The following is a 55,370-nucleotide window of genomic DNA, read 5'->3' on the forward strand; positions in this document are numbered from 1 at the left end:
TGACCATCGAGGGTTGCATTAGTGTGTGTAGAAAGAAGAAGAAATAGTTCTGAAATATGGTGGAACTTGCATGAAAATTAAAACTAAATTAATTGTAATTAATGAATGCAGCTATATTATTCCAGAGAAATATTTGAACATTTACAATGAAATGTAAGGAATATATTTTTAAGTCATTTGCACTTGTAGCCTTCTTTAATTATGCGTAAAAAATTTGAGAACATGGGTGACTAACTATTTCGATGTACAATTGAAAAATGAATTAATGTTTCTAATACTTCACGATCAATACGGTATACGGTTGCTTAAATTAAAATACGTTCCGTCCAACATTTTGCTTGCATGATGCTCTTGAATATCTGCCTCTGATGTTGTTACGCAATATGCGAAACGCGCCTCCGATGTACAGAAACTATCCTCGGGAATCGGCACTATCGGCAACACTGGTAAGGTTGACTAGGATCGAGATCTGTCACGTCATAATTGTAAACAAACGAACAAAAATCATTATCGAACTGAACGGACAAAACGTTGATAAAAACTTATTTCTATATCTTAAATATTAAAGCTTATATCTAATTATACTAAACTATTGGCTAAAGTGCATACAGTAACACGTTAAAGTGATTGAACGCTTAAACTAATAGTACGGAAAAACTAAGAAAGGTAAAAGCTAACGTAATAGTATAGTTAGTATTGAACATGGAAATCTAACCTAGAGCTTAAAACTTATATCACAGATTCAATTTGCTGTATCTCAAAAGTTCGACTAGCAGAACGAGGAAGGTAAAGATTTATGCTTATAATGTAAAACTAGAATCTAAATACTAAGGCTAAATCACAGATTGAAGTATCGCTGGCGAACGGTTAAAACACAGGCTATTCACGGTTGGCTTTCTGGACGAAACGGGTTGCAAGAAGCACAAACGTGAGTTTCCTTACAAATAACGAGATACACATTACATATTTAAACTATACTAAAGCTAATTAGTTAAATACATCTGTTTCCTATAGGGAAAATTTAACCAACTAAAATAAACGGTTTGTTCAAATTTTCGGACGTCTTGCAATCCTTTGTCTCGGTTAACGAATTTTGTTTCGGGAACAAATTAAATTTTCCGTTTTTATTTCGGAATGTCAACCGGTAGCGAAGCGAGTGCTGGGAATCTTTCCCAGAAGAATGAAAGTGATTCTCCTGGCAATGAGGGGGCCAGTTGTGGTGCGTGTCGGCAGGTCGATAATAGTCGAATGGTACAATGCGACGAATGTGATGAGTGGTATCACTATGACTGTGTGAATGTGAACGATAGTATTCAGGATAAAGATTGGAGCTGTAACGGATGCGTCAGAACGTCGCTTGAGAAGGAACGAGCTTCACTGAATATACAGTTAAAGCGTCTTGAAGAGCAGCAGAAGCAGTGGCAACAAGAGCAACAAAAACGCTTGGAGCAGGATGAGGAACGGCAGCGAAAGCTTGAGCAGCAGCAGAAATTGCAGCAGCAAGGTGGGGAGCAGTTCGATCCGTTGCAGATAGCGAAGTTGCAGTTGCAGCAGCAAAGTATGCAAGCGAGAGGTGCTACAAGTAAACCCAGTGAACTCCAAAATCTGCAGAGTAGTGGATTGGGCGCGACTCCAAAGCTACGACAGCAGTCAGTAGAGGTAGGTGCGAAATGTACTGTTCCGGTACCATCGATAGAAGATCGACGAGATTCCGTGCCGTTAGCGAGTTCAACGGCAGATGGTGTTAATATCGGCAAAGGTGACAGGGCTTCCGTGGCATCGTCGAAGCAATCAAAACGTTCAGCGAAGCTCCGTGAACAGCAGATAAAAGCGTTAGAAGCAAGACAAGCGTTAGAAAAGAAACAGCTGGAAGAGCGGTTGGCGTTAGAAAAGGAAATGTTGGAAATGAGCGATTCCGATCTAGAGACTATTGGAAGTGTCGAGAAGATGGATGATTGGCTTGAACGAACAGACCAAATGGGCCGGGAATTACAAGAACCTTTGGATGAAACGCCCCTACCGGTGTACGACAAAGTTACACAAGAACCGGTAATGGTGTCGAATCATCAGAAAGTTTCTAGCAGACAATATCCAGAAGTGCCATGCCAGCCGCAGCGTCCTTTCCAGGATCAACATTCTTTCCCACCGACGGTTACGCAACCAGTTCAAAGAAGTTGCGTTCCGAGTGACGTGTACCTCGAGCATGACTTGTACGGTAGTGGATTGCCAGTGCATGTTTCTCGTTATCAACCATCGTTCGGTAACTCAGCAGGAGTAACCTTTAATTTACCACCTCTCCCACTCTACACCACAGTGTCACAACCGACAGTGATAGCACCGGCGCATCCACAGGGGAATCTTCGGTATCCGACTACGTCGAGTTCCTATGATTCCTCTCCTTTCAGTCACGGTATCCCACAACCTGGAAGGATAACATCTACGCCCCGCACGAGTGTGAGTACCTCTCAACGACCAATAGGCAACGGTTCTGTAGTTCCACCACTGAACAGTGGACATTTGGCAGCCAGGCAGACTGTAAAAGACCTGCCCAAATTTGGCGGAGATCCAGAAGATTGGCCACGGTTCATCGCAGCATATGAAAGAACAACCAGAATGTGTGCTTTCCGAAATGATGAGCTGCTCGATCGTCTAGAGAGAAGCCTGTACGATAAAGCTCTCAATAGTGTTAAAAGCCTGCTTCTGCACCCTGACAACGTTCCAGTAATAATGAACCGTTTGAAAACTCTCTTCGGGAACCCGGAGTTTATTGTTGAAACGATGGTGAATAAGGTTAAAATGATGCCACCACCGAAAGCCGAGAAACTGGAAACCATTGTAGATTTCGGCGTTGCAGTGCAGAATTTGTGTGCTACAATTCAAGTATGCCAAATGGACGAACGTTTTTATAACGTGGCGTTGCTCCAGGAACTTGTTGACAGTTTACCGCCGACATTAAAAATGAAATGGGCATTCTATCGAAAGGAAATCGGAGCAGCCACTTTACGGGAGTTCAATGCGTGGCTTGGGAACATGGTTGATGCCATAAGTCAGGTGAGCAGACCACAAGCTTACACGAAGCCTTTGAAGATGGAGAAGAAAGGTCGGAAGGAAGATGCCTTTGTACATCTGCATTCCGAACAACCGCCTGAGTTGATCAATCGCAGAGCATGTTTAGCGTGTGCAGGAGAATGCAGTAGTCTTGACAAGTGTAACAGTTTCTTAAGGATGGTACCGAATGCACGGTGGGCATTAGTGAATGAAAAGAAGATCTGTCGAAAATGCTTGACTAAACACTTTAGAACATGCGAGATAAAAGTTCCTTGTAACCAGAACGGTTGTAGTTTTTTGCACCATCGTTTACTCCACGATGATAGCAAGCACCAGGGTCGTTCATCGCCGAGTGAATTATTGGAAAATTCTTCATGTAATGCACATCACTGCCCGCCCGATGGAGTGCTTTTGAAATATGTCCGTGTTACACTACACGGGAAGAACCGATCGATCGACACGTACGCCTTCCTCGATGCTGGATCAACCTCCACGTTAATGGAGCATAGCTTGTGGGAGGAGTTGAATCTGGGTGGCGAGAGAAATCCGCTATGCATCACATGGACTGGCGGTCAAGGGAGATACGAAGGAAATTCAGTGAAATGTTCCCTCGACATATCAGGTGCCCAAAATCCAACCAAGCGTTTCTACCTTTCGAAAGTGCATACTGTACGGAAACTGGATCTTCCTTCGCAATCGATGTCTGCTACGGAGCTCACAAGATACTTCCAATATTTATCCGGTCTTCCTCTCGAATCGTACTCTAAAGTGAAACCACGCATCCTGATAGGTGTGGATAATTCCAGATTAGACTATCCATTGGACTCCAGAGAAGGGAGCTATAGTCAACCTACTGCTGTACTGACGCGATTGGGTTGGATAATCTACGGGCCATGTTCAGTTGCAAAACGATCGACGACTGTGAAGGAGAATGCGTATAGCTATCACATCTGTGAGTGTGATGCCCTTCAGTCGGCTGTCAAGAATTATTTCGCTCTGGACAGTCTTGGAATTCAACTCAATGGGAAGACATTGATGTCGAACGAGGATGAACGTGCGATTAACCTGCTGCAGTCCAATACCGTGTTGAAGGACAAGAAATACGAAACATGTCTTCTATGGCGATACGACAATGTTAGGTTGCCGGAGAGTAAGGCAATGGCTCTGAAACGTCATAACTGTCTCGACAAGCGCATGGAACGTGAGCCAGAGCTAGCTAGAGTATTTCAGGAGAAAATCTTTGACTATAAAGCTAAAGGATATATCCGTGAACTTCTAGCGCATGAGGAGGAAATGCAAAGAGAACGTTCGTGGTATCTGCCAATTTTTCCCGTGTTCAATCCCAACAAACCCGGAAAGCTTCGGATTGTGTGGGATGCCGCAGCAAAAGTAGGCGCAGTTTCGCTGAATACCTTTCTATTGAAAGGCCCGGATCTAGTTACGCCTCTTCCGCAAGTACTTCATAGGTTTCGAGAACACCGAGTGGCGGTCTCCGGTGATGTGCGCGAAATGTTTCATCAGGTCTTGATGAACCGTGATGATCAGCATTGTCTAAGGTTTTTCTGCAACGAAGGTTTCCCCGGTAAGGCTCCTACTGTATATGTTATGCAGGTGATGACGTTTGGTGCAAGCTGTTCGCCAAGCAGCGCACAATACGTTAAGAATCTAAATGCAGAACGTTTCAGAACCCAGTTTCCGGAAGCAGTGGAGGCGATCTGTAAAGGAACTTATGTAGATGACATGTTATACAGTGTCGAAACGGAAGAAGAGGCAGTTAGACTTGCTCAGAACGTACGCTTCATCTATTCTGAAGGAGGATTCGAAATCCGTGGATGGTTGTCGAACTCTAAGAAGGTTGTGGAGTCCATGGGCGAACACGGAATTGCCGCGAAAAGTCTTGACCAAAATGCGGAATTGGCGACCGAAAAGGTCTTGGGAATGTGGTGGGACACAATCAGTGACACCTTTACTTTCAGAACTCCACAACGGTGCAGGCCTGAATTATTGTCTGGACAGCAGGTTCCTACGAAGCGGGAGGTATTGCGGATTCTCATGTCAGTTTATGACCCGCTAGGACTCCTCGCTAATGTACTGATGTACTTAAAAGTTCTACTTCAAGAGATCTGGCGAATGAAAATAGGCTGGGATGAGCCAATATCCGATGAACTATTTGCCAAATGGAAAGCGTGGATTAATGTACTGAACATGGTTGAGTCAGTAGCTGTCCCTCGATGCTATCGTACGACGACTTCCTCGTCCCTGAAAACCAACGAAGTTCAGCTCCATATTTTCGTTGATGCGAGTGAGGATGGGTATGCAGCGGTCGCATACTTTCGATATGAAGAAGGAGGCGTTATTGAGTGTGCATTCGTAACGGCCAAAACCCGTGTTGCTCCCCTGAAATACGTTTCGGTTCCACGACTAGAGCTTCAAGCGGCAGTGATTGGCACTCGTTTGGCAAGTTACATTGAAGAATCGCATCGAGTTTCAGTGCGAAAACGGTTCTTCTGGACTGACTCGAGGGATGTACTGTGCTGGCTACGGTCAGATCATAGAAGATACAGCAAATTTGTCGCGCCGAAGGTTGGCGAAATCCTGGAGAAGACCGAGTTAACGGAGTGGTTTTGGGTACCAACCAAGTTGAATGTAGCTGATGAAGGAACGAAGTGGCAGAAGACTCCTGATCTCTCGCCATTAAGTCGGTGGTTTAGAGGACCTGATTTCTTGCGGCAGCAGCGAAGTGCATGGCCAGCCCAGCCATTGGATCATGGTTCAACCACTAACGAGATGAAGCTATCAATAAACGTACACGTTGCCCGTGATACTCTCATCGATTTTTCTAAATTCTCTAAGTGGCGGAAGCTCGTTCGGACCATTGCCTGGGTGCTGCGGTTTCCGAGAAATATTAGAGCTAAACATCAGCACAGCCAACCTACCATCGGTATCCTCCAGCAGATGGAGCTCTTCGAAGCAGAGAACTTTATTTATCGACAAGCGCAGTTGGAGGAATTCAGCGAAGAAATGTCGTTACTGCACTCTGGAGCATCAATTCCAAAAGATAGCTCGATTTACAAACTGTCGCCCTTCCTGGATGAGAACGGTGTACTGCGTATGAGTGGAAGAACAATTGGTTGCGAATTCATTGAACCAACTAATGCTCATACGATCCTGCTGCCAAGGAAGCATCCGGTTACTACTTGCGTCGTTAAATCGGTTCACGAACAGTACCATCATCTCAACCACGAAACCGTAGTTAACGAGTTACGACAAAAATATCGCATCCCGAGGCTTCGTAGTGTTTGCTACAAAATCCGGCAAGACTGTCAGGCTTGTAAGAATGCTAGAGCTAGTCCGCAACCCCCCCTAATGGCAGATCTTCCGCCAGCAAGGCTCGCTGGATACACCAGACCCTTTGCCTATGTCGGGATCGACTACTTCGGCCCGATCCAAGTAGTTGTTGGTAGACGCACAGAGAAGAGATGGGGAGTACTCTTTACCTGCTTGGTGGTGCGCGCCATTCACATCGAAATCGTACATTCGCTCAACACAAGCTCGTGTATTTTGGCGCTGCAAAATTTCATAGCCAGGAGAGGAACTCCGATAGAAGTATTCAGCGACCGTGGAACGAATTTCGTTGGAGCGGAACGTGAGCTGCGTGATGCATTGCGTTCCATAGACCACAGTAAACTCATGGAAGAGATTGTGACCCCAGACACTAAATGGACTTTCTTGCCTCCAAGCAGTCCCCACATGGGTGGAAGCTGGGAGAGATTGGTCAAATCGGTAAAGAAGATATTGTACCAGATAAAACTTCCCAGGCTACCCACAGACGAAGTACTCAGGAACAAATTGCTAGAGATTGAGAAGACCATCAACTCACGCCCCCTCACGTACATACCTGTCGAAGATGGCGAGAAAGAAGCACTAACGCCCAATCATTTTTTGTTGGGATCATCCAGCAGTTCCAAACCTCTTGTGCCGTACAACGACAGCCTCGCTACGCTAACCAATAGCTGGAGAACTTCGCAGATCTACGCCAACCTCTTTTGGAAAAGATGGCTGCAGGAGTACTTGCCATCGATAAGTCGGCGCACAAAGTGGCATTACCCGGTAAAGCCAATCCAGATTGGCGACGTAGTGATAATCACAGATCCGGATCTACCAAGGAACTCATGGCCCAAGGGACGAGTTGTAGATGTCAAACGCGGTAAAGACGGTCAAGTACGTAGCGCTACAGTGAAAACTGCAGTCAATGTGTACGAACGACCTGCGGTAAAGCTGGCAGTTTTGGACGTCGGCGCAACACTTAGTAAGCAGGACCCAGGACCCTGCGTACTGGGGGGGAATGTTACGCAATATGCGAAACGCGCCTCCGATGTACAGAAACTATCCTCGGGAATCGGCACTATCGGCAACACTGGTAAGGTTGACTAGGATCGAGATCTGTCACGTCATAATTGTAAACAAACGAACAAAAATCATTATCGAACTGAACGGACAAAACGTTGATAAAAACTTATTTCTATATCTTAAATATTAAAGCTTATATCTAATTATACTAAACTATTGGCTAAAGTGCATACAGTAACACGTTAAAGTGATTGAACGCTTAAACTAATAGTACGGAAAAACTAAGAAAGGTAAAAGCTAACGTAATAGTATAGTTAGTATTGAACATGGAAATCTAACCTAGAGCTTAAAACTTATATCACAGATTCAATTTGCTGTATCTCAAAAGTTCGACTAGCAGAACGAGGAAGGTAAAGATTTATGCTTATAATGTAAAACTAGAATCTAAATACTAAGGCTAAATCACAGATTGAAGTATCGCTGGCGAACGGTTAAAACACAGGCTATTCACGGTTGGCTTTCTGGACGAAACGGGTTGCAAGAAGCACAAACGTGAGTTTCCTTACAAATAACGAGATACACATTACATATTTAAACTATACTAAAGCTAATTAGTTAAATACATCTGTTTCCTATAGGGAAAATTTAACCAACTAAAATAAACGGTTTGTTCAAATTTTCGGACGTCTTGCAATCCTTTGTCTCGGTTAACGAATTTTGTTTCGGGAACAGATGTCTTCTTTTAAAAAATAGTTTTATTCGAATAGATGCTTGTGCTACTGCTTGAAAATCCTTAAGTTGAAGTCACTATTCCAAGATGATACCTTTTTATCATAAATTTGCCCGCTCACGTTGTTTGATATATATGCTCTTGTCTCAACACTACGTAGAAAACCATAAAAAGCAATCTTAGATTGCTACAAAACAGTCTTAGATGATAATTAACACTTTAAAAGCTTACCAGAAATCAGACGAAAAATATCGCGGGCGGATTACAATGTTGCTCATGCTGCTTATTGAACAACCCAAGGAACAAAACGGCAGCACCTAAACAAGCAGGTGTGGAATAAGAGTTGTGTGGTAGCATTCGGTGCTGAACAAGCGAATTTGCTGAATTGTCTGTTGTTTAAACGTCATACCCTACATTTTTTCTAGCTTCTAATCAACATCTATACATTGTTATATAAGTGCGGAATAACAGTCGAATAAACATGCAAACGTATCGGCAGTACGGCTAAGAGCAGGTGTGGAATAATGGTCGCTTAAAAGCTACCATGAAAATGCATGTCGAATAGACGTTGTGCAAACGTGTCAGTCAAGAACAATTGTGGAGTAAAAGTGGAATAAGAGTGGAATGAGCATTGCGCAAACGTATCAACAGCATTACGAAGATCAAGTGTGGAATAATAGTGGAATAAGTGTGGAATGAGCGTTGCGCAAACGTATCAGCAGCATTGCTGAGAGCAAGTGCAGAATAGAAGTGGAATAACAGTGGAATAAATGTTGTACAAACGAATTTGCAGAATTGCTGAGAGCAAGTGTGGAATAACAGTGGAATAAATGTTGCGCAGCATTGCTGCGAGAAAGTGTGGAATAAAAGTGGAATAAGTGTGGAATGAGCGTTGCGCAAACGTATCAGCAGCATTGCTAAGAGGAGTTGTGGAATATGTGTCGAATAATCGTCGTACAAACATATCAGTAGCACCAACAAGAGCAGGTGTGGAATAAAAGGTGCTTGATGGCAGCCAACAACACCAATAGCTTGAATGACACTTTATATTTTACACTTTATAATTTATGCTTTAAACACTTTATTTTTTTGATACAGCCGCCGCAAATCTTTGCTGGTCGTGGAAATCCTTTCATGTGTTGTTGCCTGTACGGTGTGTATCTCTTCCCTCGGCGTGTCGTTATCCCTCGTCGTACCGATAAATTAAATAAACTTATATCCTAAGACAGCTGGCTGCTTGACGGTTTGCGAGTTACTCATAATCGATTTGCACAGCGAGATGAATTCCGTCGGGCTAAAACCGCCAGAATTGTTATGATCGGGTGGCATAGTGGCGATGACCAACTTCCGCTGCCGGTGCGCGAAAACACCACTGCTTCTCGTGCCATCCGCTGCTCTTTTTTGTTTTTTGGACGAAAAAAACTAAATCAGAGCCGATGACAAATAGATGTGCACAGACAGCGAGCGACTTAAAGCAGCAATAAGCTCTGGACTATCTGCGTAAACTAATGACGGGATGACAAAAGTACAAAAGTGACAAAAGTACTCTGCGGTACTAGCACGAATCACTCCTGCTGTTAACTAATCACTGCTGCTGTTAATCACATCACTGCTAACTAAATGAACAATCACTAGCCGAACATTCTGGATTCCAATGAATTTTATTAAGTACCACCGCTCACCGTCGTCAATATTCAAAAGAAAAAAGTCTTCTGCGTTGTGACTGTGTTATGTTGCTGGTGGTACAAGCGAAATGCTTTATTTTATTATAAATAGTTTATTAAATGTTTAACATGTGCGGAATAAATACTTCTAAAGTAATCTTGTACAGCAGATGCCAAACATGATTTAAGAAACTACTCTTCAGCGCTTAAATACATTTTAACCAATTTTTGTTCCACGCTTGACAAACTTAAGCTGGTAAATCTACATCGGCTAAAAACTCGGCGCCTGTCATATGTCAGATTATCTCAGATGTGTTCGTTGACGGCTTCCGACCGACAGGATGTAAGTTCGAACCCATGTGAATTAAAAAAGTATATGGCAGGCTTGATGAATTTCGAGTCAACCAATGATTTCCTACTAAGTCTCTTATTATAAATTATAATATAGGCATACAAAAATGGCCATGAAAATAACGAAACCCACAAAATAAAATAAAAATACTTCCTGCATATTTTTTTTCTTTTTGCTTGTCTAAATGTTGAACTGCTGTGGAATAAACGTAGCTTAAGTATCATCAGCAGAAGTTTAATAAACATATATACACGTACTGAATAAACGTTTTACTATACGTTGCATAACAGTCATACAAACGCATCTTCCACGCCCATATTCAGCACTGTGCTGTTTAAATTCTCCAAAACCAACTGTATAAGCATTGAACAGAGGTGTTTAGACATACTTGAAAAGCAGCTATACAGCATGTGCTGAATAAAAGCTGTCGGTTAAACGTTTAATAAGCAAAAATTGTTCCTTGGGAATCATGTCCGAGCATTTTAAAGAATTTCTTTTTTGTTTTACTACTTGTAGGAAAGCGATATAAGGACATTTCTTTGAGATATCTTGATACCGCTTTGACGAAAAAATTTCCGCTTGCAATTTGGAATGTTGTACTTCATTGTATTCATGAAAATACATACTAGAAATAATGTTCTAAGCATAAACATAAAAGCTGTAAGAAAAAAAAGACAAATCTTGCGTATCCAACGATTTTTTTTAAAAAATTAACTAATTTTCCATACAAAATGCTCGAACTCTCAGAACTAGTGTAGATGTGTTAGTGCAAAGTGTATATGACAGCTCGCATTGTCATATACCTGGTATATATCAATTTACTTTGGAGCTTGCTGACGTTTACCGCACGCACACATCGACGGGCGATTTGTTGTTGCTGTTGTTAGATTTTACATTGATTTTACACGTTTTTTTTTGTTTTCCCCCAGTTATACCCCGGTAAAAAGCATACGTTTGAGTGAAAAACGATAAGTTTTTGTAACCCTTAGCAAGCTCTATAGAGCTTGTTAAGCCCAGTGCAAAAGGCTACAAAAACTTATCGTTTTTCATTCAAACGTATGTTTTTTACCGGGGTATAACTGGGGGAAAACAAAAACAAACGTGTAAAATCTAACAACAGCAACAACAAATCGCGCGCCGATGTGTGCGTGCGGCAAACGTCAGCAAGCTCAATGTTTATTCATTTGACAGTACCGTCTCAGCCGAGCAAAATTTGACAAAGTTATGCATGAAACATTTGTAGAACTAGTTATCATCTTCAATTTCAATTTTTAAACTTTATTCAGCAAAATTGTAAATAATAACTGGTTCTTCAAATGTCCCATATATAACTTTGTCAAATTTTGCTCGACTGAGACGGTACTGTCAAATGAATCAACATTGAGTCAAAGTGAACGTATACAAGAGCCCTGTTGGGTAAATAAATTTTGGGTCAACATTTGGCACGTCCTGCCATGCCATGTCATGCCCCCCAGTCAGCGTTGTCAACCGGTTTTTACGAAAATCTGGAAAACGAGAAAAAAAGTGTCTGAAAAAGTCTGGCTGCCATTTGCTCCAATGGAAGACAATGTTTGGAAAACGTCTTTTTTTGTCTGATTAGGCATCAAAAAGTCTGGAAAATCCAGACAAATCTGGAAGGTTGGCAACGCTGCCCCCAGTTGTAGTCAACTGTGGCCTGTGGGTGAATTCAAAATGTCATATACGATTGTTAACGATGTTGGTGATGGCATTAGTTATGTTTACATTCAAGTGCGCAAGAGTGGAGCCACCGAGGAAATTACAAAAGTATAGTCTCGTTTGTTTTCCCATTTTCCAGCAGCCAACATAGAATAGAGTATATTCAGAGTTTTTCTTAATGACGGTCTGACTGTGCTAGGGTTATGGTAAGTATCAAACGTCCTTTTTCATCGGTATTTGTGAGAGATGCTCAGTAAAGGTTTGCCAGCGTGAAGAAGGATGCGAAAAAATTATCACATAATTTTATGTTTTTGTGATGGCAGCGCAAAAAAACATATTTCGCTAAATTTGTAATCAGTTTGGCGTTCGTTGAATGCACTAGCTTTGCAGTGATCATAGTTTTTAAACAGTTCTTCCGTTGTAGATCTGAATTTTCGTGCTAGACGTAATCAAATTTTCCTGCTTTTACTAGTGCAAGTTAAACCGTATTGCGTGTATCCTTGATGCTGACAAGAAACCATGGGAATATGTATTAAGAATAGATCAGGCTAATTTCGTGCATTTTTGGCGTTTTTTCTATGAATGGTGGAAGCAGTATTAGGATTATATCAACCGATAAATTATGATGGAAGATCCATTTTTCGTAGTAAAAGAGTGAGTTTTCTGTTAATATCAATGAAAATTTATTATTCAAGTAAGTTTATTAGTGTCACTAGCTGGGTTTCACCAGTCAACTTGAAGCGGCATAAACAGACGGGTCTTATAAATCTAGTTACAAGTCTATCATACAGTAAAAATTTTCAGCAATATTGCATCCAGAATCAATATTGTGAAACGTATGGAGCGATGCAATTGTCAAACAGGAGGAAAAATGCTAATATGTACCTATATTCATAATGTATGTACATACTTGTTTTGGCTGCAAATTTAAATTTTCCCACAAATTATAAAATATGTTCCTTCTAATTTCTAATCTAATTCTGAATTGAACTAGATATCAGTTTAACGAATTTAGGTTATTTTAACATCAAAAGCAACAAAAATCTTAATGAAGCTTACACTTTCTGGTGTATGTCATCTACATACCTTGCCATATCCACAGTAATTGTTGAAAGAAGATGATCGATAATCCATTCCAAATATAATTGTTATTCAAATGGTGCTGCAGTAACCGCAGTAATGAAATGAGTCAAATTTGGTATTCTACTGCTCTGAAAACGTAATAATTACAAGTTTTCCTATCATTTTTATTAATGTGTAGGTACTTGGCATGCTCAATATTAAGATTAGCTCATTGAAAAATGTCAAGCATATTACTTTATTTATGTTGTCATTGGGTAGTGATATCAAAAACGTTATCTCTATTAAGTTTTTTTTTTGAAAAGCTGAACGTTTTTTACATAACGTAGCGTACGGGAAGGTATTTTAAGCCTATTAAACGATTGCTTCTATTTCTGCAGTCTAGGTTTGGTTCTAGTGGAAGAACAGGTGGGTTTGATGTTCTTTTAACAAAAAACTGATTACTTACATTCTTAAGAAAATAGTTATAACATATTAAAGTTGTATATCGGCAAAGTATTTATTTAGCGAAAGAGAAGGAAAATAGGCTGAATTTAGCATACTGAAAATATCCTGCGCTACCCTATATTTAAAATCAGAGACCCATAATTTTGTACAGCCACTTCTGTTCTTGCAAAAGAAATTCTCATATGTAGTGCAAGCAATAAAACGTTCTCTTCGTTTGAACGTTTCTATACTCTTCTTGGTAGCTTTATCCCCACCCCGCCTGTTGTTACCAAACCACTTGGATCTGTTATCTTTTCGGTAATCCCTATAGAGTGACAAAACCTTTTTTGCTTATTTGAACTTCCACCTTGCCAATGGCCACCCTATCCCCGTTCTTTTTAGATTTCACTCTTATCTCTTACCCATTTGTACATACAACAATTCACATATGTAAGACAAATACGCCCTTTTCCCATATTCGGACCTCCTCTTCATGTTGGGGACTAACTCCTCTTCAACCATCCCATTCTGATTTCCTCATATCAAGGATCATTTATGCCAAGTTTTATGAAGAACCGTCCAAACGTTGCGGAGTATGGCAGTGTGTATAAACATGCATTCACTTTTATACATATGTATATTTATTTAAATTGGACCTTGCCAGTTTCTTTTCGCGTTTCCAGCCACTTTCACATCTCTTCGTTTTGGAAATTCCTATGATACTGTTTCTGTTTCTGTTTGCAGCACGAGGTGGGGCAGTTAGAGCCAAGTCTGTCCAGGGCTGAGATAAGGTGGTTGTGATAATGATAAAAGAATCCGTGCGGATAACACTAGCGCCATAATGCGTTGGTGATTATGGATTAATGAGGAGGAAGAAGAGTGACAGAACTTGGCTCGTTATAATTGTGTACTTGGTGAATATTGAATAAGATGACTTGTACTTATCTTGTTTTCTCCTTCCTTTGTTTGTTTGCTCGTCTTGTTCGTACGTCTCTTATCTTAGTTTGCTCTTATTCACGGCTCCATGCCGTCCTCTCCATCGTTGTCACCAGTGTAGTCGTCTGTGGCTGATCTCTTGCCGCCCCTCACGACAACATTATTGTGACCGTGAGAAGAAGCGATAGAGATCAGGCAGAGAAAAAAAAAGAAAAGAAAAGAAAAGAGAAAGTTTTTAGTCAACATGTTGATTGCAATTTTCAGGTTAGTAATAACACGAGAATTCTATGTCTGTCCATCACCTATGCTACTACCGACTAACTACTCGCTAGGATGGACACTACTCATCTCTCCAACTACCCATGTCATCACGATTGACCCAGCGCTGTTCAATCACCTATGCTCATTAAAAGCCGCAGCCACTTCTTTATCTACCATCTTTGCAGTATTGTAGCTGTTGGCGTAAATTTTCAAATATTTTGTGCGGAATATTATTCAAGAGCAATATTATCGCTCAGAACTATCAAAAAGCCACTTGAACTTCCGAAAAATAGAGCAGATGCGATATAATGGGGACTGGTACTCGCTCGTATTATTCCCGGTGGCAATAATTGCGTATTTGTAGCGGTAGTCAACCGATTTGTCGGTATGCTCTTCAGACCGTGGTCAAATTGAAGCAATTCTGTAACTAAGAAAGGATGAGGTGGATCATGTAGAACTTCACTTGGAGATATGTATATATGCCGTGTTAAGTTTTAAGTGCAAGCTGTCGCTAAAGCAAGACTTAATAAGATGTTAACGAAGTTGATAATTCTGTGAGGATGGTATTGAATCGAAAAAATCCTCGTACCATGGCCATATATTATGTACTACGACCATATTTTAGGAAGTGGGAATGATAGTATATTGAGCACAGCCCTTCACTATCGCTTGAATCAGCCAGAGAATCGAATACCTGTTTTTACTTGAAGAGCTATACTCTAAAAAGATTTAGTTAGAAATGGAATTCCAGTTGAAGTCTGCCAGGATTGGGCAATGAACAGAACAAAATATATATATCGAGGCTATAAAGCTTTTCGAGAGATCCACTAAGTCCGACCGCGACGACAGCAGCAGGAATGGAGAGGAGCAGACCGCCGGTGAGTTGCCACCGTCCGACTTGATGCACTCTCCGACAGGCTCATCAGCATTAGGAGGGCCCTTGGGAGACAAACAGCGTCATTCATGATCATTTTATGTTGTTAGTTGCATACCGTTATCAGCATCTTTGGCTCGAGCAGCACGTTCCTCACAATCATGTGGAAACATAGCTGCATACCGTTAACGCGGTTAGTCACAAGACATGCAAATCATTCTAATAAAGGAGGGAAATAAGAAAATAATAATTATAATTAATTACATCCAAAACAATACAATAGAGGTGACAGTAACAGCAACGATAGCAATATTAGTAATAATAGTAATAACATAGGAAACTGACACAGGAAACACAGCTACTGACTATAACTTCCTGCCTATTAATAATTGTAATTTGGCAGCATAGGTATAAGAAGAATTTCCGACTCATCATAGAACACTCAAACATATATTCATTCGTACTTATACACCCATGCACACTCATACATGCATACACAAGTATACATGTACGTGTGTGTGTATTTTTCAGTGCTGTGCTGTCCATAATCGCATAACAGCCACAAATTCTATGGCAATCTCATAGAAAATGTCTCGATTACGCAAATAAAGACATCACATCATTTTTGAACACCCGTTCGTTCTAACTAGCGATAAATTTTAATTTTCATGAGTAAGTCAAAATCTCATGAATGGTGGGTAGGATTTGGTTTCAGTTTTCTAGAGAAATTTATGCGCATACCAGCAATTCATCTAGGGAACTGAGTAAGCCCTCCCGGTGCTTCGGCCCAAACGGATTGAATTTAAAATCAAATCCGTTCGATTTCGCTCCATTCCGCTTTACGAGCCACATGCTACACATAAAACTAAATTATGCAATACTATACTACATACTACACATATATCAAACTTAAACTGTATTACATTCTACATGCGGAATTAAGTTTAGGAGTCTGCCGAAGTGCGCGACAAACCACCTACCCATGGGAGGGCGTTTTGGAAATTCCTATGATACAACAACAAAAGTTTTCATTTTGACGTCCCTGCCCCCTTACCAGCTATTTTTTTTATTCAGTTTGTTTATTTATACGGCTTACCAGCTAATCCTCCTTCTTCTCCTGGTTAGCTGCTACCTTTAATCCAGCAGCCGTCTGCCGATTCTATTATGTCAAAGAACATGTGTGCCGCGTTTGATTAAGAATTGTCCAGGTGTTCTCGATTTATGGTGAAACATATATTCACATACTTACATTCATTCCTTCTAATCAGCAGACCTTTTACAGCAGTTAGTTTCCCCCTTTTGTTCCCCCTTTTGTAAATACCTATAATATAGCACCAAGCACCACTCCCTTTCCAAATGCAAATGCTATCGGTTCAAATGCAACAGAAACGCAAAGCATTTTAGTGATTTGGACCTTCTCCCATTGTTGGAGACCACACTCTCTTTGTCAATCCAATGCTGATTCCCTTATGTCAAGGAACATGTGTGCCAAGTGTGGTGGAGAACGGTCAAGGCGTTCGGGAGTTATGACGGAACATACATACAAATATACTCACGTTCGTTTTTATAATAAAGGAACCGAATATTTCCGGTAAAGAAACAAATATTTTTGGTTAGTGTTTGCCAAAAATATCCATTTCATTGTACCTAAAAACAAACCATGCGGATGCGGATCTCGCTCAGTTTTAGGCAGCTAGCTTTTCTAGCAAGTTGCTTTGCTGGGCAAGGATCATTGCTATAAATATAAATCTTTATCTTTTCCTATTTTCCTTTTCTGTAACAATAAAATTGCAGGCAGCACGCTGATGGACTAAAGCTCTTATTTGGGGTTTGGTACACATGTTCACTCTTTGCCAGTCTCTGCAGTCAGTCCTCATATGGTTATGTTATGGTATTGATCGGTTCGAATTATATCTTAGGGATCTCCTAGCTTAGAAAAATGCAGCGGACTACGAACCTAATAAGTAGTATGCTTCATAAGGAGCAGAGTGTTTGCTATCATCTAATTTTCCGATTTTTTCCTTTCATGGCTTGTCCTACCGTTAGGATTAGGACACTATTCACAACTTTAAACATTATTTCGTAACGGTCCAACAAGTGATACCTACAATAAAATATTCACAGCACGTGTAAACGCATAATATATAAATACAATTTTCAATAACATTGATTTTATTTAAATTCGTTATGTTTTAAGCATCCCCGGTACCTAGCTGCTTGATTGATTAATACCGTACGTTTTAACTTTATTATTCAGCGAAGTATTCAAGGCACTTAACAAGACACGTGGATTATATCTCCGGTGGCGCGAACTCAATGATGCACAGTCGAGTGATACCACAGCAGAGGCTGATTGGACCACTACTGAACTAAAAAACTCATTGAGAAGTATTGAATGGGACTTGGAAGACCTAGAAGACACAATAAATATCCTTTAACAAGAGAAAGAGCATCATATTATATACATGTATAATTTTTACATTGCTGTTTAATGATGTGCACGATTTTTGTTATTTTTTCGGATTTATCATTTTTGTTAGTTCTAATTCTAATTCAATTATTTGCAAATCATGAGTTAGAAATGCATCTTTCAATCTCATCTTAGTTCTATTTCTGTGCTTCATTTTGTTTCAAGTATTGTAATAACTTTTCTTAACCATGAATACGCATTGTAGAGAAGAATCCTAATAAATTTAAAATTGACAACAAGGAGCTGTCTAGCAGACGGCATTTCATCGACGCAACTCGTAATGAGGTCAAATCGATGAAAGATCGCATGAGTATCAACCGTAACCGCGACCGGGACATTACTGCGAGGCAACCTTTACTGGATAATAGCACTAACGGTTCACCGAATAATCAAGTTAATAAAAATTTTATCAACAACAATTGCATTATTGGTACAGGCAGTAACGGGACGCACATTGGCAGTGGCATAGGCTGCCATTTAAACAATAACAACCTTAACTTAACTGGTACCGGGAAACAACTAATTAGTTCTGCTGGAGCAGCAATGGCCGCATCACGACATAGTGGGGCCAAGTATTCTAAATTGGAAAACAATTTGGACGACAGCCCAACACATTATGCTCCATCCTCGTCCGCAGTATTGGACAGCGGATCGAGTCGGTTTCTCGAAGATACGCTCGTTACACAGCAGAGAATATTGGCCACACAGGATGAACAGCTAGACGTGATAAGTGATTCGATTGGCACGTTGAAAACAGTATCCCGTCAGATTGGAATCGAACTAGATGAACAGGCAGTGTAAGTAAAATCAGTTATAGGATACATATAGTTAGTCTACATCATGTAAAATGTTGACATCATGTAAGATTGTTCTGATTATTATTACACGTTTTATTTGCTGCTTTCAGGATGTTGGATGAATTTGGAAACGAGCTTGAACAAACTGAGTCAAAATTAGATTCCACTATGAAGAAAATGGCCAAAGTACTGCACATGACAAACGGTGAGTTTCTCTTCCGAATTCTTTAACTTTTATCGTGTAACTCAAGATTAATTTTGAAAAAAATGTAACTCGAAAACTATTGATTGTTTCGAAATGGTGTCTAAGAAGAGGTTGTGGACAATTAATTAAACTTTATAAAGAAATATACCTACACTGATTTTTTTTTATCAAAACACAGATTAGAAAATAATTGAAATTAAAATTCTGAGTCTTATCCACCGTGCATTTTTTTTTTTTCGAAAAATACTCAAAGAAATAAAAAACTAATAATTACTCCCTTTCATATTTTAGCCATGATTCTCTCTCTCTCTAGCATGTTTACATGGTTAAATTCCGGATAACTATATTTTTCTAAAGTTTGATTGATTGTCTACAACTTCTTTTTAGACACAATTCCGCTGCAAACAATAGGTAGGTACCTAGTTTTCGACTTATGATTTATCGAAAATTTCATGTGCGAAAAAATTATCTTTGACTCTTGTGAAACAAGACTGGTTTCTTTCATTGAACATTTGTTAAAAGTGACATTCAACTCGGATCACGTTCAATCGTTTACTAATTTCACCGGGAAATCAGCTTCAGCTAGGATGTGATATGTTGTTTTTCGGTGTTTCATTACAGACCGTCGCCAATGGATGGCAATAGTAGTCCTCTCAATCGCACTGGTTGTTGTGATAATATTCTACATTATTCTTTAGATTGGTATGATCAAATATGCACGACTTTCGAGTTCTTAGAAAAAATCCAAACAAAAAAGTAAAATATAATTATAGAAAAGATGCAGCAAAAAAGAATTATTTTTCATAACTAATAGACACATCCAAAGGCTAATGTTATATGCATTGATTTCTAGCTTTCAAATGAATAGTTTTGTTGTAATACTGTAAAAAAATGAGTTTAGGATTTGCGTAAAGGGCTGCGAAAGTAACAAGTGTGTACGGCCATCCATTTCTGGATTCATGCCTTGTTTCAGGTTCGAAATATTACACCCCTTGCGTTGTGTAAATGGATATTGCAAGCAATGTAAATTATCGCATGGTTTGTAGCGTAGAAGTTCTTAGTCAGTAAATCACCAGAACATAAGAAAGCCGAATGTACATATACGATGAATGTAGTAAGTTTATGTAGGTCACATACATATGTATGGTTAAAATGTTCGACGGTAACATTCACAATAGAATTTTAATTTGATTATCAGCGATAAACCTAATGTGGGCACTGTGAAATTCCTGTAAACAGCATTTGAATTTACATATTTAGATTTCCACTGAAAGGGATAACCGTTTCAAATTTTAGTCTGGTTTTTGGATCGTGTGCTCTTTTTAATACCTACTTACTGATCCATCCAGTGATCAAACTATACCTATTCCATAACTAGTCTGACAAAGATTTATTCTTAGATTATTTTTCGTTTTTTTTTTGTTACCTATATTATATTTAGCTTAAGGTCAGTCAAAGGAGGAAAAAAGTTAAGTGAAATAACCTGTATTAATTCAATCTTAACCACATTTGAAAATAGAATTATCAAAGTAAACAGAGATCGAATTTTAGTATTTACTTTCCTTGAAATTTAAAGACTAAAAAATATAGAATACACGCAGTGGAATTCCTTAAACATTGAACGTATCATTGACCAACAGTTTTGAAGTAAACAAAGTTAATTAGTAATATCACTGAATCACTTTATTACTGGTAATGCACTTCTTCGAAAAGAATTTTTTGAATTTCAATTCTACTTGCACTGGCTCCTGAGGACCGAGCTTATTTTTCTGCTGCAAACGATCCAGTGTTTCTTTAGCTAGAGGTTTCATGAAACGCAGTTTCACTTTCGAGCTTGCTCCAAACGTGTCCTCGATTACTCCCCACTCACCTGTACTCAGGCGAATGCGAAAACCAAGGAAATCCTGCCTGTTGTTACCATCTTTTTTAAATAATCCAGTAGCAATCAGCTCGAACTCGTTGACGACTCGTTGGATTGTCCCGATTTTAGACTTTTCTTTGTAGATTTTCAATCGTGGTAGAAAGGTACTAATATAATCTTTGTCAGTCGAGCAAAGTTCCAGCCGGCCGAAGAAAGCTAACCGACATTGATTTGTTTGAATGTCTGTATCAAGTTTAGATCCTAGCAAAAGAGCATTTGGTGCGACTTGTATTTGTTGTTCGAATTCCAGTAAAGCGAATACAGCCTGTGTCGATTCTATTACACTATCATGACCATATTCTTCTAAATATTCGTACTGTAATTTTTCGTCAAAGCCACACTGAGTACCTTTGAAAAGAGTAACTGTGGCAAGTGCGGTTTCATGCCCGCAAGAAATATGGAATTTTGCTTTGTTTCGAATCAAACGATTGTAGTATTTTATACGAGTAAGACGTATAACTGCAGCGTATACATTCATGACATATCCCGGTTTACAAAGCAAACCGCGTTCTAATTGCTTGGGATCGAATTGAGTAATAGAAATTCCGATTCTGTCTCCTTGCTGCGCTACTGACTGATTTTGCTTGAACATTTGTATTGATTTAACTTTTTTTATAATTTTTAATTTTGAAATCTCGACGTCATCATTTACATTAATCTGTCCTTGAAGTACAGTTCCGGTGCATACTGTTCCTTGTCCTCTAATAGCGAAACAGTGATCAACAGCAAATAGAAATGGTGCCTTAACGTCACGTTCGGGAATACATGAAATATCTTTCAGTGCTTCTATGAGTTTATCCAAATTTAATTTAGCGTTGGCGGATATCTCTATTACCGGTGCACCAGCGAAAATCGTCTTCTCCAAAACCTTACTAATACCCTTACGCATCTTTCCTACAACTGCAAACCGTTTTTCCTCTTCTAACGTATCTATTTTATTGAGTGCTACTATAATTTTACTGCAAGTTAACTCGCCAATCACTAAACATTCTGCCGTTTGTGTTTGGATGCCCTTGCTTACATCTATTACCAAAATCATAATATCTATAATTTGCGCTCCTCCAATAATTGTTCGTATCAAGCTCGCATGGCCCGGGCAGTCAACAAACGTATATTGTAATCGATTCCAATTGTGATCAGAACATTTCAACTTCTCCGGCAAGTCCAGCTGTAAGGCGCTGAAACCAAGGTCCAGTGTTATCCCCCGTTGCTGTGATTGCGGGTTTTTATCAAACGATGCTGTACTAGCGACCTCACTCAACGCTTTTGCCAGTGAGGTTTTACCGGAATCAACGTGACCCAAAAGGCCGATATTAAGATTTAGCACATTTTTTTGCATTTGCATTATGATTTGTAAACGTTCTTGAGCATTTAAGTAACTAAATAAAGAACACCAAACACCAACCTGGGTAGCATAGAGCTGGTTTAAAAGTTTTGTAGTTTGTTACAAATACACTGGACTAGGACCAGACTTGGTCCATCTCGCCGCAGAATTCGTTTTTGTTTAGAAGCTGCAATGCAAACATAAACAGTCATGAATGAACCATAATCACAAGACGGCGGGTTAACCTCACTTTTTGACAATTGTGGGTTTTTACGGGCGTCATTCACAAAAAACGTCTATAGAATATTTAGAAGGTGCACAGTGCACTCAAGGGGGCACTGAAGCCAAGGGCATGGTGTGTTGCTATCTCTTTCTCATGTAGGAGTGAAGAGAGCAACTTTCAAATGGTCGTCGGTAAAGGGGAATTCCCAGCAAATTTTTTGGTTCTTGTCAAAATTAACATTTTGGTACCTATGCGTGGGTCTGTATAATAATTTGTAAAAGTCTGTATAAGTCTGTGGTCCATTGAAAACCTACCACCCGCTGCGCAATATCTGTCAATCCATTAGATTAGGTTGTTTTGCTTTAATGCGGCTCTTTTGCACAAAATCAGATTTTGGAAAAGTAGCAGATTTGTTTGAGAAAACCAACTCTAAGAATATCGAAACGCAAGAGAACTTCATTGAAACATTTACTAAATAGAACTTACTTATTTATGTGTCCTTGTCCGCCGGTCCGGCAGAGCAAAGAGATGAAATCAGACGACGATTACCCGCCATGGCTTTAACCTATCGCCAGGACAGGTTCTCGTCTACAGCCTGGATGCCGTTGACTATGCTACGGCGCCATGAGCACATGAGTCTGCCACTTTTACGCTTTCCTTGCGGATTCCAATCGAGCGGTTCTCTGCTTCTCTGCTGCAAAAGCACCTCTTTCTTATATTGTTTATGCAGGGAGAAAATCACAGCAGCACCTCCACGGTGCCGAATAAGATTTACAAGGTGCCAACATGCGCCTACCTACTAAAAACTCTCCTGCTCCCCGTTTCCTGAACCCCTCCCTGCCAATCGTAGATTGACGCCAGCCATCTAGCCCTCTATTATGCTTATAGCGTCTGATGCCAGCATTTCCATCTCTGCTAGAAACTCTCCGAACACTGTTTGGACATCCGGTTCTCAAAGTAACTTTTAAGCCACCTGCATAGATGATCCGGTACCCTCATCCTATGCAGCGCTAGCGCGGTTGCACCTCAGCTAGCGCTGTTAAAGACGTTTTTGACATCGATTGTGACTATGGCACAATACCTGTCGCCTCGTCTTTTCCGTCTCATAGGCTTCTCGGCCATCTCTACCACGGACTTTATGGCGTCTACAGTGGACTTCCCCTTACGGAAGCCAAATTGCGAGCTTGTCAGCCCGACATCGCTCTCCGCCACAGGCGTCAACCTGTTTAGGATTACCCACTCTAGCTATTTGCCTAACGTGTCCAATAGGCTAATTGGCTTGTACGACGAGTGATCACCCGCTGGTTTCCCCGGTTTCGGCAGCAGTACCAATCTTTGGACTTTCCATTTGTCTGGAAATTCGCGAATTTGAAGCGTCTCACTAAACATATCGGGATATGCTTGGATCGCCGTTTTGAGTGCCTCGTTCGGAATCCCGTCAGGACCGGGCGCTTTCTTCGTTTTTAAGCCCCTGGCAATTACGATGAGTTCCCTATTCGTGACCGGAATGAGGACATCATTCGATTGACTGTACGGGGTCGGAGGCCACTAAACTGGATCGCGTTGCGGGAAGAGTCCTTCCACGATGACTTTCAGCTTTTGGGGGCAAGTTTCTTGCGGAGCGGATGCACACGTCATCTTTTTCATCACCACCTGGTATGCACCACCCCAGCGGTTCGTGCCCGCATCGCGGCAAAGCTCCTGAAAACAGGATTTCTTGCTTCGCCTAACCTCCTTGTTGAGCGCCAGCCTGGCCGCTCTAAGTTCGACCCCCCCAGCTTCAGCATCTGCATCGGTCCGGGCCCACTGCGCTTGCATTCTCTGTGGTATCTGGAGCGGAGCTGAACAATGGTGTCGCTCCACCAGTATAACGAGCGACGACGGTTCGTTGGCTGTCCCGTCCTGTGTATAGTGGTATCACATGCCTGTATTAGGACGTTGGTCAGCTCACGGGCACTCAGGTTTGAGCGGTAGCTCTCTGCGCTGAGTGCTTCAATGAACAGATCTTTATCGAAGGCCTTCACTTTCCACCTCATCCCAGGCGACCTTAACCAGCGTGACCATGCCATCCGTCGTTCAATCGTGTACCGTATAGCTTGGTAATCGCTATGCGTGTACTCTGGCCTTCCTGATCCGTATTCCTATATCAGTCTTGGTACCACCAACGGACGTTGTCTGGCTAGATATTGAGGCTTTCGCCCGCTCAATTTGTCCCGCTGCTGCGAAGTTAAGGGGATTGTCAGTGTTCACTACCATAGACTTAGTTTTAGCAACATTGACTGTGAGGCCTGCTGCCTGAGAACTCTCGTAGAGTGGAAAACCTCTAACTTGCTCCGCATATCGTTTCGGCGTTGTGCGAGGTTGTCGGCTAGGACGAGGTCATTTAGTTGCTCCATCGTTAGAGGATTCCAAGGCAATTCTCGATTTGATCTATTGTCAATTGCTCTTCTCCTGGATCCGGTAGAGGATTACCTAACAGAGCACTTTGAGAGTAATACAGAACAATGTGATGCCACGCCCGCATTCGGTTAGGTCGCCTTTATTTCTGGCGCTCTATAGCATTTTATGGCTGCTTCAATTTCATCCAGTAATGACGCCTTCGAGTTGACGCGGTTAATACGACGAACTCTTTCGTCGACTCGGGAGTCAGTCCAGGCTCTCTTGCCCCACATACAAACTCGTTTAACAGCCCTCTCCAGTTCGGCATATCGTTAGCGGACAGCCGTCTTAGTCGCTTTGGTTCGCCCTCGCCTATGCCAGCTTTTGCCTTTCTCTACTCATCGATCTTTCTCGGAGTTTCATCCGAAATCCACTCTCTCCGCCCGCTGCGCACTTTGCCGACGGTTCCATCACTGGTCGTAATGAGGGCATTTTTTAGGCTGGTCCATTACTCTTGGACAGTTCCACCAGGTAGCAGTTCCTAGGCTCGGAATTCAAGTTGTTAGATAAAAACCCTTTTCGCCTTGGGATTTCCAATCGGCAGACATCGAAACGACACCCAGCTTTCTCCTCCAGTCGTTGAGTACCTATTTCAGCGATAACAAGCTGATGGTCGGATGCAATATCGGCACTGCGCTTGTTCAGTGACGAAAGTCTTTCGCCTTATGAGGATTGATAGTCGCTTACGAGATATTGTTTTGAGGTTTCAGTGCGAGTTAAAATCGAAGTATACTTTTACCTTGACAAAAGTAAAACTATATTTTGCGAAATTTTTATCGCACGTCTGTATAAAATCTGTAGTCAAAAACATGTCTGTATCAAAAAACGAAAGGTCTGTATAATACAGATTTGTCTGTATATCTGGCATCCCTGCGCGGCGGTTATGAAAAATCCGCATGCAGCGGCAGTGATAACGCGCTCAGGAGATAACCGCGAGATAAACGCAATATTAAAATTTAGGTTTTATGGTTTGCAGTTCTACAAAATAACAGGTTTACAGCATGGTTTTGATGAAAAACAATTGATTTAGTAAATTTTCATGTAATAAATTGCAGAAATTTGCTCTGCGGTAATCTTTTGATGGTTTGGTTCAACATTCAAGAAAACCGCGATGTGAGGATTTTTCTTGCAATCTGCAATATTTGCCCCTTTTATGATTATTTAGACTACTGTGATAATCATTTAATGCAACCCCCGGGCATCTACTGTTTCCTGAAACCGCCACAAAATGAGGTGGCGCTACAGGCGTTTTGCTTTTAATACGAGGCATTCACACGGCAGTGAAGTGATGCGATCAAGCCAATAAAACCTAATCACGTAGAAGTGAAGAATTTTCCATGAATCTCGATAACAATTCATCGATAAAAATAATTTATTTTCAACTAACAGAAAACGTCGCCTTTAGGACAAGAAATAAATGATAATGCAGCGAAAATCACTTGTGACGCTGCAGAAATATCGTGCGAATCGTTCTTTTACACGCACACTAGTGATCCGATACGTATAAAAGTGATTCAGTGATCCAGCTATGTTGGCTTCACCTATTTTGTTCGCAAACGTCACAGTTGCCATCGGGGTGATTTAAAGAAACATACCGCATTTTGCACACCCGGAAAAAAATAACCATGACACGAAGATCAAAATTATTGTAACAGTAGGATCCCAAGAAACCATAAGCATTAATCCAAAACCGTATATTGGAAATAATTCTGCATCCCTGGTGCCAAATTTTTGTATATTAGCAATCTTAATGCTTTTAAAACGTATATTAACATTTGTTGATGCATAGAAGCATTAACGTAAATCAGCATTAAAGAAAGCAATATATGCGCATATCGACCTTTTCGCGTGCGTAATGGCGGCTAGTGGGTACAACTTTCGAAGAACGTTAGCATGCTTGTGGCAACTTCCCAGGTAACACAAAAGCATTAAAATAAGCAGTAAATCAGTCGTTTATTAGCATCCCTGCATCCCTTCTATTTAAATTCTTCTTGTTGGTAACTAGCTGCAAATAAGCATTGTCAGCACTTTAAGAGGGCTAGCAGTAAAGTAGCCGCATATTTTGCCAAAATAGCATTTAAGGCAACTTAAATGCTTATTGGCTTGCTTTTAAATTGCATTGGAAATGCTTATTGGTTACCTGGGTAATCTTTTGACATTCATTGCAGGAGCGTCGAGTTCGCCCTGACGAAGTTACTATTAGGTTTTGCACGGGCGAGCATAACCTCACTTCTTTGACGTCTATCAGTGGTTTGTTTACATGGACTTAGAACATGGGTTAACATGTTGAAACTGAATATTGCTTAAAGGCCTTAACGGCGTTCAGAAAGCCACAAAAACTGCCATTCCGAGTAGTTTGGAGGGCGACACTGCAGGATAATACGCTTTTAAAACGTTTAACTCCAATTTATGCATATCGCTTTCGCCTAACAAATAGTAAACAAACCACGAGTGGATGTCAGATGGGTGAATTGCGTTCATTTCGGTTCATTCGTGACGTCACCTTGCAAAACCTTATATGGATACATTCATGATTGTTTGTTGTTCGAATGTAAAAATGTAAACATTGTTCAATTTTGCAGATCAGCTAAAGAGGAACTGGTTCATCAAAAACTGTATTTTATTTCAACTTTTTTCAAAAATATATGGAGTTTGACAGCGGTTTTACTTTTTATCACTTTTTTATGCAGCGCCTCCAAGCGGGCGATAGCTTGTCAAAAACGCCTATAGACCAAATCATCATACCGTCAATTGACAGATACTGGCGCCCTTGTTTACATTTTGGAAAATTTTCCTTTTCGTTTATAGCGAATGTAGCGTGTGTTTTAACATTTTAAAGGCATAATGGCGTTTTAAATTTATCATAATGCTGTTTAAAACAACAAACTTGCCGTTTAACAGCTGAAACTTTTTTGAACTCTGCGGTCTGTTTGTAAACAAGGGCGCCAGTATCTGCCAGATGACGTCACCTTGATTTGGTCTATAGACCAAATCATCATACCGTCAATTGACAGATACTGGCACCCTTGTTTACATTTTGGAAAATTTTCCTTTTCGTTTATAGCGAATGTAGCGTGTGTTTTAACATTTTAAAGGCATAATGGCGTTTTAAATTTATCCTAATGCTGTTTAAAACAACAAACTTGCCGTTTAACAGCTGAAACTTTTTTGGACTCTGCGGTCTGTTTGTAAACAAGGGCGCCAGTATATGCCAGATGACGTCACCTTGATTTGGTCTATAGCTGTTTCTTATTATGCCGTGAACCATTTTGCAAAAATTAAAAAAAAAATCGCCAAGCAATCGATCGCGACGAATAAAAAAAATCTGGCATCTCTAATTACTGAAACATTTGAAGATAGAATTAACAAAAGGGCGAATGTCGCAAGCGTAAACCACCCTAACGGCAGGCAACCATGTTTTCGCTGCCAACATCTCGTGTGTGCGAAAATGAGATAGCATGTCAGCACTGCGTTTCACTTAACTGCCCAGCAGTCTGATTTGGGCCCGCTGTTAAATTTTGAGCCCAGGACATGCTGTCGCTGACGTTCACTGCAGCTCGATATAGAGATGTCGATGGGGTGGCGTAAACAAACCGAGTGAGCAAGGGGTTTCCAACAGCAATGATTACTACGCACCTTTGAAAAAAGTTACTTTTGATTACTTTACTGATTACCTCTGATTACTAGTAATCAATCTCTTGTGATTAATCATGATTACCAATGATTACTTAAGATTATCATTGATTACTCTACTGATTACTATTGATTACCTAATTAATTCGTAAATGATTACAAAAGTAATCTCTGATTACTACGCACTAATACGCCTTACTGGAAACCCCTTGCGAGTAAGGGTTGATTTTCCTATGCTGGTCCAGCAAAAAGTAACTCTCACCCGGTTTGTTTACATTTGCGACATTCGCCCTTTTGTTAATTCTATCTAGATTTTAAGATTCCTATCCCTTCATCAACTTCCGTTTTCTGACAGCTATGCGATCTGCGATGTGTCAAAAAAAGGCTTTGAGTTGAGTTTTCTTTCCGGTTTTAAACTTGTGGCAGAGTAGTTCGTTTAATGTAAATAGAAACCAATTTCCTTTATTTTAATACTTTTAAGCGTTACGAATATTGATTATTACCAATATTGCATATTTTAGCTGTCTAGTTTTATAGTTTAAAACTAAAAAATTTTAAACTTGGTTTACTTATCTGATCTGTTTCAGTTAACTGCAGACGCAATGGCCAAGTCGAAGAATCATACAAATCACAATCAGAGTAAGTATTTATATCGCGAAATATTGATTTTTAAAGAGTGCTGTAAATAGACCTGGAATGTTTTAAGTTTTGCTATAAAATCTAGAAAATTGCGTACTCTGTAAAACTAAAACATTGAAATTCTGATTAACAGACGCCGTTACTAATAAGATTTTTATTTACAGACCAAAAGGCTCACAAGAACGGCATCAAAAAGCCAAAACGCCAGCGCAGTGAATCGACCCGCGGTGTAAGTTTATCAGTGAGTTGTTCTTTCCGCACAAGCTAAACCTTTTAATTCTGCTCTACAGATGTGCCAGAAATTCCTGCGTAATCTACGGTTTTCCAAAAAAGGAAACCTCTCCCGCGAGGAGTCGCTGAAACGGGCCGAGGAACGTAAGGCCAAAATGGAGGGACAACCACAGCCGGTCAAACTGTAAATTGTCTTGGTGAATATGAAAACGAGCTGATTGAATAAAAGTTGGATACTAATTTTTTATTGCAATGCGAGGTTTGAATTGAGAAATATTCCATTTAAACAAAACAGCTATACGTTTATTAACAGTATTTTGTAAAAGCGAATTTTGCGTTTCAGTCTTACGGAATATCTAGAATATCGTCATAACTATTTGTATCAGAAACGGAAGATATTACCGTTGAAGGATGTCTGGTTAGTTTTCCTGCTTTTAAACGAGATGTTGTACTGTTGGTTGCTGGCTCTATCTTTGATGTTGATTTCAAGGTGTCTGTAGGTTCTGCTTGTTTTTTGCGAAGTGGAAATTCTGGAAAATTTTCCTTCCGCTCCGATCCGCCTAAACCATTAAATATAAGATTGTTGCGCAAAGCTGTATTGTTACTTTCTGTTGCAAGTCGGGGTTTACGAAAAATTGAAAATTTCCCGCACAGATCGTTTTGTACTTTTTTAGACTGTTCATCCTTCACGTTGTTTTTAGGTACTGTTGCCTTTGCACTAAGTCCTGCCCGAAGAAGTGGTGTCAGACCAATACTACTGGATTTGATTTGGAAATAAGGCGAATCCGCATCGAGGATATTTTGCACTTTGTCAGACTGAAAAAAACGCATACAAATTTATATTACATTGAGTTTTAACATAAATTGTCTAACGATTGTCGATAAAGTTAAAATATTCCTGCTTAAATATCTGTATTACCCAGCCCTTTTACGTACCATCGGAGTGCTCTTATCCATGTCACGGTCAGCTCGTTTTCGTTTACACGATTGTTCTGGTGTGTTCAAAATAACTGAATCTGAATCGCTTCCGTTGGAAGCATTGTGGGCGATCATTTCAAGACGTTGTATTTCTTGTTGCAATCGGTAGACCTCACTATCCGCAGTAGACAGCTTATCTTCAAGAAATATCCGGCGCACACGTTCTTCACGGAGATCATTTTGGATTGCTTTCATTCTATCTCGCATTTCATGTTTTTTAGCATCACTAGCCTTGAGCTCTCGTTTTAAAGTTGCTACCAGAACGGCCAAAGTTCGCGGGTTATCATCCTGGGCCAGCATTTCTTCTACTTCTTTAGCAGTTGCTGAAACAACATGTTCGATGGTAGACATCAATTCCATTTTACTTTTCAAATTGTTCAGTTCCACTTGTAACTTCTGCATTTGCAATCGATCGTTACGAAGCATTTCCGTTTCTTGCTTGTACGCGACAATGGTAAAATCCTTCGATTTTATCATGTCTTCCAGGGTTATTAGCGTTTTTTTCATTTTCTTGCATTCAGACTTATGCAGTGCATCCTTTTCCTCAAATTCCCTTAGCTTCTTTTCCTTTTCCCTAACTGATAAGGTCATCGTATCCAATTTGTGGAGCAACGTTGTACTATCCTCTAAGGCATCGCTGGCAGTCGCGATATTAAAGTAGACTTTAATTAGACTTTTTTCGTGGCATTTATTCCGACATTGAGGACAGGTCTTAGATCTGCAAGTCAACACAAAATTTATTGAGGCATGAAAATGTTGTCCAAGTCTTACCTTTGTAACCACTGCATCAAGCAGATATAATGAAACGAATGACCACAAGGAGTCATATGGATATCGTCAGAGGGCATAAATAAATCCGAACAAATTGCACAAGCCAGATTCATTTTAAATCTAATATAGTTATAATTTATCGGACACAAAAATACAAAATGCAAAATACGCAGCGGGCTGCTATATGAAGATAGAATTAACAAAAGGGCGAATGTCGCAAGCGTAAATAAACCGAGTGAGAGTTGATTTTCCTATGCTGGTCCAGCAAAAAATAACTCTCACTCGTTTTGTTTACGTTTGCGACATTCGCCCTTTTGTTAATTCTATCTAGAATATATTCGCCACTCTTCACACAAGTTAGCTCTTCAGCTGTCAGTGGGGCCCACTAAGAGTGACTATACTATCAAGAGCAACATTTCAAATAGGCCGAAGTCAAAACTGACAGTTTCGAGAAAATCGATGTTGAAACTTGAGCATCATTTTTTAACTCCTTATTTGATATAAACAGTGTTGCTTATGGGACACCGATCAGCTTTATTATTTCTACTAGAAAAGTTGGGGTTTAATTTCATCGGCAAATCTGCCACCGTTGAACAGGTTTGTGAAGCGGAACGTGTTACCCGTGAGGTGCGGCAGTCGCTATTGGTAGTGTGAAGCAGCAGCAGTTCATTCATTTAGCATTTCTTCGCCGCGCCATGATCACCACCACCAAGCGGGCCCCGGTTCGGTTGTTTTTGATGTGATTCGTTCCATTTGGGGATTAAGAAAATGAAATAGCTTCAAACCCAAATCGCCAACATCCGAATTATTCTTACAAAGTATGTATGAACCAACTGCGTCATCCAGTCTGGCCCTGGCGGGGTGGTAAGCCGACGAGCCCCAACTGGAAGTCACCGTCCGTCGAAACTCTGCCACGATCAAACGAAATCGGTTTGGAACGGCTTCTAACGTGCGCAGGTTGTTTATCTTGTTCGAGCCGTTGTTTATTGGTCAAGCTGTTTAAATAATTTACTAATAACAATAACGAATATTGTTATTGTGATTATAAAAAAACGCAACGGTCAGACGAAAATGGTTTCGTCGAGTGTAAATTGAGCAGCAAGAGATTCGGGGTTTTTTTTCCTCTTCCTTCGAGCTGGAGGAAAAAAAACCCGCCCAAGCCCGGCGGTTGTTTCCTGACGCACCGTTTCGGCACCTTTGGCGTTTAATATCTCTTTCATGTTTGGGGGAAAATATAATCATTATGACGATAAATTCGAGCAGAGAAATAAACGGAGAACACAGGGAGGATGTTTGAATGGCAGTTCGATTTACAGTTGGCGATTGAATAAATTCTCGCTAATGTTTTACGATGGAAGATATTTTATTTCGGCGCAACTAATGGGTACGTGGCTGAAGCCGCGTATACAATCAGTGAAACAAATAAACTACACGCAATAACGATTTTATATCAATTTTACTTTTTAGATGTGAGTAGTTTTCGTCGTTAGCGCTTTTCATAAATAATTGATTCTAAATTAAAAGATTTAACCGAAGTGATATCAATAAGAGATATCAAGAATGCCAAATTAAGCTATTAGTGCATATGGCTCAGAATATACACTCACTTTGATTTGATGGTGAATGCTGTAGCTATCAATAGCTGATTTGATTCGATGAATCTTAAGGAAATACTTTGGGGTTCGAAAAATTTGTCGGATCGAAATTTTATCTTTACCCAAGGAGCACAATTCTAGCAAATCTAGTTACAAAAACTTATTTATGACCAGAATTAGTCATATACCGGTTGGCCTAACTGCTTCGTAACAACTGGGTTAATAGTGTAGCAAAATTATATGTAATAAGTCAACCATTTTCTATTCTAAACGCAAACAAACATTCATGAGAATATATTTTGAAATTTACAGAATCAATGACTGAACTAGAACCTGCTTTGGCGAAATGTACGCCTACTGCACTAACCCTTTAGTAGTGCTAGCAATCAATACTCAAGTTCAGCTGATCACTGACACGAAGAATGCTATGCAAGCAACAAGAAATGCCGAAAAAGTCAATAAACTGCTTGTGTTAACACTTATTGGTTCGCTGTGAGCCATCGGAAGGGTCATCGGCTCGAATGCAGCAATTACCGAGGCAGTATTCTCCTCTATTCTGCATGCAAAATTGTCTCGCGCATCCTTGCAGGCTCCTTTGTTGGCAAATACCAGTGCAGTATTCGAGAGGGACACTCCACGACGCACCAAATGTTCACCTTGCGACAAATCCTCGATAACTTCCGAGAATTCAGCTTCGCAGCAGCAACTGCAGAACTGGCTGTTTCTAAAATATTTAATTTGCACTGTTAACAATTGATTACCAACGGAAATTCAAAAATTGTGTATTTATTACTTACTAAACGTACTTAATCGGAGATGGCCAGTGATTATTCGCCACTATGCGTAGAAATCCCACAACAAAAATAGGGCCGAATGCAAAACAAAACACAAACTGCGTATAGGCTTTTTCATACAGAAGGGCCAAAGCACAAAATGAAAACTTTGTTGCCAGTTTTCACATAAGGCTTTTTCAAATTTGCTTTTTAAGACTCATAAAGTTTTCAAATCGCTATGATGTTTGGTATTATTATAGATACTTAAAAAAGCTTTAAATATAACCAAAAAACCAGTTTTTTAATATTTTGCACTTGGGCCCTATTGAAATGTTGCTCTTGAATATTCGCGTTGACGAACGTAAGCTGCTGCCACCTCCAAAAGTTTACTGTAGGGGTGCAGCGGAATAGAAATTTCTGAAAGAGCGCAAGAGATCGAAACATTTTGGCAGATTTTCACCCACACGTACATACGGGAATTTCTATGAGTGTGCAAGAGATCGTTTAATGCCGTCAACGCGAATAGGTGTCAGTTAGCTGGTCTGAAAGTGACGGGATTAAATACATATATTGATTGTTTGTAGTGTTTTAAACAATTTTATTTCGCAGTACCTACTTGTAAAGAAATTTTTTAACAATATATAGAGCATCAAATGTTGTTAGATTAAACATTGGTCGGAATACACACCTAAAAATGCCATTAACAGCAGAACAAGCGATGCTACAAGTGCAGGTAAACTTTATTATATCCGCGAGTAAATATTTATTTGCATTAGTTTATTATACCATGTACTAGGAGCGCCTTCGTGCCCTGAAATCACTGATCATTGAAATTGAAAATGAGCGCAAGAGAAATGAGCCGAATATAGTCAACTCCATTCGTTTAGCCAAGATGTCGAATGATGAAAAGTCATCATCTTTAAATCATAAACTTAAATCCGTTTACAAAATCGGCCTTCAAGATGCGATTCAAGAAGAGAATCTAATTCGTCAAGCATTGGCAAAAATCCAAGACATTCGCAATATACGCAATGAACGCCGGATTCAAGCGCGGAATGCCGGAAATAAGGAAACCATAAGAAGAGGAGCCCTAATGAAAATGTTACAAATTTCTGCTCAGACACTGCCTCTTTTTGTCAGCAAACCTGGCGAAAAAATTCCGGCACTTTGTGGAAGTATACCTGCAGATAACAGTTACGTGGCTAAACCAGGAGATATGGTTGCAGCACTTGTTAAGGGTCTTGAAGATGAAGAGAACTGGATCCTAGCAGAGGTCGTTCAATATATATCATCTGCCAATAAGTATGAAGTGGATGATATTGACGAGGAACAAAAGGATAGACACATTTTAAGCAAGCGGCGTATTGTACCCCTACCATTAATGCGAGCGAACCCGGAAACAGATGGTCAGGCCCTATTCTCTAAAGGCACCACCGTAATGGCCCTTTATCCACAAACTACATGTTTTTATAAAGCTGTAATCAATCAACTGCCTCAAACAGCAAACGAAGAATATGAAGTTCTTTTTGAAGATCCCACATATGCGGATGGTTATTCTCCACCATTGCACGTTGCTCAGCGATATGTGATTGCCATTAAGCAAAACAAAAAGGTTAGCGCTAGCTCCTGACAGTCCTCTGTCCAGCAGACGTCAACTGCAAGCAGCTCTACTAGTGCGTCCACATCATCTGTTGGAAAATCGACTATTACACCTGCTACTGGACTTGTGAGTGGTTCAGCAGGATTGCCTGCTATCGGTGACTATAGTGGCAATTTCGTATCGAGTGGTTGTTTGTTACCACCCAAAGAGGAACATTTGATGGAACCATTTATGACTGATGGGCAGTTCTAAAGATGTACCGCATATCCATACTGATCAATTATATTACATTTATATTAATAAATACTCAAATATCACCAAACGCAAATGTATATCTATCCCTAAATATTTAAAATGTTGAAAGTATGGAGTATTTAGAGTCTTCTGTTGGTTAAATTCATCACCTTCACCTTGTATATTGGTCAGGACCGAATCAAATTAACCGCATGTTACGGTCTATCATTGATTAACCTTGCGTTTGGATAAAACCCCATCAACAGTGTCGTTTGTACGTCAGATATATTCGTTTTCCCGCACTATTCCAAGGAAATAATGAAAGATTTTTGGCGTTAATAACTCCGACAATTCAGAACGGTTAGTTTGTATATAATCAATCGATTCATAAAAGCAGGGTCAGGCGGAGCAAAGCGTGTCACCTAAGATCAAACTTTGCTTGTTTTGACAATATCAGTATTTTAACCGCAATGCGCCTTGAGCAATGGTCGAAATGTTTCGCGGCAGAATATGTTTTTTTTTTTTCTATTTTTTCAGGGACTTGAAAAAGATTTTATTTCTGGCAGCGAAAAGGCTCCGGAGTAAAGTATGTCCTATAGTCTTATATATGATAAATTAAAGTTTATTTTATTTATTTTTTTTGTTCGTGCAGATTCAAAATTAAACTACGTATCTTATTCTAGTTTAAAAAGTAGTTATTCTAATTTAAAAGTAGTGACTACATTAAATACTCTTAGACAGGAGTTTTATGAACCATTATGTTCATAACTAGTAGGTTTCGCCGAAGGACATTGAAGTTGATTTGCTGCAACAACTCAGAATAATTAATATTTCCTTCTATGACGTCAAATACAAATATTTGCTGATATTTGCGGGTTGATAGTTTCCAGGCCAATGAGCTTGCAACGGGAAGGGTAGTCAGGCATGTTTACCGGGTCATTTCCATAGGAGTCCTCGTAGCGCGTACCGGATAAATTTTTTTATCATTTAGCAAAATTAAAACAACTGCAATTGCAATCAGTACTATACTATTGCGGAGTTTCCACCTATTTCGAGTCCCAAGCGAAAATTATTAGCTTGGTTATTTTCTGCGTTTACCACACATGTTTGCAATTTAGCAATTTGAACCATCAGTTTTTCGTTATTGCCTCTCCACTGCATCCCTTGCTTGAAAAGCTTATTTTTAATGTATTTAGTAAGTACAGGATAATTATTATTAAAAAACGAATTTGCGTACGATTCGTAAAGTTGCTGCCAGGTGCAATATCTTATCTGGCATATAATGATTATACTGATGGTGACTCGACTGTCTGCAAATGACGAGTGAGTTTGTTTCGTTTTGATCGTGAACTGCTATGGCCGTTGTTCTCCCGCGCTAGCCACTTGACAGTGACTGAGTCTAGTCGAGTTGCTCGACCTGACTTACATATGGTCCTATTACATAGGCCTTGTCGAGCAACTCGACTCGAGTCTCGAGGGTCAAGCGCGGGAAAAATATGCAGTTTAGCGACCAAAACAAAGCAAACTCAAGCACCATTTGCTGACAGTTGAGTCACTAGCTTTTTAGTGGTCGACTCATTCGAATTACTCGACAAAATCGTGTCGCATGTCACTTATGCGATATGCCTATAGTTTCTAAGCATATTCAAACTACGATTTTTGTTGAATTCGGTGGAAAATAAAACAAAATAAAACACATAAGATAAGAAAGTGATATTTTTCTACAGTACAGTAACACCCAATTATTTTTTAATGACAGATTCATATTCTTTATATTTTGTAATATAAAAAGTTTTCTTAATTTACTTTGTTTTATGTATCTTTCATAAATCTTCCTAGTCGTTTTTTGTTGCTCCTTATTTTTTTGTAGTGGGCTCTCCGTGTCCTCTTTTCTTTTCGATTGCATATCTTTTTTTCAAACACTTGTCTTCTTTTCTCGACTCATTATTTTTTAACAAATAATGGCGGATCGTAAGTTAGATTTCCCATCTTTTACGTTTTTTTGCAATCTTTTTATTTTTTTTTGTTTTAAAGTGCCATCTTTTTGCGCCATGTCTTTTTTGCTTTGATCCGCATCTTTTTGTTGTTTTTTTTTGTGGAAATATATATATTTTGAAGTGTTGTGGCATTTCACTCTTTAGGTGTTCCGTTTTGAACTGCTTCAAAAAACATTATTCATGCCGGCGATTACTGGACAATGGCTTGCGGTTAGTGATCTGTTTATGTGGGAAATTTGAATTTGCATCTGAGGCAAACTGTGGCCTTCTTTTTACTTATTGAGAATATGCGAAGACAAATAATGTTTTTTGAATAGACATTATTTTGACAATTTATATTTTCAATCTGTAAAACAGCGGATAAAACAATATACTAATCTGAAGAAAAAATTGGGAAGGGCAGAAATTATTATGTAATAGAATGGATATGAACTATGTAAGATTAAATTTTTTTGCTAAAATTGCGAATATAACTATGTATTGCGATAATGAAAGGATGATCAGAAAAAGCAGTAGGAAGTCCCACTTGTACATTATTAAGTCCTCTCCTCTGGATATTGTCGGGCTCGATTCCCGATCAGACTGAGGATCTTTTCGAGCTGAAATTTTTTTCAATTGACACTAAGGTGCACCTAAGGTGTTCGTCTCACAAAATAAAATAAAAAGAACGAAAAGTGATATAGGTCATCTATAGATTGGCATTATTTTGCCAAATATCTCGAATGGTTGAAAATACCATGGACCGCGGTTAATGTGACCATCTTTGATATGAACATTTTTAATCTGAACTGTTCTGTTCAGATCTGGTCTGTTTTTTTAGCTCGGGTTCTCCAAAATGTTCCGGAAAGATTAATCCATTGGATATATGTCAGGATATTTGGCCGGTGTTAAGTCAGACCGAACGAAGTGACAAAACTCTGATTTCGAGAAAAACGCGTTCAAAGTTTGCTGCTCTGTATGGTTTATAGCTATCAATCACTCGAAATCATCTCATAACTCTGGCGGTTTGCAACATTTATGTAGTCTCTGATTAGAGTAAAATGTAGCTTAAAAAATTCTTGATCGTTTGCTGTAATTAATTTTTTTAAATTTTGTGACTTGGTCCGGTCTGATTTAATACCGACCAGTTAACGGTGTCAAAACCGTTATTTGTGGACGATATGGCTTCCTGGTGACCAACCGACGGCTCAATTTCTTGTATGAACTTTCGGTCAAGTAAGCCCTATCGTTTTGAATGTTACTCCATTGAAATATTTTTCACGCCAGAAAACAAGATATGCGGAAATCGACCGCTTTCGATCAAGTGAAGCAATGCCTTTGCTCTCTAACTTATTGCTGTTTCGGTGTAAGATCATGCGCATCTTGAAACTTGTAAGAGTTGGCTTGAGCTTCCCAGGTAACCAAAAAGCATTACCAATGCTATTTACATGCAAGCCAACAAGTATTTAAGTCACCTTAAGTGCTATTTAAATGCATGTTACCAGCCGACAAGATTTAAAATAGAATTTTGCATGCCAATTTATAACAGTTACGTAGTCAAAAAGCTAATATACAGCAACGTGCTGTATAAAATGCCAGATATGCTAATAAGCGATTGACTTACTGCTTATGGTAATGCTTATTGGTTACCTGGGTTATTTTTTAACTTGTGTCGCTCAAATCGTTTTGCTTCACTTTTCGAACCAACTCAGGTGACGTTGCAGCAGTCTTTTGATGACCGCTTTTGATATTTTGTCGGCAACCTCAGGCTGGTTTAGGTTTAGCCCATACCATATACCAAACCGTGCACCTGGATATTATCACAACACACCAACCTCGTTTTATTTAATGGAATGCGCTTCTCGGATAACACCGACACTAGAACCTTTCGTGGCGCAAGCATGTTTTCTGATCCCTAGTTTTTCATGGTCAAAGTGCGTCGTTACCATCTGAAACGACTTGAGCTGCATGAAGTCGTTACTGAGTACGCACAAAGTTTTGAAGTAGCGCTGCCGTGTGAAGCCAGTTAGCTTCGAGGTACGATGCTGGTCTAACAAACCAGTCGTCGTATGTTCGAATCTCGGCTGGGTGGCGCTGCTAGAGTCAGTAGATATGTTACACTAACCGTCTTCCGATAATGAAGAATCAAGTTTTAAAGTCTTGTTACCTAACCCAAGGCTTTTTGCCGAGTGAGGTAGCGTAAAAGCAGCTATCAACAGTCCTGCGAAAGGTGCCATTAGATTCATTGAAAGGAGTTGACGTAATGACTGGTTCGATAAGGAATGTCAGACAATTTAAGATGAGAAGAATGCAACGCGGGATGCTGCAGCAGGGGGGACCTAATAAAACATGTAAAGGTACAGACAGAAACGAAGGCAGCAAAGCTACTTAGTTCGGTTTACGAAACGGAATGGAGTACAATGAAATAGAACAGCTGATAAAGGTTTGCAGGAAACACGTGAACTCTACACGAAACTCAACGTATCCCAAAGGCTTTTGTATCGCGGTGTTGGACTACCGAGTGATCACGATTCTCTACGTAATCTACAAAATGCTTCCTCAGACACTTATTCGCCATCTATCAACATGGACATTATCAGAAGGACGTACGTTCTATCACTGAGTTGCTGAAGAGTACACGAACGCTGGGACGCTGGGACTGCGAATAAAAAGGTTGGCGTTGTACACGAAATACAAACAGGCCTTGTAACACAAATGATAGACTTTACCTAAAAATTACGTGCTATTGTTAAAAAGCGAGTTTCCAACACGTTTCGGTTGACGTCGAAGTCAAAACTGTAACGAAAACGGTTAAAATGGAGTTGTAGACCGGTAATTGTGCTAAAGCTACTGTAGTTAATTCGTCGATACGGCACGTGATAGAAAGGGACTTTTGCGCAAGGTACGACTCAGGACGTGTATGTCAAGGCTTTCCAGTATGGACGGACGGCTAAATGGCGAATTCGTTTAAGATCAAGTATCTGTCAATAGGACGAACCGAGCGCGAGAGAATTTGCATAGCCTGTAGTATTGTAATCGGTGGCAACGAGGTAGTTGAATTTGTACTTCTTTAAACGTAAGTGACGTCGGATAACAACTGCAACAGAGAAAAGATGCTTACTGCGGACATGTACATCACAAGACATTTATGCCTGTAAGCTTCACCGCTGTACTAAGCATTTCATATACAAAACGCCGTTTTTGATCGTCCTTTTCTTAGGAACATTTGTTTGTGTTTTAACTAATTTTCCTTCATTTTTATCATCCTCGATTTAAGGCTCTCTAATTTCGATTGTTTGTTCAGTAGTGAATGACGAAAAACAGGCGAAAAGCGGGATCATAAATCACATAAATTAGTTGTAGAGTGTGTCTGTGAGTAATATCGTTCCCTCTCTAGTCATCTTTTAGAAAAAACAATTGCTAAATTATAAAGTAATAAAGATGACTGGTGCCATATGTTAAAAATTGATCAAGTTTTATAGCAAGATGTGTTTTAGCATTACACGAGTTGCTATCAAACTTTCAAACTGCACTTGTTATCAAGAGGCAAATGTTGCTGCATTTAGGTTATAGAACTTAATTGCTGCATTAGTGATTAACACAAATGATATAACTAGTGTTCTGTTGCTCGTAGAAAACGGCATGCAACAGGGAAAAGGAAATAAAAAAATTGTATATAATAAACTACTTACCCCAGGTCCTCGTGCGGTTTTAGTTGGTTATTTTAAGCTAAAAAATAAACGTAAATTTTGCCTGCAAATTTAACGACATCCCGGCTGATTCCTAATACGGGGCGTAGAAAGCTCTTCCTCGGTATCCACGACTGCAATGTAGTTGCAGAGAACGTGTTGTTATGCGTATAAAAGAGAACAATCGAATAGAAAACAAATAATATATTTCTAACAATACTAGGTATTAAATTTGATTCGGGTTTTGGTAAGGTACGTACGCTGGCCTTCGGGATCCGCGATGACCTCCGTAGCAGCAAGCTCGCGAAACTCTTGTAGCTCGACCACGAATGCTACCGCGAGGGTACCTATTTGTGACGCACATTCCTGGTCGGTTGGTACGTTTTGGGTTTACTTTAATTTGTCGTCCTCGGAAAAGTGTCTCATTCATTGCTAGAGCTGTTTCTACAAATTCCTTGGAACCAAACTCGATGTAAGCGAATCCTTTCGGGTGACCATCCGCTTTGTTACATAGTATTGTCACACGGTTAATTGTACCACAACCGTGGAAATGAGCTTCTAGTTCCTCAGCAGTTGCTCCATAATCAACATTCCCGACATAGATTGAACGATTGTCGATTTCAGCCTTTTCTTCGGCAGTCAAAACTGGGGTAACACCGGTGGGGGATCCTAATGTCATCTGTTTAGTAACTTCAGATTGAAGTTGCTTCAGTTTTTCGGCTTCTTCCTCCATTTCTTTAACACGAGCTTTAATAGCTTCTAGCTCCGGATCGATCTGCATCTCGGCTCCTTTAAGGTAATCATCCTATAAAACGTTAAACACAATCGAAAAAAAATCAATCATTGAAAAATTCAGCTAACAAAAATACTGTGACTTACCTCAACAATTAGTTCCGAATCATCATCATTTGATCCAAGAATTCCAAGGTTCGAATCGTTAAGTATGCTTTCATCAGCCATTTTTTCTATACCTATTAGCAAAGAAAACGGAAAATGTTTTGTTAATTATTGGCTATCAACGCCGACCGAAGGGCTTTTGTAATGAATTACAAGTTAAAATTGATGGGATTGTTTTTTGCGACGTTGCATGACTGTCATCACCAATGCAAAATCTCATTTTTGAATGACATATGTACTTAATTAGGACAGTACCTTTAATTGTATTCCGGCAAATCAAGCACTATTAAAAAAATTATTAGCGCAAAGTGACTAGTTATGGAAAAGACTGCAAATCTTTAATTTTGGATCAAGTCAAGACAAGATACAGAGCTTCACAAGATTTAGGCAGATTACTGACAAATTCTATTTAAACATGGCGGCAATCGAGCGGTTGAGCATTTATAGCGTTACGTATAGTAACCGTAGTAACGGATCCGGTCATTGTCTACGCAAAGATGCCAGATGTACCGCAAGATGTTATATTGGCATTTTTTAAACAACGCTATCTAATAACGAATTCATAAATTAACCTGGCCCAGGTCGATTAGCACTCAGTTTTAATCGAAGTGCTGTTAAAGCGTTCATAAATTAACCGAGATTGCATCTCGGTTAAACTGACAGCATTCAGTTTGAAGCGCAGGTTAAAACCTACGCGGTGAAGTGGCTGTCAAATTCATACATTTTCGATGTCTCACGCATAGGTACCAAACTGTTAATTTTGACAGGTACCAAAAAATTTGCTGGGATTTCCCCTTTACCGAGAACCCAGCCCGGTGTCACCAATACACTCTCACATATGATTTAACAGTACCCCCATACTGATGGGCCCCTCGATGCTAGGCCCCAAACAACAATGGCCGCTCCATAGAATTTCTATGAACTGATTTCCCGCCCAGTGCTTTTGATTGCGTATTTCTTACAGCTGCTGTCAAATTTGACATAAAATCCAGCCAGCAAGCCTGGCTCAAACGGCTTCAAGAAAAATGTATGAGAATGACGTTCGTGCCAGGGATGTGGGTTAAAACTGTCTAGCATTACGGTTTACGGGTCGATCTGTCAAACTGCCCGTTCATAAATTTTGGGTTCGAGTTGGCACGAACTCAAGTTAATTTATGAATTCGCTATAAGTAGCTTTCCATGGTTGCTGTGGAAACACCTGTGATTGTTTGCTGTTTGTGCAAAAATGTAAACATCCCAACAAACATTTTTGTCGTATAACAGCGTATCAAACATTTTTGTCGTATAACAGCGTATCAAGCGCTTGTAACCCGTTAATTAGCTATACAATGGTTGAATATGCTACAAATCAACAAAAATGTTTGTTGGGATGAGTGTTAGCGATAGAACTAATTTACCGCTCACCGGTATTACAGATATCCGAATGCAAGTTTGCCGTATTATTAGACGTTAAAATATACTGGTCCGCATTAAGTGTGGCGAATGACCTAACTGGTTCAAACCACATTTAAAAAAACTGATCACAAGCAGATTAATTCCGTACCGACACGGCTTTTGTTGTACAGTCGAAATATAAATCTGGTAGCGTATATGATACGGTTTATTCGGTAACTACTTTAACCATACTTGTGTTCAAACATGGCACTTGATTCTTACAAATGGTGAATTCATCGACAGATTTAGCATTCGGACGGTAATGTAAATGAGTAAAATAAATCAAAAATTGTGTGTTCTTACTTGCAGACTCGTTGAATAATAGGTGAGTTGATCCTTTTCAACTTAAGACAATATCTTAACTGATTTTATTTTCCCGAAACTTATCTATTTATACACAGTTTATATGCAGGTAGGACTATTTTAACGTCTAATGGGTGAGAGAGATAACTTATATTTTACCTACTTGCCAATTGAGCTTGCTGACGTTTACCGCACGCACACATCGACGCGCGATTTGTTGTTGCTGTTGTTAGATTTTACATTGATTTTACACGTTTGTTTTTGTTTGCCCCAGTAATACCCCGGTAAAAAACATACATTTGTGTGAAAAACGATAAGTTTTTGTAGCCTTTTTCACTGGGCTTAGCAAGCTCTATGGAGTTTTTCACACAAATGTATGTTTTTTACCGGGGTATAACTGAGGGCAAACAAAAACAAACGTGCAAAATCCACCCCACTGTCACAAATGTCATTCCCATACATTTTTCGTGTAGCCAACATCTCATCTAGCCCATAACAAACTTTGCCTCGGACCAAATGTATTTGTGAGTAGCCCGCTCTAACTTCAGCCTCGGATGAATGTGTATTGGTAAGCGCTCGAAGAAAGTTACTTTTTTGCTTTTTTTCTTTTTGTGTCGGACGTGTAGGAAGCGTAAAAAGATGTTAGCCGCATCTTTACCCTTCAGCTTCATACGCCTGGTAAAACAAAGCTTGGCAACAAATAACAGTCAGCTGAAATTCACGTAACTGCCTGTAGAGAAATTTACGTGATTTTTCACGTGAAAAGGAAGTGTGGATTATTTTGAGTGTACACTGAGAAAACTTTTCGTATATAGTTTCTATGTGTTTCACACATAGATTTTTTCCATGTGCCCAGTAAATGAACTTTATGTGCCAAACAGTTAACATTCATGTGTTTTTAAAATTTACCTTTAAAATTTGCACACACTATGTATTCATATGCATATAATTTTCATGTGCACTTCCGGGCGGATTGTGTTTATATGTGGCACATAATAATCATAAGGATTTTCATATGGAAATTTTCCATTAGTTATGTGCGGATTATTTTGAGTGTAGGGCTAGGAAATAGCTCTTGTTTAACATATTGACCTGTTCGACAGAAACTTATGCGATGACGGTGGTGATTTTTGGAACTAGCCGAACTGTGAGAAAGTTGACAGTTTGCTTGAAGAATTGGAAAAAAAGTTAATTAAGTTAAGTTAAACTTTTTTAATTTTCTTAATGTAGTCGAACAATGTACAAGTAAAATTATTATTGCAAAATGTAAGAAAATTGAGTACTTTATTTTTGGTATATACTTTGTCAGTGGTTTGTTTACAGTATATATGAGAAAATAATGTTTTTGTATATTTATGCGACAACAAACAGGTTACATATCACGCTAAATTATAAAAATCCACGTGCTTGAGTGGTAAAAAACTTGTTTTTTGTGAAATTAATATAAACCAGGCTATTGCAAGCAAGATACAGGATAATTAAAGAGAACATTCATATTTTCATGTAGTGCCGGAGCAATATGGTTCGATAAGACTGAAAGATATTCAAATCTCCAGAACTTTGACTTGAACCAATACAAAACAAGCATAAGGATCTTGTAAAGTAGAAAAACATTCCAATAATATGCAAAAACCGCTTTAGGATCACTTCTGTGTTCGATTAGTTAACTCCCCAAGTAACCACGAAGCTTTATATCAATTCAATTGTAATACTTTATAGTGCGCTACAAAGCAGATCATATAGGGTAATCAACGTATTTTGGACCCCCTCAACAGCTGTACATAATTTGGACACTTCCATTTGATTTTGCTGTAAGTGTCCAAATTATGTACAGCTGCTGATGGAGTCCAAAATAGGTTGGTTACCCTAATGTATTATTTTCTTACATGTACAATAAATGCAGTAATAAAGTGGAAAAGGGCCCCACTATTGTCAAATTAAAGCTGCATTATAATAGCAATTGCTAAAGCACCATTACGGCATGAATTAAACATCGCTTCGCCTGCATTATCGACATATCGTTATTTTTAGCTTGTTTGCGAAAAAAATATAAAAACATCAATTGGACCGGCGTGCCAAAAGACAAATATAAATATTTATTTTCATATTTATTTTTTAAGACCGCTGATTCTAGCAACTTCTCAAGCTATGCGTTACTCCATTATTTACGACGAATGGATTTTTTTTGCACTTCAAATGTTACCTTTAATGAGACTTGAACCTGGGTGCGTGTATCCCTGCATGGTTCATTTGCTGGCGCCTTTGATATCTTAACCACAGCTGTTATAGATTAGTGGGTTGTAATTAGTCGTACTTAAATCGTCGTTCGTAGTTCATTTTAGAATTCAATTGGTTGAAAAAAGACAGCAGCAGTTAGGTGAAATAGAGCATAAGTAGTGGCCGTAAATAAGGAAAAACGAAGTCAGGTATAACCATTTTATTAACATTTACGGTACGTTTTAAAGATTTGTCCTAAAGCTTGTAAGCTACATATTCTAACATTATATACGCAAATAGTGTTTTTAATAATGCTAATTTACGATAATGCTTAAACGCATTAGCAATGTTTATACAAAAGTCTTAACCATGCGAATTGCTGATATACCGTATGTACCGTATATACCGATATGTCTGGTATTAGCGATGCCGCGCTACAGCCAATATGGGGTTATGCGTTAATGCTTGTGGTTACTTGGGTCGCCACATTAACTTTTACAGTATTCTTCAAATTTATGCTCTTTCAATTCACTATTTTAAGTGTTTTTAAAATAACTTGTAAAACAGCAAATTTCTTACAAAACCTGATAAAAATTTAGTAAAGTTTTCAATCGAAAACCAGTTAAAAATTAAATTTACTGAAATTTTTTTATGAAATGTACCGCATCTGACATTTGTTTTCGTTTTTCTCACCATCGCAGCAGGTAGCGACACGCCGGCAGTTTTTACTCAAATTTGTCAATTGAGTTATGGGTAGTGTAGAGGTAGGTCAGCTTTTCAATAGGAATCCCTGATTTCCCACCTCTATTTTTCATTCACACAGAAATACCACGCTGTAAGTAAGAGAAAGAGCGACAATGGTAATGTTGGTGTTTTTTTCCTGTATGGACTCATCACTGCGACCAGTATCCAGCTTTTTACAAGCCATAATGGCGGACGTGTTCGTAATATTTGAACAGCATTTTTGACATTTCCCTAATACATCGTACGTTTTCTTTACGTGCATTCCTTTAGTTTTACCGTGAACGCACGGAAACATGACGTGCGATGTACACTCAAAATAATCTGCACATAACTAATGGTAAATTTCCATATGAATATCAATCCAGCTTTTTACGCGCTATAATGGCGCTATAATCCAGCTTTTTAGGATATGATTATCATGTGCCACATATAAATACAATCCGCCCAGAAGTACACATAAAAATTATACGCATATGAATAGTATGTGCAGATTTTAATGATAATTGTTAAAAACACATAAATGATAACTGTTTGGCACATAAATTTCATTTACAGGGCACATTGCAAAAATCTATGTGTGGGACACATATAAACTATCCAGCTTTCCACGAGCGATAATGGCGGATATTGAGCACAAGTGGACACAATCTTTTGACATTCGTCGGAGGAGCGTCGAGTACGCCCTGACGGAGTTACTATGGATACATTCATATGATTGTTTGTTGTTCGAGTGTAAAAATGTAAACATTGTTTAATTTTGCAGATCAGCTGAAGTGGAACATAACTAAACGGTTCAAACTTTTATAGTGGTTTGCGGCCATAATTTGCCGAAGACACTGGCCGAGGGGCAAGACACTGTCGAAAATATATTACTTTTCCCTATGGAAATATTTTTCCAACCTTAATATATTGACCTTTCCCACCCATAATATAACCGAAAGCCCTATAAAGTTACATTTATTTATACATTTATAGGGTTTTAATAGAGCCTAATATATTAATATTATGATAATATTATGAAGTGTCTTGCCCCTCGACACTGGCTCAGAATACTTTTTCACAATCGTGCGAATTAAACATTCGAAATAAAACACATTAACGCAAACATTAACTTAAGCCACAATCCATAAAACTTGTTGTCCGTTCAATTATGTTCCTCTTTAGCTGATCTGCAAAATTGAACAATGTTTATATTTTTACCACAGACAAACAGACGAGACACTCGCGTAAATTCCATCGTCCAATCAAAAACCACTCATTTTTCAAAAAAGCAAGTTTCGTAACATGACCACACCGCGGCGCCCGAGTGTTGCTTCGAGATTTCAGTACAAAACCATACAAATGTAAAAACCTTACAGCATAAAACCGTGCAAATGCAAGCTACTCCGCGACATGCATAACAGAGGGTGCTAGTGTGCAAGCAAAATGTGTAGGACGATGGTTTTTAAAGGATTTTCTTCTATGTGTCATGTCAGTTCGTCAGTGTTTTTACATTCGAACAACAAACAATCATGAATGTATCCATAGTAACTCCGTCAGGGCGAACTCGACGCTCCTCCAATGAATGTCAAAAGATTGTGCCCACTTGTGCTCAATATCCGCCATTATCGCTCGTGGAAAGCTGGATACGAAAAGTTTTCTCAGTGTATTAGTGAAATGTCAAAGATGTTCAAATATTACCGTGTACCCCCGTTGGTATGACCTTCTTTAATCTGAACATTTTTAATCTGTACCCCGGTGGTATGAATGCGTTCACATTAAAACCCGATCAAGCGTCGCACACAATTGACGTTAAAGTGGACCGGTAAATTAAAAAAAAGCAAAAAATCTTTATGCGTTTCCTCTTGCTCAGGAGCTTTGGCAATATAGCTCATATGCAACTTATCTCTCTCCAGCGCTCAAAATAGACCATTTTAGTCGAAACTGCCGAGCCAATTGCGTATTATACAAACCGAACCTTTAGAATTCGCGCATGTTTGAGATGTTTTCAAAACGTTTGTTTTCGTCAAATCAAAACAACAAGTTTATAGGGTGCGCGTCTTGCGCGTGTGTGAAAATGAACTCGCCCAATCTGAACGAGCTGTTTTTCATATTAGTGGGGGTTGAGTGTACGAACACGTCCGTCATTATGGCTCGTAAAAAGCTGGATAGGTGATCTATTGTGATATCGCCCGGGTGTTTGCTGTATGACCTGCGCTGCATTTCTTTTTGCTATTGTCCGTTTCTTTGGTAACAAAACGCGCTGCTCACTTTTTTGATGGCTTGAAATCGTCGCAGAGAGAATTTGCTTGGCTGTATGTAAGTTATAACCACAAACTATACAGACACCACGCGTGGAACAAAAAGCATAAAATTTGAGGGACCAGTTTCATTTGCAGTGAGTGAATTTCGTCCCTTGGTTATCTCACGAATTCATGCGTATCTCATCAAAATACTTGCGTATTGATCTCAGCAACCCAATAACCTATGAAATTTTGCTGACAGTTCTCTTGTGGAAAGCTTATGGAACTGTACATAGAGTACGAAGTAAGTAAATAATATATTAGGTAGCTGTTTTATCATGATTTTCTACGATCTCCAATTTACTATTTTTAGGCAAAGATAATCTCCAAAGATCGCGATGGTTATATAGGCGTAAGAGTGACCGCACATCCGCATTTCAAAATGAATCAGTTACCGATTCGAGAAAAGCAGACCGAATACCACGGTGACAACGGCAACTCGTTTTGCTCCTCCAGCGATGGACAACTGTACGGGTCCACCTTTACCAACGGTAATATTATTGGTTGTGGTGTAAATTTAGTCGATAATACCTGTTTCTACACTAAGAACGGCCACCATCTAGGAATAGCGTTCAAACATTTACCGCCACGGTTATAACTCACAGTGGGACTGCAAACACCCGACGAAATGGTGGACGCAGAGTTTGGTCAGGAACTAGGTCAAGAACCATTCAAATTCGACATCGAAGACATGCTCAGGGAGATGCGAGCGGCTATCGACACGACCATTTACAGTTCTCCCCTATCGGACGATCAGACCGACTGGACTGTGATCTTGCATGAAATAGTTTCCTAGTATCTTGTGCACCATGGGACGGAGGACATGTTCGTCAAAACCACCGAGCAGATAGGATATGCAAGAGGAGATGGCGTCGGTAAAAAAATCGGCAAAAAATAATCGAACTGGTACTATCGAGGCGCACGGCCCACGGGTCAAGCAGTTAAGCAAATAGTACACCTATATATCCAGGTCTGCTGGAATCGAATCAATATTTACAATTTACATGGCCATACGAACAACGTGGGCTCAAACGGCAACAAGAATGGAACCTCCAATAATAATTTGAACGATTTTCACGATCACTTGAACTATCAATAAACTACTCGTGGAAGTGGGTATAGCATGCACACTGCTTCGCTTAATGTTAATTATTATTAGTCCGATATTTTTGTGATAAATAAACTATTACTGCCAAAAAATAGATCCAGTTAAATTTTACGTCCGATTTCAATTTCAATTTTAACTAAAACTTTAAATTTATTTTCAATTCAAGTTTCAAGTTCAAATTGTAGCCGAATTTACTGCCGATTTCAAGTAAAAATTCAAATTCAATTTTGAACCATTTTTCGTGTCAAGCTGGATGTTCCATTTTCGATCCTGTCCAATGCCGAATTTCAAATTCAATAATTCAATTTTAAATAGATTCAATTTCCAGTTTAATTTATAGTCCAATTTAAAGTGCAATTTGAAGTATGTATATGACTAGTTAAAACCTCTAAACTGGTCTAAATTTAAGTCAAATTTTATGCCAATTTCAAGTTTAATGTTGTCTAATTTCAAGCCCAAGTTTAAGCAAAATTTCATGCAATGTCCTATTATTTTATGCGGCTCGCACGGACGGTGATCGTTGATGGCAACGAACTAGAAGTGGTAGATGAATTCGCGTATTTGGGATCGCTGGTGACCGTAGACAACAACACTGCACTGGTAGAAAGATTCTGCGGCGCATTCAAGTGGGAAATCGGGTGTACTTTGCGCAAAATACTGCGATCAAGAATCATACGCAGCCGTATGAAGCTAACAATGCACAAAACGCTTGTTGGACCAGTAATTTTTGATTTAAAATTGTGAAGCTGCCTCCGGAGGATATACGCTTTCTTGCTGTGCTCGAGCGGAGGGGCTACTGACGATAGTTGGCGGCTTCTAAAACGTCGGAGAAATCAGCTACGAGTGACCCAAGATCAAGTTAAATGGAGACGGTTTTCTGCTGCTGACGCCGACGACGAAATAATAACAAATATTTTACGTTGACGATGTAGTCTGCCATTTGTTATTTTTTGCATGGTTACTAAAAACATTTGTTTTGCGTTGCTGTTTATGATGAACGACGAACTAACAGCTCCAGCGAAAAGTGAACTAAATGAATATTTGTGAAGGGACGGTGAGTGAATTGCTCACGTCCCTTCTGGTACGTGGAAAAATCGTTCGCGTGTTGTCTGTATAGTTTGTGGGGATACCTCGATATAAGACAATTTATAATTTCTAAAAGTTGTCTTATATCGAAATTGTCTTATATCGAAACATCGTTTTTTCAAAAAAAAATTTGCATTAGCGGTTGCCAGTTTTGCTCTGTGTGATGTGTTTACGGTTTTTGAACTTTATTGTTTGAACTATTAGTTTTTTACTATTTTTGGAGTTATTTTGAAATAATGAACAACTTCATGGCACCGATTTCAGAATGGAAAATCAGCTCTGGTATCGTTATCAGCTATGTCAAAGGGATTTGTTTCGATATAAGACAAAATTGTCTTATATTGAATTGCCTTATATCGAGGTTGTTTTATAACGAGGCTGTCTTATATCGAGGTATACCTGTATACATTTCCAATGTGAAATTGACATGAATACGATTTAATGTGAACTTTCTATTATGATTTTGTGTTATCTGGGCTATCATTTTTGGTAGTCGTGCTCTTGTGATTACATAAATTAGTCATGATATTTATCATTGGTAATCATTGGTTACTTAAGGGAACTTCTATCTTTGTTATTCGAATTGTAAGCGTATCAAATATATTGTAGAAAAACTATGTCCGATACACAGGGTTGATCACATCAAATTTATTAAACATATTTCATACATATTATTACGCTCTGGCCAAAACATATACTTTACCCTACTCGATTTGTGTTCATCAGGAATTAGTTTTCTTCGTAGCGAAACAAAGTAGCGAAATCATTTCCGGGCGGTCGAAAAAACTTCACACTCAACATTGTCCACGTTTTCTCTATACTGGCTCCTGAAAACATAAAAAATCAAGACGCCGAAGACACTGACACGATTCAATCTTATAGCGTTTTTGTTTTGACGTAGGATTACGTCTTACGGCAAGTTTTGAGATAGGGTGTCATTCCAAAAAATCGAAAAATGCGAGCGTCACGAAAAATGAAGGTTTTGAGCACTAATAGCTCAGCGGTTTTCCGATCGATTTTCAATATTCTTACACCAATCGATCGGAAAATCTTCTAAGAATTGACCTAAATGAAGAAAAGTATGGATTCTTGATGTTGAACTATTGAAAAATTGAAAATAATGAACCTATGTTTTACCAGAATTCTCGCTTCGTGATTGGTTGGAAGATTCTTTGCGATGATCTAAACCTATACCAATTTGATATCTGTGCTTGGGAAGTAAGCCAAAACAAGTGACAAAGTTTCCTCATTTTAACAAGATTTCTTAACACCGCGGTTAAACCTAGACCATTTTGATGTCCTTGCTTGGGAAGTACGCCAGAAAGAGTGACAAAGCCCCCTCGTGCCAACAGATTTCTTACGAACGCTATTAAACTTAGTCCAATTTGACGTCTGTGTTAGGGAAGTGTGCCAGAAAAAATGACACAAGTTCGTTGTCCCAACAGATCACAAATTCTTTACTGCGAGACGATTAAACCTAGGCGAATTTGATATCTGTGTTGGAAAAATGTGCTACAGCTGTAGTGTTCGGTTATAATACTACTCTGTATGAATACGCATGCTTGCCGTTTCATTAAAAGTGTAGTGAAAAGATGTGCTGTTGATAAAATAGGATTGAATTGGCAAAATCCCTTCAACGTGGGGAACAATGGGTAATAAAAACAATCTTTAATTTCAGTAAGGTAGCAGGAAAGCAATAGTTTGTGTTCTTGATTTTGTTAAATTGTTTTTAAATGCACAATCTTTTGAGAATTGAACGTATGCAATGTTACTACTTTGATAAATGTTACATACAACGCATGTAGCATGTATATATGTTGCTACTATCACTACAAAGAGACTTACGTAGTCCTGCGTCACCTAATGCGGTCGTGTCTTGTACACAATCCCTCTGATTTTTTAACCTGGGTTTATTCAGTATAATCAATATATGTCGACCAACATTTGAAAGGGGCGGATAAGCCAACTGTCAAACAGAACGAGTGAGAGTTTATTTTCCTATGCTGCTCCAGCAAAAAGTAACTCTCGCTCGGTCTGTTTGACAGTTGGCTTATCCGCCCCTTTCAAATGTTGGTCGACATATATAGAATGCCAGTGTCGCTGCAGTGCGCGTTCACCACGTTTATCACACATCTAGATAGAATTAACAAAAGGGCGAATGTCACAAATGTAAACAAAACGAGTGAGAGTTATTTTTTGCTGGACCAGCATAGCAAAATCAACCCTCACTCGGTTTGTTTACGCTTGCGACATTCGCCCTTTTGTTAATTCTATCTTCACATGTTCAGATAATATATTTACAGTCATCCCAGTATTATGGGCCACCCAGTATTATGGGTCAGTGTACACTTTACGTTAGTTTTATACGTAACAAATTAATATTTAACTATCGAATATGAGTGCAATAGATAGAAGCAACATTCTACTGCATGCTTGACAGCAATACACTTAGTTCCAATGCGTTAATTTTCTTAATTTTCCGATAGTTGTCACTTGGCTCCAATCGACTGTCGATTTAATGTTATTTTTGTGGTTGTAATAAAAAGTCGGTTGTGAATTATAAGCTGAATAGCGGCGTAAATTTGTATGTCTAAGCGTAAAATGGATGGAAATCGAGGGAATAGGTATGTATTCATTGAATTACGGTGAAACCACCTTGAAAAATGCATTTTCCGCTTTAATAGACGAAATTAAACAATGGCCCATAATACTGGGAGCAAAATTAACTTTTCCCAGTATTATGGGTCAAGCATATAGATCAACAGTATTTGCTGTTTTTGACAGTTGGGTGGTTGAAGAAAACCCGAGCATGTAGTCTTTGTATGCCCCAGTTTTGAAGCGATGCGCGAGGATATGTCGCTCTAAACGTAGACAACATTGTTGAGAAAATGTGTCTAGATGAGGGCACTTGGAACCGAGGGGCAAGACACTGTCGAAAATATATTACTTTTCCCTATGGAAATATTTTTCCAACCTTAATATATTGACCTTTGCCACCCATAATATAACCGAAAGCCCTATAAAGTTACATTTATTTATACATTTATAGGGTTTTAATAGAGCCTAATATATTAATATTATGATAATATTATGAAGTGTCTTGCCCCTCGCTTGGAACGTCGTCAATAGATCGATTTCAACAATTTTGGTTGAGCTGCAGCGAAAATGGAGGGCAGATCAGCAAGTTGGTAATGCCTAGCTTCAAAAGAAGGGTGATGAGCGTATAGAGGACAAGGTGGCCCATTGAATGGACGTATCTACCCAGGTAACCGCTAAGCACTGAATTAAGCTTGAAAGCTGCTCTAAATTTGCAAGTTACATGCTGCCAAATATAATTCAGCATTGTCAAAGCATAGCAGCTTTAAAATGGCATTCTCAATGCTGAATTAATATTTACTTGAAGCACTATGAAAAGCTGATTAGATGCTCTAAGCAAGCTTTATTGCCGTTACCGGCATCAAAAGAGATTTTGAACACTGCTCACACTTGCAGGAAATCTCCTTGCGAACGTACGCGTGATAACAGAAAAAATGCTTCCCTCTCTTTTTGTCTTGCGCAAAATCCTGCACCGCCGATTGAATAGACATCAACATGAATCTATAGGGCATATGCATACGGATAATATGCATGAAATATTTCTATACATGTATGCCATCACATAAAAAGAAAATAAAAGGTAGGTAATTCTCCCAAAGCGCTACGTATGGAAGATATGTGAAAAACAAAATCTTTCCCTCCATTCCGCCTTGATAAGCAAATCAAACATCCGAGTTAAGAATTTCGGTAATTTAAGTAGAGCTATTGGCAGCTGACTCGCAACTACCGTTTACAGATCAACTAGTAAAGGCGTTGCCCTACTCCTCTATTTCTATTCCTATCGACAGATTGGCTGGCGGTTCAATTCTAACCGAAAAAGAAAATAACAAAAAGCAATCTTGAAACGTCAACAAAGTACGCCATATAAGCATAACAGAGAGGGAAGATAAAAAGGATGTACAATATATTTTTCGCATTTTTTTATGTTTGACGTTTTACCGTTACGCAACAGACGTTACGTTTTATGACTTTTGTAAAGCTCCAAGCACTAATGTAGCCGGATATTTCGCCAAAACCGGCTTTCTAGCAGCTTTTTGTGGGCATATTGAACTATGCTGCACGATATGGTGTGCACCATAGGCTAATAAAAAGCTAGATTTCTGCTTCTTTAAGTGCTCACTGGTTACTTGGGTAGGCCGCATATGACACACAGATCAAAAGCAACGCGATTCTGGGCGCGGTAAAACCCTAGTCGGACTCATATGGGTGGGGGATGGGATCTTTCCCAAAATAGTCCCTGTACCTAGATGAACAATATTCAGTGTGGAAATGGAAGAAATCCTGCGATGGTGACTGTGCGGGGTGCG

The 55,370-nt window shown here is 39.3% G+C and overlaps 8 protein-coding genes across 12 annotated transcripts; 5 read left to right on the forward strand and 3 right to left on the reverse strand.

Moving 5' to 3' along the window:
- Positions 1-1,134: 1,134 nt before the first annotated feature.
- LOC128736279 (uncharacterized) lies at positions 1,135-7,482 on the forward strand. The gene has a single exon (XM_053830752.1). The coding sequence runs from the start codon at positions 1,135-1,137 to the stop codon at positions 7,480-7,482; it is 6,348 nt and encodes a 2,115-aa protein (XP_053686727.1).
- Positions 7,483-12,002: 4,520 nt separating this feature from the next.
- LOC128734175 (syntaxin-10) lies at positions 12,003-20,468 on the forward strand. Of its 4 annotated transcripts, XM_053828223.1 has the most exons (7): positions 12,109-12,185; positions 12,246-12,475; positions 17,656-17,825; positions 18,065-18,244; positions 18,305-18,665; positions 18,776-18,870; positions 19,492-20,468. In XM_053828223.1, exons 2-7 carry the CDS (start codon positions 12,444-12,446, stop codon positions 19,566-19,568), a joined length of 915 nt encoding a protein of 304 aa, XP_053684198.1. In that variant the 5' UTR covers positions 12,109-12,185; positions 12,246-12,443; the 3' UTR covers positions 19,569-20,468. The 4 variants fall into 4 exon arrangements, with proteins under 4 accessions (XP_053684196.1, XP_053684198.1, XP_053684195.1 ...); XM_053828221.1 differs by lacking the exon at positions 12,109-12,185 and adding an exon at positions 12,003-12,027 and having other exon boundaries at positions 18,065-18,665; XM_053828220.1 differs by having other exon boundaries at positions 18,065-18,665.
- Positions 20,469-20,540: 72 nt separating this feature from the next.
- On the reverse strand, positions 20,541-22,234 carry LOC128736280 (selenocysteine-specific elongation factor). Its single transcript, XM_053830754.1, has one exon. It carries the CDS (start codon positions 22,134-22,136, stop codon positions 20,541-20,543), a length of 1,596 nt encoding a protein of 531 aa, XP_053686729.1. The 5' UTR covers positions 22,137-22,234.
- A 6,542-nt stretch (positions 22,235-28,776) lies between these two features.
- On the forward strand, positions 28,777-29,538 carry LOC128733926 (60S ribosomal protein L29). Its single transcript, XM_053827802.1, has 4 exons — positions 28,777-28,851; positions 28,998-29,049; positions 29,214-29,278; positions 29,340-29,538. Exons 2-4 carry the CDS (start codon positions 29,013-29,015, stop codon positions 29,466-29,468), a joined length of 231 nt encoding a protein of 76 aa, XP_053683777.1. The 5' UTR covers positions 28,777-28,851; positions 28,998-29,012; the 3' UTR covers positions 29,469-29,538.
- LOC128733925 (E3 ubiquitin-protein ligase TRAIP) lies at positions 29,515-31,250 on the reverse strand. The gene is made up of 3 exons (XM_053827800.1): positions 31,030-31,250; positions 30,217-30,976; positions 29,515-30,096 (listed from the first exon to the last, which is right to left on the reverse strand). Exons 1-3 carry the CDS (start codon positions 31,140-31,142, stop codon positions 29,626-29,628), a joined length of 1,344 nt encoding a protein of 447 aa, XP_053683775.1. The 5' UTR covers positions 31,143-31,250; the 3' UTR covers positions 29,515-29,625.
- A 2,756-nt stretch (positions 31,251-34,006) lies between these two features.
- Positions 34,007-35,304, forward strand: LOC128737444 (SAGA-associated factor 29). Of its 2 annotated transcripts, none has more exons than XM_053832080.1 (2): positions 34,007-34,130; positions 34,194-35,304. In XM_053832080.1, the coding sequence occupies exons 1-2, from the start codon at positions 34,092-34,094 to the stop codon at positions 35,025-35,027; spliced, it is 873 nt and encodes a 290-aa protein (XP_053688055.1). In that variant the 5' UTR covers positions 34,007-34,091; the 3' UTR covers positions 35,028-35,304. The 2 variants fall into 2 exon arrangements, with proteins under 2 accessions (XP_053688055.1, XP_053688056.1); XM_053832081.1 differs by having other exon boundaries at positions 34,030-34,130; positions 34,174-35,304.
- A 1,726-nt stretch (positions 35,305-37,030) lies between these two features.
- Positions 37,031-42,181, reverse strand: LOC128734294 (polyadenylate-binding protein 2). The gene is made up of 5 exons (XM_053828401.1): positions 42,049-42,181; positions 41,776-41,867; positions 41,157-41,701; positions 40,900-41,030; positions 37,031-37,574 (listed from the first exon to the last, which is right to left on the reverse strand). Exons 2-4 carry the CDS (start codon positions 41,854-41,856, stop codon positions 40,991-40,993), a joined length of 666 nt encoding a protein of 221 aa, XP_053684376.1. The 5' UTR covers positions 41,857-41,867; positions 42,049-42,181; the 3' UTR covers positions 37,031-37,574; positions 40,900-40,990.
- Positions 42,182-48,993: 6,812 nt separating this feature from the next.
- On the forward strand, positions 48,994-49,569 carry LOC128736281 (ran-binding protein 10-like). Its single transcript, XM_053830755.1, has 3 exons — positions 48,994-49,017; positions 49,087-49,264; positions 49,379-49,569. Exons 1-3 carry the CDS (start codon positions 48,994-48,996, stop codon positions 49,567-49,569), a joined length of 393 nt encoding a protein of 130 aa, XP_053686730.1.
- Positions 49,570-55,370: the final 5,801 nt, after the last annotated feature.

This window comes from Sabethes cyaneus, chromosome 2, assembly GCF_943734655.1.
Source record: "Sabethes cyaneus chromosome 2, idSabCyanKW18_F2, whole genome shotgun sequence".
In the NCBI taxonomy this organism is placed as follows: Eukaryota; Metazoa; Arthropoda; class Insecta; order Diptera; family Culicidae; genus Sabethes; species Sabethes cyaneus.

Bases quoted from the DNA above. Each gene is read 5' to 3' on its own strand.
- LOC128736279 (XM_053830752.1), top strand. From the start codon at position 1,135: ATGTCAACCGGTAGCGAAGCGAGTGCTGGGAATCTTTCCCAGAAGAAT.
- LOC128734175 (XM_053828221.1), top strand. From the start codon at position 12,444: ATGATGGAAGATCCATTTTTCGTAGTAAAAGA. The intron at 12,476-17,655 runs GTGAGTTTTCTG...TTTATTATTCAG, and splicing joins CCATTTTTCGTAGTAAAAGA to CGAAGTATTCAAGGCACTTA. The intron at 18,871-19,491 runs GTGAGTTTCTCT...GTTTCATTACAG, and splicing joins AGTACTGCACATGACAAACG to ACCGTCGCCAATGGATGGCA.
- LOC128736280 (XM_053830754.1), bottom strand. From the start codon at position 22,136: ATGCAAATGCAAAAAAATGTGCTAAATCTTAATATCGGCCTTTTGGGT.
- LOC128733926 (XM_053827802.1), top strand. From the start codon at position 29,013: ATGGCCAAGTCGAAGAATCATACAAATCACAATCAGA. The intron at 29,050-29,213 runs GTAAGTATTTAT...TTTTATTTACAG, and splicing joins TCATACAAATCACAATCAGA to ACCAAAAGGCTCACAAGAAC. The intron at 29,279-29,339 runs GTAAGTTTATCA...TCTGCTCTACAG, and splicing joins GCAGTGAATCGACCCGCGGT to ATGTGCCAGAAATTCCTGCG.
- LOC128733925 (XM_053827800.1), bottom strand. From the start codon at position 31,142: ATGAATCTGGCTTGTGCAATTTGTTCGGATTTATTTATGCCCTCTGAC. The intron at 30,977-31,029 runs GTAAGACTTGGA...GTTGACTTGCAG, and splicing joins TTGATGCAGTGGTTACAAAG to ATCTAAGACCTGTCCTCAAT. The intron at 30,097-30,216 runs GTACGTAAAAGG...CGTTTTTTTCAG, and splicing joins TGGATAAGAGCACTCCGATG to TCTGACAAAGTGCAAAATAT.
- LOC128737444 (XM_053832080.1), top strand. From the start codon at position 34,092: ATGCCATTAACAGCAGAACAAGCGATGCTACAAGTGCAG. The intron at 34,131-34,193 runs GTAAACTTTATT...ACCATGTACTAG, and splicing joins AAGCGATGCTACAAGTGCAG to GAGCGCCTTCGTGCCCTGAA.
- LOC128734294 (XM_053828401.1), bottom strand. From the start codon at position 41,856: ATGGCTGATGAAAGCATACTTAACGATTCGAACCTTGGAATTCTTGGA. The intron at 41,702-41,775 runs GTAAGTCACAGT...AACGTTTTATAG, and splicing joins ATTCGGAACTAATTGTTGAG to GATGATTACCTTAAAGGAGC. The intron at 41,031-41,156 runs GTACGTACCTTA...ACTACATTGCAG, and splicing joins CGCGGATCCCGAAGGCCAGC to TCGTGGATACCGAGGAAGAG.
- LOC128736281 (XM_053830755.1), top strand. From the start codon at position 48,994: ATGGAACTGTACATAGAGTACGAA. The intron at 49,018-49,086 runs GTAAGTAAATAA...TACTATTTTTAG, and splicing joins AACTGTACATAGAGTACGAA to GCAAAGATAATCTCCAAAGA. The intron at 49,265-49,378 runs GTAATATTATTG...TATAACTCACAG, and splicing joins CGGGTCCACCTTTACCAACG to TGGGACTGCAAACACCCGAC.